Here is a 72,089-nt window from a genome sequence, read left to right as displayed (position 1 = left end):
TTGGTCCAGGTATGTGTCCAGGTTCAAGCAATGAAGCAATCAGTGAGCCCCAAGGGGAAGTCTGTGTGGTGAACAGTGTTCTATGCAATTTCACACGGTGCACATTAATGGAGGATCACAATACACACAGTGAATACAAAAAGGGTGATACATTTCATAAGCACTCAAAAAGGCACAGCACACAATAATCACAGCAAGCTAGATACACACTAAACCATTCACCTAGTCCCAATAGGCTGACATAAGCACGTGGTATAAGACCATGGGGGCACGTGTTAGCGTCTGGCACGAAAGGGAAGTGGAAGTTTCCAAGTGTATTGTCAAATATGGCAAATTGACTTACTCATAGCCAGTTGTTCCCTCAGAAAGTCTCTCTCCTTGGTCATTTCTTTCAGCATCTCCTGCTGCCACTCTACTTTCTGTCTGGCCATCTCCAGCTCATGGCGTAGTCTGTTTGCCGTTAATTGAGCATTTGGAGCCATTGTGGTCATAGCTAAATGTTTGGGGGAAAGAATAATACTTTTCAATAATGATATGCAAATTCAGCAAGAAGGGAAATAGTTTCGTTTGTCTAAGGTTACTACCTAGGTAGTAAATATGTACATTAATGCCTGTCGGAACGACACTCAGGCGTGAGACCGCTGAAACAAGTGAATGCTAGCTATCAACAGCTGTCAATGGCAAGCTAGCTAGCGCTTATAGCTGGTTAACTAGCTAACCACTGCGGCTCACTCATGTGCATTAGCTTGGCTTGCAACTTACCGGTGGAAGAAGTTCCCGCCTCGTCCTCCGCAACCGATTGACGATTGGCAGTAGTATTGCTTTTCATCGTTTTCGCTGGTGTAGAAAGTTTTGAACCAGCTACGTTTGATGTACAAGATTTTTGTGTTGTGACCAGGACGCTATCGTAAGTAGTAGGTGTTGAAAATTATGATTGTAAAACAGTGCCGTGGTGGTCATAGAGCAGAATTGCAGCTACAATTGTCATTGGGCCTGTGTGCAGGGATGGGTATCATGTAAGGTCAAGCATCATGAAGGCCAGGGTGCAGGTGCAGGCCAGTGGATAACAAGCAGTCAGGAGGGGGGTCACTCACTCACACCCACCCACACACACACACACACACTCGCACATAAGCACACACACAAGATGATGGCAGTCAAGGTCAGACCAGGCCTCCAAAAAAGTGATACCAAGAAAATTGGCAGGAGGGTCTATCTCCCTCAAAGCAAAAGTTCCCCCGCAACAGGTGAGCGAGAATATTCTGAGTGGCCAAAAGCGTAGATAAAATATGAGGAGATATAAGGGAATATTCTGATTGGGTCAGTATAGATGGAGGTTGAAGATCGTGACTTGCAAAAAGTGACGAATTATGAGTATAAAAAGTCAATGCATTGGGTGTTTTAGTCAGAGCTGCTCCATGGACCACCGCTCTCGTTTTGGATGAAATGTCTGCAAGGATGGAATAAAACTTCAGTTTATCGCACTCGGACTTCTGACTCTGATTGAATATTATCTCTAAGATTTGGAAACAGTTGTTTTTCGCTACAACATAGGCTATGCCTCTTGCCTCATACCCGACAGTCAGGTATGGGGCGCCGTTTGTAAAATGTCGCACGTTCTAAAACCCTGCTCAGTATTGGTACATTTAGCATTATCATATGGGGAAAAAAGCACAACAATATTCAAATGTCACTTTTTCAAACATTTAGAGAGATATTCATGTAAGGATAATGTTTGGCAGTAACACAAAGTTGTTGAATAATATAAATGTTTCATTTCAATGTAAATGTTAAATATAAACGTAAATGTTAAATGTTCAGTCTACATGTCAGAACCTTACAATATTTACGGTTATTGGCTTTCATAGTTTTAACGTCACGTCAGAATTACCAGCTTGCGGGCAAGAAATACACTCTACAGCTGTCTACCACTGGAATTTATACTGGAACTGATCATCTTTCATTCAAGATTATTTAATATATCCGCTTTAAAATTGTCTGACATAGGTAGTAAAATGCCAGACAGTTGTTGCTCGGTTGGCTGTTCAAATCGGCGAGGAGACAAGCCCGGCTGTTTCCAGCTGATTGTAGACGTCTTCTGGGTCAACTTTTCTCAGGCGGGCAGTAAAGTAACCTTCTTTTTGGAGCTTGGAATAAAAGCATTAACCCTGTTTTGGTCGCCTCATTCATCAGAATAACTACCTAAAACGGGAATAGATCAAGAAATAAAGTCAAGAAACAAAGCATCAACACGATTAAAATTGGATTACCCGGTTTCTGCTCTGAGATTGCGACAAGTACCTAAGCAACTAGGCTAGGCTACTGTATTTTGTCATCCAACTGGTAATACTATAATGCCAGTAGAAAATACTTGGGAAGATAATTTCAGTTGTCATTCGCCAGACCAGGTGGCTGTACTTGTGTTAACCAGGAAATTGTGTAAAATGATAAAGAACAGTGTTGGGTAGGCTAAAGGTTGCTAGCTAACAGCATGTAGCTCGCTAGCTGGTAGCTAGCTATTAAATGGCAATCATCTTTGCTCTGATAATGAAGATGTTTATTAGTTTTCACCTTCCAGACGACATCGTTATTAACCCATCCCCTTCTGAAAATTAAATTACTATCTGTGCTTTTGGTAGGCTTTCAGTTTTTGAGGTGTGTAGGGGGACGGATTTTCTATTACATATATGTAAATATCTCCAAACTGGAGCTCAGGCAGGGACTTCTACGACGTTATAGAAATACAAATATCAGCGGGTGCAGTAAAGGGATCACAGGTTCCCAAAATGTAATTTTTCTCAAGATATCTCTGTCTGGCTATTGTGGTATGATCTGTGTTTGATGGCGATCGTAATTGAGTAGGTTGCACTGCTCGACGATGTCCACTGTTGGTCATTTTGCCCGCAAGGTATCCCTGGTAGTGTTACTGAAAGCTATGAATTACCGTAAATATTCTAATGTTCTGTCGTCAAGTCTGACATGTAGACTGAACATTTACATTTACATTTAACATTTACATTTAGCATTTGATATTTGTATTTACATTTAACACTTATATTTAACATTTATATATAACATCGAACATTTACGTTTATATTTAACATTTACATTTAACATTAAGATGAAATATTTATATTATTTAACAACTTTGTGTTACTGCCAAAAAATATCCTTGGAAAAGTTATCGCATGAATTTACATGAATTTCTCTCTAAATGCTTGAAAAAGTGACATTCGAATATTGTCGTGCTTTTTGTTCCGTATGAAAATGCTAAATGTAGCAAAACTGAGCAGGATTTTCGAACGTGCAACATTTTACAAACGGCGCCCCATAGTCAGGAGCAGTAGTTGGCGGTGTATTTTATTTGGAGCAATAATTTGGAGTCAGACATCCATGAGACGCACTTATACAAATTGTTCTTTGCACGAATATGCAGGTTTTATTGCAGAAGACAGAATAAATGGAATGTCGAGTATAAAGTAAACAGTCTAAAGCTATGCTCCAGATTGCGCAATCCCTCACAAACTGGGTTATGCGCATGCGTAGAACCTATTTAGTCTTGCTGATCTGAAAAAAGCACGGAGGGGAGGCAAACAGTGCAGAGGGTGCTCTATCCGGGCAACCATAACCGGTCAATCAAAGGCCACCCATCTTGATCATTTAAAAGCAATTTCCAAATAGAATGGGGGGGGGGGGGGGGGGGGGGTTTTTAAAGTATTATTACACACATTTTTCATAGAACAATAACACCGTAATGTGAACCATGGACTTCTACAAGTATATTATACTTTCCTCTAGCCTGACGATGTCATACTCAAAATTCTAGTCAGAATATGAGTCTGATACTGCTCCTTTGGGCTGTGATTATGGGGCGTGTTTCAACCGAACCAGGAGAAAAAATGCCTCTTCGCTCAATTGGTTACGTACAACCAATCAGAACAACGTAGTATGTGACCAGGGCCAGCTGATAAATTAAACTTTTACCGGATCCCGTAGGAAGGAAAGCAAAAACATCTTTTCGATTGACAAATGCCTTGATCGCGTTTTTCTGTTCCTCTTTTAAAATGAATGCACTGTCAATGTCTAAATGGACTCGAATCTATACATTTCAGCTCTCCAGCGGCAGCCATGTTTGTTGAAAATGAATTCAACCCGTGTGTTGGTGACGTGTTTGATTATGTTACTGTTGATCATCTGTCCATCATCGTATAAAGCCCGCCTTGACAATTTGATTGGTCCGGCAATTTCTGTCCGGAGATAATTTCTCCCCAATGGAGTAATGCCAGACCGAACTTCCCGACTTCAAATGTTGTGGGCTGGGCTAAGTTCGGTCTGGTATCCAGGCTAACTTTCCTCAGAATTTGAATATTAATCCTTCTAAAGGGGTATATCACACGTAAGACAATCAGTGTTATAGAACAGTTACTGGTTATTATAGTAAGTAAATGATAGAACGACACTGCTTTGATTATCTTTAACTTGTTTATTGAGCAAACATAATTTTTTTTAAAGCAGTTCAGGGTGCTGCTTCGACCTCTTGCCCAGCCACATACACAATTCTATATATCTCAAACTAAACTTGCTGCTGCTTATGGTGAGGCAGGCGTTCCAGCGCTGGAATCAAGCATTTAAAAAAATGCTCATTCTCGCTAGGGACAGGGGTTGACTGCTTTTCCACCGCAGCCAGTAACCTGTCCTCAAATGAGGTTTCATCCTGCGCCCTTCCTCTGCCTCTCTTCCTCGGTGGTCCAGGGGGGGGGGTGCTGGAGGTACCAGGGACCACACTCGGGGGTCTGGAGGGCCAGCTGGACATTCCAGGCTGCCTCTGCCTCATCCTCGGCTGTTTCTGCAACAGATTGGATTTCCTCTGGGCCTGGGCCTGGAGTGGCAGTGCCTGCTGACTGGCTGGCAGGGGATCTGCTTCCTCCTCCGTGGCTGTAATTCCCCGTGGTGTCCCTTTGTTCACCGAAGGGAGCCAGAAAGCCCATCACTGCAAAGTACCTCCACGGCCTATGGTCTGTCTGCCCTGCGCCACTCCTGGTCCTCTCATTCTCCTTTTTTCTTTCTTTCATGTACGAGTCACGAAGACCCTTCCACTTCTTAATGCACTCTTTGTCTATGAGTAAATATCACACACACACACATAGGAAGAGAGAGAGAGAGAGATTAGAAATATTAAATCAATATATCCCCCACGGTTTCTCCTTCTATTGTCAATTTTTACTGTAGAGATTGCATGAGTATTTTACTGTCAAAAGTTCAAAGTACTTTATTTGTCATTGTCACAAAAAAACAACGAGACAGTAGAGGTAGCAACAGACAGCTAAAAATTTTAATTTAAATTGCTGTGGACATTAACTGCCACAGCTAAATAATAATAAATAACAATCAATGAATAGATAAATAAATATCCCTGAGTAAATAAAAAAAAAATATATATATACATTGAGGTGCATCAATAGTTGCAGGGTGGAGTGTTAAGAGTGCAGTCTATGAGGGCGGGCCGGGCCGGGCCGGTGGGGTGGTTTTGGGTGAGCTGTTGAGAAGCCTTATTGCACGAGGGTAAAAGCTCTTTGCCATTCTAGATGTCGGGCAGCTCTGCTCCGATGATCCTGCCTGCTGTTTTAATCAGCCTCTGGATGGCTGCCTGCTCCGCCTTTGTGCAGCTGGAGAACCATACGTTCAGGCAGTATGTCAGCACACTCTACAGCGCAGCGGTAGAAGTTGCTCAGTAGTCTCTGAGGAAGGTGTTCTTTCCTCAACTTCCGGAGGTAGAAGAGGCGTTGCTGGGCTTTCCCCAAGACGGAAGCTGTGTTGTTTTCCCAGGACAACTCCTCCGTCAGCGTTAGACCCAGAAACTTAAGAGGTGACTCGCTCAACCTCTTCCCCGTTGATGTAGAGTGGGAGATGGTGATTGTGCTGAGCAGACTTCCGGAAGTCAATGATCATCTCTTTTGTTTTCTTTAAGTTGAGACTGAGGTTGTGCTCAGAACACCAGGCTGCCAGGTTTCCCACTTCTTGTCTGTAGGCAGCCTCATCGTTGTTGGAGATGAGGCCAAGCACTGTTGTGTCATCTGCAAATTTAAAGATGTAGTTGGATGGGCAGGAGGGAGTACAGTCATGGGTGTAGAGTGTATAATAGTGGGCTGAGCACGCACCCTTGTGGGGCGCCAGTGCTGATGGTCAAATTCGAAGAGTGGTGCTTCCCCAGTTGTACTCTCTGTGTGCGATTGGTCAGGAAGTCCAATACCCAGTTACACAGTGTAGCACTGAGGTTTAAGTCCTGAAGTTTGGAGATGAGTTTGCCTGGAAGGATCGTCAGAATTAGCATTATTAAGAATTAGCATTATTATGGAGTCAGGGTTGGGTTTAAAATGAGCACATTAACGAAATTAGTACTTCCTATGATGGCACTACTGATTAGATGATAAACTGCATTTCGTTGTACTGGTTTCCCTTACTTTGTGCAACGACAATAATCTATTGTAATGTAATTGCAGTTTGTCATTGTGTGCTCAACTCATGTGTGTGCTCATCATAAAATTAGCCCTGGCAACCGGCCAAATGAAGGTTAAGCAAATTAAACATTGCAAACATTTAACTTCCCCTTCGTAACCGGTAATCGCCGCCCCCCCCCCCCCCCCGGAGATGATAGAGATAGGTAGTTCCAGTTCAATCAAGTTCAAGTGCTTTGTGCTAAATAAAGTCAATCATTGAACTACTCAAACTACAATAAATTAAACGTTAAATGTAACTTATTAGCAGCTAGCTTCTACATTGATCTTCAATTAAAGTGTTAGCAGCAAGCTAACAATAATGGTCGAGAGCTTCAGTTAAGACCTACAATATTCTGTTTGCCCGCACAGCGTTCGTGTAGTATATAAACAACAAACCGAGTCGATGTAGACATATAAAAGTAGTGTAAACACCTTTATTTACATAAAATATTTCCCAGTGACAGAATCCAGAGACTCCGCCATCTTGTTTTGATTTTTTTGATTACTCCCGCCCTTCTGCACAACGTCAGCTTCCAATTCTTACACATGCCGAACTGATTGGTTACCGCGTGGTCTGCATTTGCATAAAGTTAAAGAATCGTCAACTTTGAAAGGGCGGCGGAGGAGTTTCATTGCTCGACAGACGGGCTATCGTCTCCATTCATTCCCAATGAGAGCGGGACGATTAACGCCCAAATGGAAACATAGCTTAACAGTGAGTGTCCACGGCACGCGTTATCGTGCTGCTCTCATTGGGATAGAATGGAAGCGATTTGCTGCCTGCTGAGGGGGAAAAAATCGTCTTTGCTGCCTGCTGAAAGTTGGGCATTCTTGAACTTTGCAAATGAGAGCGATTTGCTGCCTGCTGAGAGCCATACTCGCAACGGAGCTGTCATGGTAAAAAGTGACCGGGTGCCAAAAAGAGCCCGGGTGATGTAATATTGGCTTTCAAACGAGTCTTGAGTGACAGTTGCTATACCAACGTTAGCATTATGTCACCCGGGCTCTTTTTGGAAGTCAGACTACCTCAATAACGCGATTTACCCCAGAGCATCTCGCATTATACTTCGCTACCTGAGACCAGCTTGCCTGTATTTTACCTGCAATAAACCAAGCAAAACAACCATGTGCTTGATGTTTGACTGTGTTAGGAAAGTTGTTGACTCACAAGTTTGTTATAGTGTAGTAAGTACATTTCAACCGGTTTCGCCGCTAGCATCTCGTTAGCGATTAGCAATTCCTCCGTTAGCTGGGGCACATTATTTTGCTTAGTGTATAGCTAGCAAGCTACTATGAACTCTCCCAAGTCTTTCTAAATAGGCCTATATCAACAAATAATGGTAGATCTTAAATTATTTAGGATGTTAGCAAATGAACTGGCTGGCTTGCTAAAAAGGTAGATGAACAAGCACTGTATATTATTTAAGTAGTTAGCAAATTAACTGGCTGGCTTGCTAAAAAGGTAGATGAACAAGCACCGTTTATTATTTAAGATGTTAGCAAATGAACTTGCTGGCTTGCTTAAAGGAGCCATCGTATGCCCATTTTTCCACAAGTTGATATGGTTCCTTGGGGTCTCAATGAAATGTTTGTAACATATTTTGGTCAAAATACCACAGGAATCATTTCAAACAGTACCCTTTTTACCCTGTCAAAAACACCTCCCCACAGATTGACCTGTTTTGAGTGCCTGTTCCTTTAAATGCTAATGAGCCAGCTCCCCCCTCCTCCACGAGATGCGCTCGCCTAGCTGCTGCCTGCCCAGCTAGCCATTACCTTTGTAGAAATATGGCTACTGCAGATGAAGATAGCGTCGTGCAACCATATCGTTTTGAACCAGAGTCAGACCCTGAACAAGAAAAGGCTCCCAAACAAGTTCGAGAAGTTAGGGCTCAACAGGACGTTTCTGAATGGTAAGTTACCTTTGTCACTTCTATATTTTTTTTTGTTTGTACATTGGCTAAGGTCTCACAGTCTTGTTAGCGGTTTTGAGAGCATAGTGGTGCTAGAGATTCGAGATACGTGAATAATTTGTGCATGTATGAGTATGTAGCAAATACAGTGTGTTTATGTAAGTTACTGTTTGTGAAAGTGTTTGTGTAAATGCAAGTAACGGGAACGCCATAAAGATATAAATGCTACATGAGTAAATTTCCATCTGTAAACTAAAGTGTTATCTTACAACAGTAATTGACCAAGCAGGGGTGGGGGTAACGTTTTTACCTCCATTAATTAGCGTTTAAACCTTGTTTACTTATTAAATCGTTGTATTTGATGACTTATGACTTATTTGATGACTTATGTCTGTAATATGAACACAACTTTCAAATAAACTTTACCTGCAAAGTTGTCACTTTTTAAAACTCTGTTTATACAGGTGTATTTGTGGCAAGTGTGATCAAATGCCTACGGAGCCTGAGCATGTATGCTGCAGGGAGATACCACAGGTAGTGTGAATTCATTTTGAATGGCACTGTAAATATGAAGTCATCATCTGTTTTATATTCCATGTCACTTACACTTTCAATATTCAAGGTTACAAGAAGACTACTGCAGCTTCAGAACCCAACTACATGTATGGTCGATCACCCAGGCCTTGAACCTGTGTGTTTGAACGTGTACTCACTACAGAATGCATCGAATGTTTATAGGGCAGATTATGGGCCTTTACGTCTAAGAGGAATAGAGCAGTACGTTTTTTTTTTTTTATGCATGAGTTAGTAATTTCTGCAATACAAATATGACTGAGGAAAAAAATACAATAAATGACCCTTCCCTCTGTATTACTTTGCTAACTGCTCATTTTACACGCGTCAAATGTTGACATGTTACTTATCAAACACTAAAGGCACACAAAACTGTTTCTATACACTTTTATTGTCAGAAAGATTGCTAGAAAGAATGCCACAGTGCTTTTTAAACATAGTTATTAAATGTAATAGCTGGTACATATGTAATAAATACAAAAAAAAGTATAATAAAAACTGATTACAAAATTACACTTTGTGCCATCTGTAGCCATACTGTAAACAAAGGAATACTTTATATACAGTGCCCTCCACAATTATTGGCACCCTTAGTGAATGTGACCAAAACATGCTATGAAAAAATATGTCTTTGCTGTTTATCCTCTTGGTCTTTCACTCAAAATATTCACAAAAATCTTACCTTTTCATTGAAGTAAAATTATTTCATTGAAAAAAAAATGTTGACATTAAATAAATATTATTCTCCAAAACAGGTGTGCCACAATTATTGGCACCCCTTAATTTAATGTTTTGAGCAGCCTCCCTTTGCCAAGATAACAGCTCTGAGTCTTCTCCTTTAATGCGTGATGAGGTTGGTGAACACATGGCACGGCATCTGAGACCATTCCTACATACAGTATCTCTCCAGATCCTTCAGATTCTTAGGTCAACGCTTGTATACTCGGCTTCAGCTCTTCCGACAGATTTTCTATGGGGTTTAGGTCGGGGGACTGTGATGGCCATGGCAAAACCTTTATTCCGTGGTCGGTGAACAATTTTTGTGTTGATTTTGAGGTGTGCTTCGGATCATTGACCTGCTGGAAGGTCCAACCACAGCCCATTTTAAGCTTACTGGAGGGGGCTGTTAGGTTTTCATTTAATATCTGCTGGTATTTGATGGAGTCCATGATACCATGTATCCTAACAAGATGTCTAGGGCCTTTGGAAGAAAAACAGCCCCACAACATCAAAGCTCCGCCACCATACTTCACATTGGGTATGGGGGTCTCTTCTGTATGGCTATCTTTCTGTCTACGCCAAACCCACCTTTGATGTTTGTTGCCAAAAAGCTTTATTTTGGTCTCATCTGACCATATAACTCGGTCCCATTGAAAGTCTGACTTACATTTGGCAAACTGTAGGCGCTTTACTTTGTTGTTGATTGACAGCAGAGGCTTTTTTCAGGCAACCCTCCAAAACAATTTGTGGTGATGGAGGTGGCGTCTGATGGTAGTTCTGGAGACTTTCTGAACTCAAGACTCAATTTACCTCTGCAATTCTCCAGCTGTGATCCTTGGAGATTCTTTTGCCAGTCGAACCATCCTCCTCACGGTGCGTGGGGTCAATTTACAGATAGGTCCTCTTCCAGGCTGATTCCTTACATCTCCTGTCGCTTTGAACTTCTTAACTATTGCCCTGATTGTGGAAATGGGTATTTTCAACTGTTAAGATATTTTCTTATATCCTTTTCCGGATTTCTGCAGCTCAACAACTTTTTGTCGCACTTCGACACTGTGTTCTTTTGTCTTTCCCATCTTGATGAATGACTAAGGGTATTTGGCCTGTGTCACCTCATATTTATACCCGAGTGAAACAGGAAGTCATGGTTGACCACTAAAGAGTTCCTAATCAAACAGGTGAACTTAAAAATGTAAAACATAACTGGTAATATACTTCAGTTAGATTTTAATTATAAGATTTTCTAGGGGTGCCAATAATTGTGGCACCCATGTTTTGGAGAAAAATATTTTATTTAATGTCAAAAAAAAAAATTCTTTCAATAATTTTACTTCAATGAAAAGGTAAGATTTTTCTGAATATTTTGAGTAAAAGACTGAGAGGATAAACAGCAAAGACATATTTGTTCATAGCCTGTTTTGGTAACATTCACTAAGGGTGCCAATAATTGTGGAGGGCACTGTATATGTGTATCACCTTTTATTCTCTTATACAATGTAAACTTTGCTTAGACGTTACAGGTATTTGGCGTACAGAAGCTTTGTTGGCTGGTGTTGGGGCTATCTGGGCCGGAGAATCAGGGTCGTCCTGCCGTCCTGAGTTGTGCTCCAGATACGAAGAGTGTTCCCTGATGCTCAAGGAAGGTATACGGGGTTCAGACCTGCCCTCGATTGAACCTTGACACATAGCTGGCTACAACTTCCCGCTTGTCAGGTTTCTCAAACTGGGCAGAGAGATCCGCGGGTATTGGGATCTTCAGCACCTCATTCACATATGGGGCCGGGTCCTGAAAAACCTTGTGAAAGATGAGGTCCAACAGGTTATCCACGTACTCTGTAATATAAAAAAAAAATCCAAAACTTTTACATTGTTTTTATTTATAGTTTATATTGTATTTATTATTTTATTTTTATAATTATTTTGCAATGATATTATTCTATTTATTATGAAGACCATTTAAAGACAGCAGTTAATGTATATGTTATTTAAGTTTCACATACTGTTTGTACATTGTTTGACTTGGTGGAATTTCAAATAAAGCCTGTGACTCACGGAAGGTTGGCTCTGCTTTCACCGGCTTTGCAGTGCACTCGCCCTTCTTGTATTTTGGGAGGTTCACTTTAAATAGCGGCTCACCAGCTGAACTTGTTGCTTGGGGACGCCCAGCATTTTCATTGAAATGCAGGACTGCCAGGGAGAGTCTTTGGGGAGAAAATAATACTTATAAGAGCATGTGTGTATGCGTGTATAATAGTTTGTATAATACATAATAGGTATACATTTCTTTGAAAAAATGATCGTACTGTTACCTGCATAACATTCCAAGAAAAGGAAAGACTACGTTTTTGGGCGCAAAACGCAGAATGACGATGTGGAAAGACTCCAACGACGAGGTCTGGTAGTGAGGGCTCAGCTTCCCCACATCTTTCAGAACCCTCTTGTTGGTCAACACCTTCTCTAATCTGCTGAAGGCTGGTGTCCCTGTAAAAAAAAGGGGGAAAACATAACTATAGATTCAAAATGATTATGGCATTGGTTATTAGGTTTGTTTATATATATGTATTTATACATATAAATTGTACTGAGGCAACGAAATGCAGTTAGCATCTAACCAGAAGTGCAAAATCAGAAGAGTGCAGAGTATGTGCAAAGTGGTAATATAAAAATGTATAAATAGAATATATACAGTATGGTATAAGATACAAGTGATATGAACAGTAAGCAGCATGTTTTGGTAAATGCAGGTGAGTCTCTTAGCTGCTAAACACGTCGTTCATGAACTAAAAAAGTGCCCATTTAACATGTATGACCCCATCATTGTTGTGTCGAAGGTGTCAACAGGAGGGCTAATTGCCTTGAATCATATTTGCAGGCAGACTATTAACACCTCCACCCCAACACAAGCATTTTCACAAAGGAATGTTTTTTGGATGAGAACTATTTTTCATAAAGACATTATATACTTCGACACAAATTCCTCTCCATAGACATCCAAACGAACTATCTACTGTATAAGTAAGCCTAGATTAAAATAGGCTAGCCTAACTGTTCACACAAAAATTCGTTGGCCATATCTTTAGCGATTGATATACATCAGCTGGCTCCTACACATTACAAGATGCTAATGTCGCTAAGTTTTACACAAAGCCTATAATTTCACTGCCAGGTTATTTTAGTGTTAACATCTCGAAGTCCTAACAAATAGTTCACAGAAATGTTCTTGCTGTTTGCGGTAGGCACTATATACCCATGCAAACGTAAATTATCACACCTATTACATCCAAACGAACTGCTGTACAAGGCAGACATAACTAGCCTAATGCATCACATTGCCAACAGAAAAATTCAACACATTGGCCACATTTCTAGCGAACTTTTAACTGCTACAGCTATATACACCAGCTGGCTCCGAGGCAAGGTCTTACACGCTAATGTTAAAAAAGTTATAGTTATTTTTTAACTAAAGGTTATTGTTCGCGAAAATTACACATACTAGTTCCCCAAAACGCAACAATGCTAACATCCCCATCAACATTCCTAACGTCCCTAACCACCCACACTAAATGGTCAATGCACGTACCAGAATTATTTTTAAAAAATACTTACATTTGCCTCGTCTGAAATGCGACGGATAGATGGTACTGAACCCGCTTGCAAGGTCAATCTTGTTGCGAGTCCAGCGTTATATTCACCCAGGTTGGCAAAACAGTCCAATTCAAAATGGTTTGCGCACACAAACAGAATTTTGCCAATTCTTTCCGGGACATTGCCTTCAAAAATGAAATCAATCCATTTCGCTCGTCTCTTCTGAGGCTGGAACATGATGTATAGATCTGTGAGGATCTGTGCAGCCGACCACAGCGCATCTTGAGAACTTTGTTTGCTGCTTCGTTTGCTGCATGCTGCTAGCTAGCTATTCAGAGTATATCTGAGCTTTGCAATAACGGCTTTGATGCCCTCTGGCAAATGTTTTATGTGTAACGAGTGTGTGTGTGTGTGTGTGTGTGGGGGGGGGGGGGCTGGGGATGGGGTGGGCCAAGGCCATGTAGGGAACCTCCCAATGTCTTGTGACAGGCCAAGACACGGGAATCTCATTCGTAGACTAAATCATGACGTTTCTGACCAAGAGGAACCATAACAAAGATCGCCAATGGTTTTTTTTCAGCGGTTTTGGGTTGGTAGACATGCCAGATACCCAAATTAACGTGGAGAAGCACTAAAAAAGTGGAATTTTCATAATATGGCCCCTTTAAAAGGTAGATGAACAAGCACCGTATTTTCTCCTTTTTATAAAAACAAATTTCTACTCTAAACAATTTTAATTGAAATGCAAATGATGATGTTAACGGCTAAACTTTATTTACCGGGGAAAAATTGGTTTAGCCACAATATATAGCGATTAAAAAAGTAGTATTGACTGCAAATGTTGACGTACAGGATACCGGCAGGTGTAGCTAAAACCAAATACTTCATAGTTTTAGGCACAATATTAAGCGAGTAACAAGTTGCCCCAAGCAAAGCATGAAACGCAACGCACGGGAACCCAATGGAGCTGTCATGGCAAAAGGTGTCCGGGTGATGTAATTGGCTTTCAAACAACTCTTGAGTGACAGTTGCTATACCAACCCTAGCATTACGTCACCCGGACACTTTTTTGGAAGTGACAGACTTGCGCTGCATTAAATACCTCAATAACGCAATTTACCCCAGAGCATCTCCCATTATACTTCTCTACCTGAGACCAGCTTGCCTGTATTTTACCTGCCATAAACCAAGCAAAACAACCATGTGCTTGATGTTTGACTGTGTTAGGAAAGTTGTTGACTCGCTAGTTTGTTATAGTATCAAAAAAATCAAATTTCAGGTTCGCGCTAGCATCTTGTTAGCGATTAGCAATTCCTTTGTTGTGTTGCTCTAAGAAAGTTCTTAATGTGTTGTGATTATTAGACATATCTGACGGCACCCACAATTACATTTTCACAAAACAGGGAATTGTTTGCAGCACCTTTAACTGTAGAGCACAACGAAGTAATTGCTAATCGCTAACGAGATGCTAGCGGCGAAACCTGTTGAAATTTGCTACAGGATACCTGCAAGGCAGGTGTAGCTAAAACTACAGCCTAGTCTCTTAATATTGTGCCTAAAAGGACACTGTAACCCGGACACTTTTTGGCTATCAGTCAACCCTGACGGATCAACGCATTCCAACGCGTTCGTGTGAATGCTGTCTCATTTTGACCAGAGGCTTCATTACTGTCAACACCTGGGCTTGCCCTGCTATATCTTGTCAACATGGCTGCTGTAAAAAAGGTCTAGATATACCACTGAAACACTTGGCTAAATCAGTAGTTCATCTCGACATGAAACGCTATCCTGTTTAAAAATAACTGTACATCACTATACACTGAATTCACCGCTTAATTTCGACCCTCACCAGCAAAAAGCTAGCTACTCAGTACGTGCTTTTCCCTCGCTGCAAGTGCACACCTCAATGAAACTCCTCTTAGATATTGCCATGGCATTGGGGATCAGAATTTGACAAGTGCAATTAAAGGAATTATCTCGAACAATTATAAAGCCACTTTGTCCCGCCATTACCCTGTGCCAACAACGACCGAAATGGGCATGGACAGAGATAATATCTAATCATGCTTATGTTAACGTTTGCATTGGCAGATTTGCACATTTGCGAGGAGAATTTCCGACATGAAAGAATTTGTTCGCCAATGCTTGGCTTCAAGCTAGCGTTGGACCTACCTAGCATTCCACATTCTACTACGATAGCACTGCCTCAAAGGTTTTGCAACAAGACAATTCCGGCATGCACATCCTGACACTTAGTGATTTAAATAAATAAAAAACTGAGTCAACATTGCAAATAGAAAGCAATAGTCCATCTTACCTTATCGAACTGTCACGGTAGGCTATGACTTCTCACTTCACACGACCGCCAAACTTTCCAGGCAAGGAAGTGCGCATGCGCAGTGACATTGCTGAAGTGGCCTCACGGTAGGCTATGACTTCACACGACCGCAAAACTTTCCAGGCAAGGAAGTGCGCATGCGCAATGGCATTGCTGAAGTGGCGTCAATCAGCACTGAAAATATCAGTTCACTCAACTTAATTTCCAACTTCCTTTGAACTTGTGGCGAAGGAAAACTTAATTTCCAACTTCCTTTGAACTTGTGGCGAAGGACAAGTGTCTCAACTAATTTGTTTGCGTTACTTGAACAATTAGAAGGGACGTTTGTTCATTCAACTTAGAATCCTTATTTTACTCAACAATTTTGCAAGTTAGATTTTTTACAGTGTGCCCTGTCAGCTGACGGTGGACAACATAGCTGTTGAACACAGCCACATCCAGGACATAGAAGAACAGTTTACGGTACCACTTGATGGTCTTTTGTGCACATTCAACAAAGGTGTTGCGCCGGTCCAAGTTGTCCACTGAGCCCATTTTGCTATTGTAGGCCAGCACACAGCAGGGTTTGGAGACATTTCTCCCTGTGGCATAGTCCACTTTCCCAGTCAGCACCATGGTCCCAGAATGCACTGTGGACAGAACGTGGACGTCACGTTTGTCACGCCATTTTGTGGCCAACATTTGTCCATTATTAAAATGTTCCAGGTCACCCTTGGACATCTTCTCTCTGAACTTTGGCATCCCTTTTCTGTTTGCTCTAACGGTACCACAGGCACTAGTTTTGAAAAGGGTGGGACTGCTGTACCAGTTGTCAACATACAAAACATGACCCTTGCCAAGGAAAAGCCTGCATTAAAGTGGTCATGACTGACCCTGACATCCCCAGGTCTGTGACCATTGTAATGTCTGTTGATTTGCCAGTATATACAATTATGTTCTGGACATACCCTGTCAGGACATCACAAAACACAAAAAGCTTGATCCCAAGACATCCTTCCTTTCCACTTCATCATTGACTCGTCTATGCAGAGATCTTGGTGGGGGTAAAAAAAATCTGATTAAATTACTTAATAATTGGGGTGAAAACGGATCTAATTTTTTGGAAGGGGTCAGTCGAGGTGGTGTTCAAGAAATGTAGACCTCAGGAGCAGTAGGAAGCGGTCCTGAGAAAAGACTGTTCCAAAGAAAGGAGTGGATAGTAGGGGATTTGTTGTCCAATAATCCCTTATGTTGTTATTTTTTATTAGACCCATGGTAAAAATAAAACAGCCAAAAAGACATACAGCTCTGCCACAGTTGTGTCCACCCACTTGGCTAGCTTCCCAGCATTGCTAATTTTTTCCCTCAGTGACTGGGCATAGCTGCTGGTCACGATCATGTCCATTGTGGAGGTCATCATGAACATTTTGAAACACTCTGCCTCTGTGTTAATGCTAGGACGCCTTATAACCCCTGAACACCCCCTGGAAAAACGTACAGGCCTTGGGGTGAGATTTCCCGTTTTCCAGTTCAACATCACCTCACTGTCCTCCAGCTCAAGCCCCTCATCCACTTCATCCAAGGCTGTCAAATTCTCTGGCAGCTCCTCGTCAGATGAGTTGTCAGATTCAGGATCGGCCGTGAAGATGTCCCGAATTTCCTCATCAGTGAGCTGACGCCTCCTCCCGTTTGTCATGTTTATTAAGTTTTCGTTTTCGTTTTCGTTTACGCTACTTGTTATCTGCATTGAATAAATTAATCTGTCAGTCGCTATGTTTTTCAAACTGTTGCATGTTGTAGATGCGCTGATAATGCGTAAGTGTGATTTGTGGTTGACAAGTGATTAATGTGAAAAGGTGTCTGCGCAGTTTGTGTGCATCAATGATGAGGCTAAAGGTATTTGTATCCTGAGGGGAGTATTTTTCTAAGCTAGCTTTAGTGCTCGTGAAGCATTTCTTGTATAGGCGCGGCACTGCTGAGCAAAAGGCCCAGTCGGCCATGGTGCGGAGCTTGGTGTTGGGGACCCGGAGGAGCGAGCTGTTTGTAGATCTGAGGGTGCGGGTGGAGGTTTTGGGAGTAATGAGTTCTTGTAGGTAGGGAGGTGCATGTCCATTTATGCATTTATGGGTGAGTAGTAGGACTTTGTAGTCAAACCGGACTGAGTCAGGGAGCCAGTGTAGTGAGTGTAGAATGAGTGTTATGTGCTCATATTTCCGGACTCTCATCAGGATCCTGGCAGCACTGTTTTGAATGTATTGCAGCTTCTGGATGTTCTTGCCAGTGATCCCAGTGAAGAGTGAATTACAATAGTCCAGTCTTGAGGAGATAAAGGCGTGGTCGAGCTTCTCTGCATCTGACAGGGTTAAAGTGGGGCGGAGTTTCAAGACGTTTTTGAGATGATAAAGGAAGTTTTGCACAGGTGTTTTATATGGTCATTAATGGTCAGGTGAGGGTCAAACCTAACTCCCAGATTAGTGACTGTGGAGGAGAGGGGTATGACCTGACCGTCGAAGGTGAAATGAGTTATGGGGGATGACTGAACCTGATGGGAGTGCCAACAAGAAGGGCTTCGGATTTGCTACTGTTTAACTGGAGAAAGTTGTTGCTCATCCATCTCCCCAAGACAGGCGGTGAGACATGACATGAATGTAGAGGGGCTTGGGGCAGTTTTGATGTAAAGCTGGGTGTTGTCAGCATAACAGTGGAAAGACATCCTATGTCTGATGATGACATGACCGAGGGGGAGCATGTAAATAATGAAGAGGATGGGGCCGAGGAACACCACAGCAGACAGGGAACAGTCTGGACTTGCATCTTCCCAGTGAGACATATTCAGTTCTGCCAGAAAGGTAGGACTGAAACCACTTGAGTGCAGAATCTGATAGTCCAATGGTGGTGTGGAGGCACTCTAGGAGGATAGTGTGATCCACTGTGCCAAATGCAGCTGTCAGGTCCAAAAGGAGGAGGAGTGAGAGAGATCCTGCATCGGCTGTCATCAGCAGGTAATTCGTCAGCCTGAGCAAAGCTGTTTCAGTGCTGTAGGCTGAACGAAATCCTGACTGAAATGTTTCAAACAAGTTGTTGTGTTTGAGGTGGTCCTGAAGTTGAGAAGCAACTACCTTCTCTAACACCTTGGATAGGAAGGCAAGGTTGGAGATAGGCCTGAAGTTGGCTAGAACCTCCGGGTCCAGGGTGGCATTCCATTTGCTTGTTGTGGACTGTGCACATGCAGCTCACATCACGGTAGGCAATCTGCCCTGCGGCCACACAAACAACTTGGTGAATTCGCATTGTGGATGGAACCACTGGCAAATTGGCTGGCATACTCTGAAGGGCCTTCTCAACTGTTTCATCTTCAATAAAGTGTAACTTGATGGCAGTGTTGCTCTCCTCTAAGGCTCTGTAGAGTGCATGAGCACTCGGGAATGTCAATGCCTTGGCTTATCAGCCTGTCTGCGCTTCTTTTAAGGGTTGCACCAACCCCATCTGGTGCTCCCTTCCCATGTCCCGCCTCAAAGACCCTGAGACCCTGACCTGAAGCCTCTCTCAGTTCTGTGCTTAACAGAAATAAATTGCCCTTTTGCCTGTACTGGTTACAGGTCTATCGCTGAATAAGTGCACAGTTGAGATGTTGGGGTGGGTACATTGCAAGTCATCAAGCACAGGGTTGAGGTGAGCCCAGGTTGCAGGAGGATCCTTATGCCTTGATGCAGATATGGTGGTGAAGCAAGTTAGTTGCAGGCCCTGTCCGACGTGGAGGACACCTGTGTGGAGTACGGCCTGCTCATGGGATGGACCAAAGTGAACAGCCTGTATCTCTGTCCCATATCTGAAGGTGACATTTTCGGAAAAATCAATATGGATAAGGCACTCATCTGTAGACATTGAATTCACGACAGAAAGCATACTGCTGCTTAATGTTGAAGAGATTGTTGAGGTGAAATTAACATTGTCAGTCTTGATTTCGGTTGACTGCTTAAAAAACTGCAAGTCCCATAATGCACCTGCCTGCACAATGCAGCCTGCTCGTTGGTTTGAGTGGGAGCACCTGTGGAGGAATGGAAAAGCCTCTCAACAAACATTTCAAAAGAGAGAGAGACACACACACACTCACAAAGGATCTACTCGTGGTGCAACCAGAGGAGCCACTGGTACGGTAACTTTACGGGTTTTATTGCAATGATTGTTTTCTGTTGGAAGTGCTATTAATGATGGTAGTATAAATTGTTTGATTTCTGTGGTGATGATAATCAAGCATGCAGGATGAGTTTGGCTTTTTGTTTGAGTGTATGTTGTTGATTGTTGGAAGTTTGTTTGGATTTTTTGTGTAAATTGTGCTTTTTGTATTTTTTAAGGTTTTCAACCTAAATGAGCCAACCAGTAAAAGAAATAAAAGAATCATTCTGAGTTGGAACGAGTTGTCCTTTGGGATTAGTGCACCAGGCCGTTTCAAGTTGGGCCAGAGAGTAGACAAAAAACACCTGAGCACTTGACCGAGATGTCTCCGAAACCTGTAGAGGAGTGTGTGCAACAACTCCACAAGTTTGTCCTGTGTGGTGTTTACCTCATATTTCACAGTGACCTTCAATGTTTGTCCAGTGTGGTGTTCACCTCATCTTTCACAGTGACCTTCACTGTTTGTCCATCCTCATTTTGTTTGCTTTTCTTTGACCATCCACTGGAGAAAGACAATGTTTTCATCTGCAGTGTACAGGCTCGACATGGGAACAGTTTGATTCTTGCATAGTTCACATTCACCATACATGCAATTCTTGTTCAAGGAACTACAACACAACATTTCAACCAAACATTCAAGTACTGAAGATTCAATAAGCTTAAGTTGCTTGAGCCTCACTGCCACAAAAGTCAGGTTTTCGTGAAGCTTGCACATACAAGTTTCCCGATCGGCAAAAGGGTGAACCACCCAGAAAGGTCGGAGACGGCAAAACATAGAATAGGATAACTCTCCTGTGTTCTCTGCGAGATATTGTCTATGCAGAGTTTTCATAGTGTCAAGGAGGAACCTCTTCTGCATCTTCTTTTTTTCCTTCGTTATAGTTTGCTTTTTCCCAGTCGTCATGCGACTCATATCACGCACAAAGAAATCACTCACCTTCTTCTTGATATCCACAAATTTTGAGATCTCCTTCTTTTGAAACGTGGATACACTGCGTTTTTTTGTGAGCCTCCGACATTTCTTTGAAAAACCCAATGCACCCTCCAAAAATGTTAGCAATCTGTACTTCCTAAAAATGTTACCCACCGCTACTTTGGATTTTTTTTGCCTCTCTCTTTCAGTGTTTGCCTTTGTATGTTTCCTTTATTTGAGCAGTGAGTACTTTGTGATGTAGTAAAGTCTTCCTGACATCACTTGTTACAGTGCTACAGTCTTGAGAATATTATTACCATGTGAATACATGTCAATATTTCACTAAGCAGTTGTTCAAGTAAAAGTGTACACAAAAGCTAGCAGAAATCCTATTTGTATGCACACTTGTACGTTCTCTCTCTCTGAGCGCATGTGCGAGTTAGTGGGCGGTGTACTGCGAGAGGAAGCGTGAGTGATACAGCCGCCTGTGGCTGAGAATTTGTTTCTAACTTTATCTTCTGTGCGTTGCCTTTATTTGTTTGTATATAGTATAATTATTTGTCTAAAAAGTTTGCGCTCTGTGATACTTGCGGGGGTGCGCTTCAGCACTTGCTGGGCGACCGCCCGCACCGCGTGGGTGAACAATGGAGTTTCTTGAGTGTTTGACAAGATCTCACGCAATTAGAGTGGAATCCCAGGTCGGAATGGAGGAGTGTAGTTTGGCTGTGGGTGAAATCGTGGGGCATGAGCATGTGCTCTCAGGTTCACGGATGAATAAAGCCATTGTGCTTTTCCTAAGTTCTGTTGAAAAAGCCGACATGGCCATCCAGCATGGCGTTGTAATTAGGGATTCACTAATGCCTGTACTTCCCCTTAGTATGCCATCGCGAAAGATACTTTTTTTCTAATGTCCCCCCCTTCCTCAGTGATGAGCAGATTGCTAAGGAATTATCTCCTTTTGGAAAACTGTTGTCCCCGATAAAAAAGATACCTGTGGGCTGTAACGGTGGGTGTCCACGGCACAAATTACATGCGTTAAATCGCTAGACGTAAAGTCGCCTGGGGGGGGGGGGCGTGGTCAGAAAAATCACTGGCTGTAGCAAAGTTCAAGTAGCAAGTTCAGGTGCAGTGCTGCGCTAATGTAGCACATTAGCTTGTGAACTCTCAAAAACATAATGATAGATGTTGCGGCAGTCAGTCATGGGCTGATTCATTTTATTTATAATTTGTTCATTTATTCTATCTAATTCATATATATCAGCCAGTTAAATCACGAAAACGCTAGCTAGCTAGCTACTATGTGTTTCCAATGGGTTTTCGGTTAAAGTGATAGCGGCAAGCTAACAGTAATAGTCGGGAGCTTCAGTTAAGACCTAAAATATTCTGTTTGACCTCACAGCATTCATGTAGCATATAAACAACAAACCAAGTCGATTAGACATATAAAAAGTCGTGTAGATAACCTTTATTCACATAAAATATTTCCCAGTAACAGAGTCCCGAGACTCCGCCATCTTGTTTCGATATTTTTGATTACTCCCGCCCCTATGAACTACGTTGACTTCCAGTCACACACACGCCGAACTGATTGGCTCTCACCAGGCAGCAAATCGCACTCATTTGCATAAAGTTAAAGAATGCCCAACTTTCAGCAGGCAGCAAACACGATTTTTTTCCTCAACAGGCAGCAAATCGCTTCCATTCTATCCCAATGAGAGCAGCACGATAACGGGTGCCGTAGACACCCACCATAAGTCGCCTAAACTGAAACATCTACTGTCTTTCCGTAGGCAGGTCTATATGGTACTCAACGGTAATCGGGGCGAGCTAGATATTGAAATCAGTTTTAATGTTGGTAGTTTCAGCTACCTTGTGTATGTTACTTCAAATGTGTCTATTAAGTGCTTCCGATGTGGAAAAGTCGGACACCAGAGGCAGGAATGTACGAACGAGAGGAGTGGGAACGCAGGTCAGGCTGGGCCGCGCACTAAATATGTGATCATTAGTTTGTGTGTCTCATCATGAATCCTATGAAACCTGCATGTATGAGGCCCTATAAGAGCATTCATAATGCCTTTAAAAAGTAGCTATAAGTCATTGTAGCACTCATTATAACTATGTACGTAGGTCTTCACGGCACATCATAACTACCTTTGTGATATATAATGCATATTCATTAATGATTGTTAGTATGGTGACTAGGCTGCTATACAGACAGAATATTATAAACTGCTATACAATTGTATAAGTGGACTTTGCCAGCTTTAAGTAAAGTGACAAAAGAAGTGTTGTTATCAACAGATATAAACATATGTAACGTAAGTTATGCAGAGATTTGACAGCAATTTCAGTGTGAATAAGCCAAAGCCATAAGTCATTGTAATACACTTTATAACTATGTAGGTAGGTCTTCACAGCACCCCATAACCACCTTTATGGTATTTAATGCATATTCATTAATGGTTATTAGCTTATGAGCAAGGCTGCTATACAGAGATAGAATATTATAAACTGCCATATGATTCTATAAGTGGACTTTAAGTAAAGTGACAAAAGGGTAGTGTTGTTATGAACAGATATAAGATTAAAATAAGATAAGGCATTATGAACTTGTAAAAACAAATGAGTGCTCTGACAGTAAATACAACAGGATACAGATGAAAACCCTTTTATTTTTCAATCAGCACTGGCTGAACATAGCCCAGAGCATTGATAAGGGTGTGAAAAAAAAACAGCAAAAGTGCTGTAGACAAGTTATTAATGATGTGAGACATGACATTTTAATACACAGCCATTGGGAGCAAGTTTCCATCAGCTTTCATCTGGCTAATCTTTGCTTGTATATCTGGTGTCAGAAGGGAACGGCACCTAGAAATAAAGGTGCTGAGTGACTCCAATCGCTCGTTCCAGGTTACTGTTTCAAAGACCTCTGGTGCTGCCAGATGCAGCTCAGCCACAATGGCAGTCCTCGCCACCGTGTTGCGATCCACCCCTACAGCATCAAATGCCGCTTTAATGGATTTCCCCTTCTTGAATAATAATTATATAATTGTCAGACTTTAATCGCACAAGCGACTCACTGCAACACACGTGAATACATGGAGGCGACACAGGACACACACACACAGGCCTGAGGTCGTTTGTGAATTTATCTTCTGCATTTATCCCATCCCGGACTGTCCTTCCTCCAGGACCCAAGGAGCAGTGGGCAGCTTTTAAGCGCCCGGGGACCAGGTGAGGTGAACCGTCTGTCTTGGTCAGGGACCGATGAAGAGTGTTCTGTTCTTTTGCATGTTTTTTCTGTTGGGGTTTATAGTGGAGGAAACCCCTTGTGAACACGGGTAGAACATGCAAACTCCACACAGAAAGGCCCGGGAGATAGCCCACCTGAGCACTGAAGGTCTGGGGAGGACCTGCCCCCCAGAGCCAACATCGCCCCATGCGGGAATCGAACCCATGACCTTCTTGCTGTGAGGCGGCAGTGCAAGCACCTGTGCCACCTTGCCACTTGAAGGCTTCCAGGGCGGCCACATATCTCAATATAACTCCTTTGGTGCTCCTAACTAAACAAAAAGAGGCATAAGAAGAAAAAGGTACATGTTCATCTACAAGAAATAGTAACTCAAGACACCAATCAGAACTTGATGGTAAATTCTGGCAAAGCCGCATTAAAATTTCTCAAAATGGTTCTTTTTTAAAGCCACAGCACACCCTCTCATTGCATTTTATACAGAAACATTCATTACTATCAAACCCATTATGTTTCTTACTGAAACCAATGTGAAAACATATGCCTCATATGGTTTTGTATGGTAAAAAAAGCAGAACAAAGCTGCCCTCACTTATTTTCTCTGAAAAAATAATGAATACTCTCTTACTTACAATTTGTCACAGGTTGCTTTCTTGTCTTTTTTATATTGCTACTTACCCCAGTGTCCTCTGTCTTACCTGGTGTAGTAATATCATAGTCTACACAACAACACAGCATTTTTCTTTTTTGTAACCTTGCTTGGTCTTATCACAACTTACTTCGAACACGGCTGCTAGCTGCTCAGGTCGAGTTGATTTACACCATTTTTTCTTCTTTTGCTTTCCTTTTTTTTCTCTGGGTGGCTCCAGAGATGAATCTGACAGAGAAGACTCGAGGTCTCTGGGACTTTCGAATGAGCTCGAGATGTCACACTTTTTAAATTCTGAAAAACAATCTAGAAATCTCTCCAGGCGAAATACAAGCCTGTAGCAGAGCTGGCTTGGGAGGCGCAATCGCCATGGAGGAAAACTCCTTTATACCAACATCTAAAGATGTAGCCACTCAATTGCAACCAGGCCGCTCGTGGATTCCGGCGCTCCCTTCACAAAACCCCTCCGCATGGATACGTTCCTGTATGCAATAAATACTGCGTTCAATCACGTCCGAGGTTCACGGATTGGTGGAGCTAAAACGGAGGGATAGGACAGCAATCAGTGGACAGCAGACCGAGAGAGAAAGGAAATGGGGCAGTCCTACTACACGTCACATCAAACACCTGTGAACTACGGTAACACTACAGCTCATTGTGTGTACAAACGTAACCAATCACAGCACTCTTATATTATGCCACTACAACACTCGTGATTACTGCACACTCTTAAGTTTACAAAGGCTACCCATTACATAGGCATCTTTCTTTGCCAGCTCCTGGAGGTAGACCTTGTCCTTTTTGAGAACCTCAATCATCTCTTTAAAATGCACCCTCTCTATTTCAGCCTCCAGCTTGATTTTAAGCATCGCAATTTCGTTTATCGCTGTTGGAGCAGGTGTATCTGCAAAACAGAATTGCCGTAAAATACTCTTAGGGCAGGGGTACTCAATAGGCGGACTCCGGTCCGGATCCGGACCCAGACGCAATCAAATTTGGACCGAAGCCAAAATCAACATTCTAATTTAATCATGATCCAAGCGAGTTTTCATTGGTGCGTGATTTCGCACTATATATTTTTTTCCTACTCAATGTGGTTTCTATCTTCCGTGTCCAATCCAGAGGTCCAATCAGGAGCTGTAATAACAACATCACTATGACAACTCACTCACTCAATGTTGGCCGCAAGCTCTGTGGGTCACGCAGGTTGTGTGTGTCAATGGCAACAACGCAGGCAGATCGATTTGTGAACGGTATCTGTTTCTCAGCAAACGAAAATAATGGCGTGCTCTAAACCCGACAAAAAAACGAAAAGTTGATTCCAAAAATCGCGAATTTAAGACAGAGTGGACTGACAAGTATGCATTTGTGCTGCCTGTGGGGAGCACAAAACCGATGTGTTTAATCTGCAACGAGACGGTTGCCCTTGTCAAAAGTGGTAACGTGAAACGTCACTATGAAACAAAGCATGCACACTTCGAACAAAATTACCCCCAGAACTCTGAGGTAAGGGCCAGAAAAATAAACCAACTGCAATCATCATACCAAGCAACATGCAGTGTAATAGTTAGATCAGCTGAGTCTGCCTTTTCAACCATGAATATGGTGAAAAACAAATACAGGAGCACACTCACTAATGAACACTTACATCAGTGCCTCCGCCTGGCCTTCACACCTTTTATGCACAAGTTTAAAGCACAAAAAAGGTGTCACCTTTCACACAAATAAGGCCAGACCACATCACCTTTTGTGCATGGTTTCAACGTTTTTGTTGGAGTTGTGTTTTTGGCTTTTGACCGTCACTGTTCCCGACCCTGGACTGAATGGAAATTTGGCGAGTGGGCCTTTTGGGTTTCTAATTGAGTACCCCTGTCTTAGGGGAACTGAAAACACCTTGTCTTGTCACCTTCGTACCGTGCATGGTCTGCACAAAGGGAGGGTGCACAGCTGGGAACGGCTACCTTGCTAACACCTAAGAACAGCTTATCTGGAATTTGGTTTTATTTAACAGAACCTTGTCAGGCTAACCTGTTATTTCATGACAAACCACAGCATGTTACTTATTTTAGCTAAACTTACACTCTCGGTTTGGTGAGGAGGTCAACGGTGTGCCGTTGCTCGCTCCCGCTGCTTGAGTGACTTCACGTGTTCGTTTTCTGCTCATTGCTGCAGGGACAGCATATAGTTAATATTAGCTAGTGAACCCGGTCACAACACTTTTTATTCAATAAACAAACAGAATTAACCAGAACCTTAATATGTACCTTCCATATTTACCACAATTTCGATATTGATAAGTCAATCATACAAGGTCATCCTATTCGATAGATTACTGTATTGAGGAGAATCTATTGTTGGCTAGATAGATACGTTAGCTAGCCAGCTAGTTTGACAAAGATAGTTTTTAAGGGGCAAGCTTACACTAATTAACAAACTGATTAATATTGTCTGGTGTTACGAAACCATCAACTTAAAGAAATTGCTAACGTAACATAAACAGGCCAAGAGAATGGTGACTGTGAAATGTAATATATTTATTGACAAATCAAGAATTATCAGAAGAACATGGTGGCGGTGAAAATAACGAATAACAAAAGAGAAAACAAACCCTCACACGGTCTGCCTAGAAATCAAAAGGGGACCTAAACTGCTCCCGTTCAAACAAAAGGACATAGGAGTGTGGTGAGTCTTTCAGGAATCTTCCTTCTACTCTGAACTTAAAGTAAGCTCAAAGCGTGCCAAAAACCCACCACCATACACCACCAGCTCTACAATAAACATAAAGTGAAAGATTAACTTTAACTAAGCCCAACCGGGTAGATCGCGTCCAAAACGACCAACAACAACAAACAAGGATAAAGCGGGCGCCAGCAGAGCGCCGTGCAGCATGCCCAAGATAGGCCCGACCGGAAGCGGGGACGGGGTGTGGCTGGAATGAAAAGGGTGAGAGAGAGAGCGATGGAATGTGATATGAGCGTCTTTTATAGGCGAAGGCCAACCCACAAACGCATCCCAATCAAACACCAGGTCACCTGTAGAGGGGGACAGAGAGAACGGGACAGTAGGGAGAACAAGCGCACAGAGGTGCCGCACAGAGGTGCCGCACAATACGGCTCCCCACGTAACATCTGGTCAAACATTTTAAAATCCTATACTGCCAATACGAATAATCATATTGTAACATACAAGACTGATAGAAGCAACTATCTGTAAACTCTTACCTTCTCAGTCCAAAGTCTCTTATCTTCTTGAGCGCGCTCTCAGGTCTGACTGGTTGATGAACAGATTTCATTGGTCCAAAATAGGGCTGAACGATTAATTGCATTTGCGATTTAATCGTGATATGATAGAACGCGATTTTCTAACCGCAACGTTCGCGATTAAAAACGTGGTCTAAAACAACTTCTTATACACCGCGTTCCACATTATTATGCAAATTACACTTTGCTCAGATTTTCCGAAATAGTAATGCACATTCAGTCAGTAGCATTTTCAAGTCATCAACTGTTAGAGTATAATTCAAATTTTATTGAACAAACCTCCTAATGATAACAGTATTTTTTTCAAAAATAAAAAACTCAAAATGCAGTGTTCCAAATTATTATGCAGAATTTCAGAGTTTCAAGATATTTTATAGGTTGTAAAGAACAAAAAATTGTCATTTGTTGAATTTGCAGCATTAGGAGGTCATATTTACTGAAATCAAAAAAAGTTTGAATCAAAAACATCTTAACAGGTCAAGTTACATGTTAACATAGGATCCCTTCTTTGATATCAACTTCACAATTCTTGCATCCATTGAACTTGTGAGTTCTTTGATAGTTTCTGCTTTAATGTCTTTGCAGGATGCCATAATAGCCTCCCAGAGCACCTGCTTGGATGTGAACTGCCTTCCACCCACATAGATCTTTTGCTTGATGATGCTCCAAAAGGTTCTCAATAGGGTTAAGGTCAGGGGAAGATGGGGGCCACACCATGAGTTTCTCTCCTTTTATGCCCATAGCAGCCAATGCCCCAGAGGTATTCTTTGCAGCATGACATGGTGCATTGTCATGCATGAATATGATTTTGCTACGGAAGGCACGGTTCTTCTTTTTGTACCACAGAAGAAAGTGGTCAGTCAGAAACTCTACATACTTGCCAAGGTCATTTTCACACCATCAGGGACCCTGAAGGGGCCTACCAGCTCTCTCCCCATGATTCCGGCCCAAAACATGACTCCGCCACCTCCTTGTTGACGTCTCAGCCTTGTTGGGACATGGTGGCCATTCACCAACCATCCACTACTCCATCCATCAGGACCATCAAGGGTTGCACGGCACTCATCCGTAAACAAAACAGTTTGAAAGTTAGTCTTTAAGTAGTCCTGAGCCCACTGCAACCTTTTTCGCTTGTGAGCTTGGTTTAGGGGTGGCCGAATAACAGGTTTAAGGACACTTGCAAACCTCTTGAGCATCCTACATCTTGAAGTTCGCGCGGCACCAGCGGCTTCAAACACCTGTTTTCTGCTATTCAATGGCATTTTAGTGGCTGCTCTCTTAACCCTACGCATTTGTTTGGCAGAAATCTTCCTTATTTTGCCTTTGTCTGAACGAACCCGCTTGTGCTGTGAATCGGTGACAAATTTCTTCACCGTCCGATGATCACGCGCAATTCTTTTGGAAATATCCAATGTTGTGATACCTTGATCAAGGTATTGCACTATTTTCCGCTTTTCAGCAGCAGAGAGATCCTTTTTCTTCCCCATTTTGCCTGAAACATGTAGCTTGCTTAATAATGTGGAACATCCTTCTTAAGTAGTTTTCCTTTGATTAGGCTCACCTGGCAAACTAATTATCACAGGTGTCTGGGATTGATTTCAATCATCCAAATAGCCCTGAGACACAATACCATCCATGAGTTTAATTGAAAAACCAAAAAATGAATGTTTATGACACTTAAAAACAATTTGCCTAATAATGTGGAACGCGGTGTAGAGATATATATATATATATATATATATATATATATATTTCTTCTTAAGATGTTACATTTTGCACACAGTGTTTAAAAAGGGCATGCCTTGTGTTTATTCTTACAATGACTGTTTAAATTACTTAAATGCACAGTGGCAAAGCCACCGATTTGTTCTTGATTCTGTAATGAGCAGTTAAATAAAAATGTAAAATGTGGGAAATAATATTTTACACTAAATGTATCTAATATTGTGTTGGTCATATTTAAATAATTCATTACGATTTGTTGGGGAAAAAATTAGGATAAAATAAAAAAAAATCGCATATTAAATCGCAATATTGGGGGGGGGGGGGGGGGATCGCAATTAGATTATTTTCCCAAATCGTTCAGCCCTAGTCCAAAAGCGCGCCAGATGTCTTCATTCATCCATCCCGTTCTGGTGGAGGCACCTTTGGCTCGTGGAGGTGCTCCTATCATGGAAGTCGTCCTTAAACCTAACTCTGGGGAAGACAAACATGGGAGGTATGGCATTCCCAGCAGCATTCACTGCACACACCACAGTCACCAGTTCTCCTCTCTCAGCCGATGTGATACAACCAACTTGCTTTTTTCCTTTCTCGGTCACAGCCTGAATCAAATAGAAAGTTAAGAATCAATGGCATGTGCAATCAGTACGCTACTATTGGTCTAAAGCATTGTATTTCGTTTCAGTCCATTTCTTTTTTCCAGTTCACAGGTTCACAACATTACTAATAGCATTACTGTCAGCATTCGGCCAATAGCTAGCTGGTCATTATCACAAGCCACCCAGCATCAGTCTGGTGCTCTCCAGTGTATCATGTGTAGCTTACCTGCCGGGGCTTTTGTACTGTAAAGACGCCTGTTTCATCCATATATATATATATATATATATATATATATGTAAATCATGTGTGGAGGGACTGTGTGCCTGTTAAAGAAGAGAGGCAAGGGAAAAACCTAGTCAGAATCAAAACCAAATCTTACAGGTAAAGCCTCCATAAAACATTTGCAACTAAATAATTAATTCTGTCACCTGTCCATCACTCATCAGATTTTCAAAGAACTTTACTGTAACTGTAGTTTTATTGAAGGCTGTAGCCCTTCCCAGGGATGTTGCCTCTGGAGTTCTGACAGAGAGATGGCGACGTGCTAGGAAGCTGCCAAACCACTCTTCTCCTAAAGAGTAGAGAATTCATTATTATAAGATTTAGCTTTGTGGCAAGATCAGTTGGCCTAAGTTAACCTACATAATCATGTGATCTCTTGCACATCCTAGCCTACCTGCACATTGTTTCTCTGTCCAATTGGCAGGGACAGGGATATTGTTTTTCTCTGCATATTCAAATGCCAGTTCACAGCACTTAACTGGAGCAAGGCCATGGAACTGGTCAGCTAGTTGTTTGGCAAGCTCCTCCTCCATCTCATCTGTGAATATTCTCTTTGCCTCAGCTACTGCACCCCAGGCTACGGATTTTACTTCCCCTTTTTCCTTTATGAATCTTTTGAGGGTTGTCTTGTCAATATTTCTATCCCTTCCAGCTTTTCTTAAGGACTTCTTTCCTTGCATGACCTCAGAGGCTGCACTCTCCATCTCTGCGAGGGGTGTTTGGCCCCAGGTTGTCTTCCTGGTATAATTTCTTGGCATGATGGCTTTTCTACAATGTTTATGACATTAAAATTAAAACATACAGTTGCAATCAAAATTATTCAACCCCCATTGCACAATAGGTTTATTGGCAAAATATACAATTTCTCAGCTGTTTGCAATAAACAAATTACATAAGAATTGTTTAAGTAGTTTAATGAAACTAATATTACAAGGGTTTTATCCAAATTCAACACAAAATGCTACTTTTAATGACTTTAATGAATTTACTGCAGTCTCAAAATTATTCAACCCCTTCATGACAAGCATCTTCAGTACTTAGTAGAGCACCCTTTTGCTGTTATGACCTGCTGCAAACGTGATGCATAGCCAGACACCAGCTCCTGACAGCGTTCCTGAGGAATCTTCAAAATTCCTCATGGGCAATGGCCTCCAGTTCAGTAATATTCTTTGGTGTGCGTTGTGCAACCGCCTTCTTCAAATCCCACCAGAGATTTTCGATGGGGTTCAAGTCAGGCGACTTTGACGGCCACTCTAGAATCTTCCATTTCTTCTTCTGAAACCAAGCCTTGGTGGACTTTGAGGTATGCTTGGGATCATTGGGCCTCATTCTCGAACGCAGTTAAGAATTTAAGAGGAATTGGATTTAGGACAACATTTGGCATTCATGAAAGTTTTCTCATCTGGGATTTGCTCTGAACTTCAGAAGACTTTCCGAACTCGAAAAAGCAGTCGTAACTCGGCCAGAGTTTTCTCAAATGCGATTCCTTAAAAAACCCCGTGGGCCATCTTGTGGTTTTTTGAGGAATCGCATTTAAGAAAACTCTCCGTGTTAATGAATTTGTGAGAAATCGTTGGTGATTGCATTCACATCAACTCTACAGATCCTCGGATTAAAGTATCATTAACAATTACGTTTCACATGTAGGCCTATAGTCATGATTCTACGAGGCACCGTGATGTCATAAAATAAATAAAAGGACTACACCGGAACGCTGCGCTCTGTGCAAGTACGGCAATCCAGAATTTTCAAGTAGTTCCACGTTGGTGGAACGAACTGCCTAGCACTACCAGAGCAGGCGCGTCCCTCTCTACCTTTAAGAAGCTTTTGAAGACCCAACTCTTCAGAGAGCACCTGTCATATGTGAGTATTATGTGGATGTTGAGTGACTGTATGTTTGTTATGATGTTGCTTATTGTGTTCTGCAGTTGCCGTTTCTTTTAATTAGGACCGCTCACTTTCAGAACTCTGCTGGGCAACGCCCCCTTGACTGGTGCGCCTCGCGAACATCGGATTGCATGGTACAGGTGCAGATAATTATGTCTGATTGAGCCCCTTTTTAACATGAACACTGAATAGTCTGTGGAGGCTGGACGTAAAGCAGGATTACTAGAGAGGACGGAGGAACCAAGTCTGGGACAGAGCTTTTGTAGTTGTTGGCGTTGCTGGATTACCGGACGTCTGTTAAACAAGATCCGAAGTTGATTGTTTCCCTACTGCTTTGGAGTGGAGGCCGGGGAGATCCCCGTCGTCTGCGTTCGTGGGTTGCCAGGAAAGAGCTGACCGGAGTCGTCCGTTTGACTGAGAGAAGCCTGATTAAATATTGACTGAGAGCGAGATTCGTCTGCTCTCGGTTCAATGGTGAGTGTGCCTTGTCCGCTATTAAACTGAAGAATTACGTATTAGCACCATACAGAGTAGAGTTTCACGGACTATCACAAGTAGCTATTTTCTTTGGGTGGATTTACTTTTGGTTGATATTATTACCTTTTCGTGTGTTGGCTATTTATTTTCTGTTTGCTGTGAGTGTGTATTGCTACTTGTGGAGATACTGGCGATTTTCTCTCTCTCTGTGTGCGTGCGAGTGTGCGTGATTGACAGACCAACGTGAGCAGCTGTGGTGCGGTGGTGGATGCTGACGGACTTTGCTTGCGGACTTTGGATACGGCGGACTCTTGGACATTGTAGACTGTGGTTCCTTCGGCAGTGGCCTACGGCCTGATTCATATGGACTTGTGTTGTATTTATATTTTAGTGCTTGTAATAAATTGTATATTTTTGTATCAGAAACGAAGTCTGGATGAATCTGTAGTGCTGCTCCCACCAAACAAAGAACCTAAACACTAGAACTTTAAACTAGAGGCCCATCTCTATAAACTGGGTGGCGTAGTCGGTCTACACTGCCGTCCTCCCGTCACATTTGGCAGTAGTTGGCAGGATTTGGTTTGGAGCTTCACTTACAGTTCATCCAGACAGTGTTTAGTTTAAACTGTAAAAATGATGCCTGTTTATGCTGGTGCACCTTGGATTCCTAAATTTAAAGGAATTGGTGGGGATACAAAATTCAATGACTGGAAAGAACAGATCCAGGGTTTATTGCAAGCACGGGAGTTTAGTGAAGCACAAAAAGTCAGCATAACACTGGGGGCTTTAGCTGATGAAGCTAAACGGGAAGTTTGTGTTTTGGGGGAAACGCAACGTGATACAGTGGCTAAGATTTTAGCATATTTGGAGTCCTTATATGGCGATCAAGTTCCTGTAGCAACTTTGAGGTCTCAGTTTTTTAGCTGCATACAAAGTGCTAATGAGAGTTTAAGATCATTTGTCCTTAGGCTACGAGAACTGTTCTGTAGGTTGCAGAGGCGAGACTCTGATAGCCCTCTCAGTGAAGGCCACTTGCAAGACCAGCTACTGATGGGGATCCATAATGCTGACCTGAGACGTACTGTTAAGACTTTTGCACGTCGCAATCCAGAGAAGGACTTCAATGCAGTACTGGAGGAGATGTTCTTGCTGGAACGAGAACAACGGCCTGGCTCTATGTCGGAATCCCTTTCACAAGCTGTGGGTGAGTCCTCTGCTTCTAGTTCATTAACCGGGAAGGACGACTGGATGGAGACCTTTCGGAAAGAAATCCTCCAGGAAGTGAAGGGCCAGATGAACATGTGGAGGCAGGAGATGACCCGGCAGTCCCATTCTAGCGTGAGTGAACCGACTAGACACCTACAACACGCTAACCAGCCTCCACCTCGAAGGCGGGTCCAGTCTTACTCTACAAATGACTGGGATTCGGAAGGGAGACCTATTTGTCACCGGTGTGGTCGTGTGGGACATATGGCTAGGTTTTGCCGACCCCCATCTGAATCCAATGCTGCTTTAAACTAGCACACCCTGCTGCTGAGGTCCAAGTGGCAGGGAGAGGGGAAGCAGGACAAGGGACCATATTCGTGGGTAATTGCCCAAAAGTTGAGGTAAAGATAAATGGCGTGCCTCTTGTAGGACTGATCGATACCGGCTCCCAAGTGACATTGATGCGGCAGAGTATGTTCGATCAGCACTATCCAGCTAATGCTCTATCTTCCGGTGAGGCCCCTGATAAGTTGACTCTTAAAGCTGCCAACGGGCTATCAATTCCATATAAAGGGTATGCAGTGATGGATTTTGAAGTAGGGGGTGCCATCATACTGGGACGTGGGGTCGTTATTGTAGCAGACCACTGCCTCACTGCCCCACTATTAATTGGTATGAATGTAATTATGGCGTGCTGGAATGACCTGTTTAATCACCCTGACGGGCCTAAGACTGTTTTTCCAGATCAAAGGTCAAGGATGGCCTGGACGGGCGCGTTTGCTGTGTGCCAACGAGTGGCTGTGATGGAGGGCGGAAACGGCTATATGGGGTTTGTGCGCCCAGCAAGCCGTAGGGGCCTAACTGTTCCAGCAAGGAGCGAAGTGGTGGTTTTGGGTCGTGCACGCATGGGCCCTAGGGGGCAGGGCTACTGCGGTATGATTGAAGCATTACCTGAATTAAAGACTTTTTCTGTGGCAGGAACTGTTGCCTTTGTCAAACATGGCAGGCTCCCTATTCGGATCCGTAACTTGAGTTCCTGTGCTGTCTCCATAGGCCGATATCAGAAGTTGGCTAAGGTTTTCAGAGTCGATCGTGCTGATATACATGGGGCGAAAGATCTTAGTCTAACCCTACAAGATGACAATACTGTTAACGTGGACATTGTAGGAATTGGGCCTCCAGAACAAGAGGGGCTAACCCCTGATGTACTTGAGGACTTACAAAGACAAGTTGACCTGACTGAACAGCAGAAGGCAGCTTTAAAAACCCTCTTACACAAGTGGAAAAAGGTGTTTGCACTCCATGAGGAGGACTTTGGGCATACCAATGTGGTACAGCACCAGATCCACACAGGCAGCGCACCCCCAGTTAGGGAGAGATACCGCCCTCTTCCACCTATGATGTATCGGGAAATGAGGACCCTACTGGCGGACATGTTGGAGAAGGGGGTTATCCAGCAGAGTTCCAGTCCCTGGGCTGCACCCATTGTTATGGTCCGAAAAAAAGATGGTAGCTGGCGTTTTTGCGTTGACTACCGGAAACTGAATAGCGTGACTCATAAAGATGCCTTTCCACTTCCACGCATAGAGGAAACCCTCACTTCCCTGACCCAGGCCTCCTGGTTTTCCACACTGGACCTAGCCAGTGGCTACTGGCAGGTCGAAGTAGACCCTAAAGACAGACCCAAGACCGCGTTCACTACACCCATAGGCTTGTATGAATTCCAACGTATGCCTTTTGGTCTCTGCAATGCACCAGCCACCTTCCAGCGGCTGATGCAGCAGTGCCTGAATGGCCAAATTGCAGAATCGGTGCTGGTCTACTTGGATGACATTATTGTATACTCTCCAGATTTTTCTTCCCATCTTCAGCATCTGGAGTGTGTTTTCCAACAACTGAATAGCCATGGGCTTAAGCTGAGGGTGGACAAGTGTCATCTGCTGCAGCGGGAAGTGAAGTTTTTGGGTCATGTTGTTACTGGCGAGGGAGTGAAACCAGACCCAGACAAGGTCACGGCCGTACAGGGATGGCCAGTCCCAACCACCATAAGAGAGGTACGTGCTTTCCTTGGTTTGGCGGGCTATTACCGCCGTTTCATTGCTAACTTTGCTAAGATAGCTCGTCCTTTGAATGCTCTCCTGATTGGTTCCACTGCTGATAAACGGGCAAATTCTCGCCGGGTCTCCTGGTCCAACGAATGCAAAAGGGCCTTTGAACATCTGAAGACGGCATTAACCGAGGCCCCTCTTCTGGCATACGCCGACTTCTCTAAACCTTTCCTTTTGTACACAGACGCAAGTAACTTGGGTCTTGGAGCAGTTTTGGCCCAGAACCAGGGTGGACGCGAGCGGGTAGTGGCCTATGCCAGCAGAAGCCTACATCCTACTGAGCGGAACGATGCCAACTATAGCTCCTTCAAGTTAGAACTGCTAGCCTTGAAATGGGCTATGGCCGAAAAATTCAAAGATTACCTGATGGGGACCAAGGTGGTAGTTTACACTGACAACAACCCGGTAGCTCATTTACAGAGCGCCAGGTTGGGGGCCACGGAACAAAGGTGGGTCGCACAGCTGGCAGCCTTTGATTATGAAGTGAAGTATCGGTCTGGCAAAGAAAACGCAAATGCTGATGCCCTTTCCAGAGTACCTGTTGGAGTTCCTGTAGGTGCTGATGTGGCGGCTGCTGCTGAGGCTGGACGAGATCCCTGTGAGCCATGGGCAAGTGCTGACTGGCAGACCAAGCAGAGGGAGGATGAAGACCTGGAACTGGCCCGGAGGTATGTGGAGATTGGACATTTTCCTACTGGGGATGCATGGCGAGGTGCCCCGCCTAAGGTCAAACAGCTACTACAGCAGCGGGCCAAGCTGGTGCTGAGAGATGGGGTCCTTTGCCGTCGTGTCATTGACCATAACACCCACGAGGTATTCTTTCAGATTGTTTGCCCTTTTCAACAACGTAAGGAAGTCTGGGAGAGGCATCATGATGCGGTTGGGCATTTGGGAGTGGAGAGGACTCTTAACTGCTTGCGCCGCCATTTCTTTTGGCCTGGCATGGACGCACAAGTCCGCCAGTACCATGCCACTTGTTCGCGTTGTCAGATGCAGAAGGTAGATACAGCCCCTAAGGCCCCATTGAAGCCCTTTATAGTGTCGTTCCCTCTAGAGGTTATTGAGTTGGACTTTTTGACACTAGGGAGGCCCCATGACTTGTATCAAAATATTTTGGTGATGACGGATATGTTTACCCGCTATGCTTGGGCAATCCCCACTAGAGACCAGACTGCAAGGACTACAGCTAGGGCCTTATGGCAGCATGTGATACAGACTTTTGGGTGCCCCATGCGCTTCCATTCGGATCAAGGCCCAAACTTTGAGTCTCACTTAATGGCCGAATTATGTAGCTTGTACAGTGCTGCCAAGAGTAGGACTACACCTTACCATCCCCAGGGCAATGGCATGTGCGAACGCCTCAATCAGACTCTGCTGAACATGTTGCGGACCTTAGAGGAAGAGAAGCAGCATCGATGGCCTGAATTTCTTCCATCCCTGGTTCAAGCTTATAATGCAACTTTGCACAGCTCGACTGGATATGCACCTGCATATCTGATGTTTGGAAGACATGTTAGATTGCCAGTGGATGTAGCCCTCGGGGTAGAAAACCCACAGACCCAATACAGACGTGACAGCTGGGTAGAGGAACACCATCACAAGTTGTTGTATGCCTATGCCCTAGCAGCCAAATCTATGGGCCGTGCAGCAGAGCATTACAAGAAACACTATGACCGTCAGGCTAGAGTACTTCCCTTAGCGCCTGGGGAGAGAGTATGGCGAAGGACTAACCGAGTTGGGGACAAGGGTAAACTATGTGGCAGATGGGACCCAGACCCCTATGTAGTTGTGCGACAGCTGGATGAGGAGGGGTTAACGTATCGGGTTAGGCTCGAGCGTACAGGGAAGGAGAGGGTCCTACATAGGAATGCCCTCAAACCCTGTATCAACCCACCACAAGGTGCTCCCACAACACACCCTGAACTCTCAGTGTCACCTCGGAGCGAGCCACTGCCTGTCTTTTATGTGCCCTGGGTAGATCCCCTTGTCCCGGAGGGAGTTGAAGGTAATGATGTGGCCCCTAGAAGATCAGCCCGTGCCAATATGGGACAGCCACCAGTGAGGTATAGGGAGGCCTTATAATATTCTTTTGTTGACCGGGACTGTCAACGATAAAGTGTGGGGGGATGTCATATGTGAGTATTATGTGGATGTTGAGTGACTGTATGTTTGTTATGATGTTGCTTATTGTGTTCTGCAGTTGCCGTTTCTTTTAATTAGGACCGCTCACTTTCAGAACTCTGCTGGGCAACGCTCCCTTGACTGGTGCGCCTCGCAAACATCTGATTGCATGGTACAGGTGCAGATAATTATGTCTGATAAAGGTCACCCTTTTTAACATGAACACTGAATAGTCTGTGGAGGCTGGACGTAAAGCAGGATTACTAGAGAGGACGGAGGAACCAAGTCTGGGACAGAGCTTTTGTAGTTGTTGGCGTTGCTGGATTACCGGACGTCTGTTAAACAAGATCCGAAGTTGATTGTTTCCCTACTGCTTTGGAGTGGAGGCCGGGGAGATCCCCGTCGTCTGCGTTCGTGGGTTGCCAGGAAAGAGCTGACCGGAGTCGTCCGTTTGACTGAGAGAAGCCTGATTAAATATTGACTGAGAGCGAGATTCGTCTGCTCTCGGTTCAATGGTGAGTGTGCCTTGTCCGCTATTAAACTGAAGAATTACGTATTAGCACCATACAGAGTAGAGTTTCACGGACTATCACAAGTAGCTATTTTCTTTGGGTGGATTTACTTTTGGTTGATATTATTACCTTTTCGTGTGTTGGCTATTTATTTTCTGTTTGCTGTGAGTGTGTATTGCTACTTGTGGAGATACTGGCGATTTTTCTCTCTCTCTGTGTGCGTGCGAGTGTGCGTGATTGACAGACCAACGTGAGCAGCTGTGGTGCGGTGGTGGATGCTGACGGACTTTGCTTGCGGACTTTGGATACGGCGGACTCTTGGACATTGTAGACTGTGGTTCCTTCGGCAGTGGCCTACGGCCTGATTCATATGGACTTGTGTTGTATTTATATTTTAGTGCTTGTAATAAATTGTATATTTTTGTATCAGAAACGAAGTCTGGATGAATCTGTAGTGCTGCTCCCACCAAACAAAGAACCTAAACACTAGAACTTTAAACTAGAGGCCCATCTCTATAAACTGGGTGGCGTAGTCGGTCTACACTGCCGTCCTCCCGTCACACACCTCCCTTCCTAACTGGCACTTCGACTAGTGCTTAACTTGTAGCAGTTACATTCCTGCTTATAGCAGTTACATTCCTGCACTTCGTTTTTATTTCCTATTTCGTTTTTCTATTTCTTATGTAAAGTAGTATTTATTGTTACACTAGGTCTCTATTGCTCGTAGCTTGACTGTTCTATCCCTTGTACGTCGCTTTGGACAAAAGTGTCTGCTAAATGACTAAATGTAATGTACACGAACACTGCAAATGTAAGTGAATAAATAAATAAGCACTTAAGTCGATTCCGACTGCACACGTCACTACGGTTGCGTGCCCTTATAAGGAGCTGGCCGGGCGTGTATGTATGCAAATTCAGGAGCACGAGAACGCGCTTTCAATTTAAGAAAACTCTTCCCGGGGAGCACAGCCCAGAAAACTTCTGCTGCGTAGGACCACATTTTCAAGCGTGCATGAATTTGGCGGATGTCTTTTGCTTACGTTGTTTTTCCGAAGCCCGTAAGAAACATTTCAGAAGAAACTTCAGAAAATGTTCGAGAATGAGGGCCATTGTCCTGTTGGAAGGTCCAATGCCGCCCAAGCTTCAGCTTCATCACAGACGGCATGACGTTTTTTTCCTAAGATTTCCTGATACTTAACTGAATCCATCGTGCCCTCCACACGCTGCAGGTTTCCAGTGCCAGAGGCAGCAAAGCAGCCCCAGAGCATCACTGAGCCACCGCCATGCTTCACTGTAGGCAGGGTGTTCTTTTCAGCACATGGTTCATCAACTTTGAACTTGCGAACTATGCTTCCAACTGTATCTCTAGGGACATTCAGTGCTTTTGTTATCTTTTTGTATCCTTTTCCTTGTTTGTGCAAGGCAATGATCTCTTCTCTGAACTTTTTGGACAATTCTTTTGACTTAGCCATATTTCTAACATGCTATCAAACGTCACTCTCAACAAACCCCTAGCCAGTCCAGGTATTTATGTGTTCTATCTCAAGCACACCTGAACTAATGAAGCCCTTGATTAGTTGCACCAGGTGTGCTTGATACAGGGAGTTGAATCATTTCAAAGGGTGCTCAACTAAGTACTGAAGATGCTTGTCATGAAGGGGTTGAATAATTTTGAGACTGCAGTAAAGTCATTAAAGTATAATTTTGTGTTGAATTTGGATAAAACCCTTGTAATATTAGTTTCATTAAACTACTTAAACAATTCTTGTGTAATTTGTTTATTGCAAACAGCTGAGAAATTGTATATTTTGCCAATAAACCTAATGTGCAATGGGGGATTGAATAATTTTGATTGCAACTGTATGTAATATAATATTACACTAAAATATGTTTAAGACTAAACTTAACTAAACTTCCTACGGCAGCTGAAGAAGGTCAACCTGCCAAAGACAATGATGGTGCACTTCTACACCTGCATCATCGAGTCCATCCTCACCTCCTCCAGACTGCAGCGTATCATCCGTTCTGCTGAGAAGGTGTTTGGCTGCAATCTGCCATCTCTACAGGACCTGTTCGCCTCTAGGACCCTGAGGCGAGCAGGTAAGATTGTGGCCGATCCCTCCCACCCGGGTCACAAACTCTTCGAGGTCCTTCCCTCCGGCAGTAGGCTGCGGTCCATCTCAGGACCAAAACCTCACGCCACAAAACCAGATTCTTCCCGGCTGCAGTTGGCCTTATTAACAAGGCCCGGGACCCCCACCTGACCTGGACTCTTATCCCACCCCCACACCCCAAGTCTGTGTTAAGTTAACACACACTACATTGCACATTGCACATTGCACATTGCCTTTTGCACTCCTGCCCTGCATTTTACCTTCTACTTTACTTTTTTATATAAATGTTTTATATATTTGGATCCTATATACTGTGTTTTATCTGAAGTACTTCTCTTATGTGTAGCAATTAGTGTGTTTTTATGTTTTATGTTATGTGTAGTACTTTGTGTTTGTATGTTTTATGTTCACTGTATGTACCTATACAGCAGAGCATTCTGATTCTTAACTTCATGGTGGGGTAAAGTGAGACAGTGTCTCTTTACCCCACAGCCACTATTTTAGAAAAAACATCTCTTAGCAATTCAGGCTAATCTTCAGCTAGCATCAATCACATGGTTTTATATGCTGAAGTTCATCAACGTGTATGATATAAGTTTTTCTACCTGAATCAATTTGTTTTGACACAACAGTTGATTAAGTTCACAGCAAGAAAATGTACTTCTACATGCAAAAAAACACATTTTTGTGAAAAAACATACTTCACCAAAAACCACAGCACCAGCACCAACTTCTCCTTCATGGCAAGGGGGGGATGGGAGGGGCTTGAAAACATAATGGTCACATGACCACAAATGTGTTCCGTTGCCTAGATACAGGGGGTGTCTCACATTACCCAGTGTCTCACATTACCGCGCTCTCCCCTATGAGTGTGAATAGTAGTAGCTAAGAATACACTGAAATTACATACACACCTAACTGTGCATAGTGTACATACTTTTATTACATTGATTACATAACACCACATTTTCCCCTTTGCATAGCTTGTTTGTCTTTGATATAGTCAGCCATTACCAGCAGGCAGCGCCTGTTTGCAGCAGATATCAGATCCGCCCCCGTTACCTCAAATGTTGCATTTGTGCCTTTTCTCCTTAGATTTTAAATACGTTGAATTGTCACAATATCAGCAGGGTAGTTAGCTTGCTAAATTGATAACGTTAAATAGTTGGCTATAGTTGGTATGTTACCTCAGACATATTTGTTGGTTTACAATAACAGGTGTTTAGATTGCAGTGTCTATTTCTCGATAACTTTTAAAACGCATAAGGGAAAAGGCAAATAAATCAAATTTATATTCAAACACAGCCGTCTACGGAGTTCGGTCCGCCATCTTTGTACATTTTTCCAAGTTATGATAAATAGTCAGATAGCCAGAACACGTTAGGTGCAGTGCTTTTTCTCTAGATGGCCGCATACTCCCTCACCTCATTGGAAACAATTAAAAGAATAGACACTGATGCTCAGAAAAAAATGCTCTACGGACATTAAGGCTTACTCCATGTTGTAGGCTGTATTTTGCAGCTCTACTGCAGATCAAAGCAAATTAAATCTAGATCTGAAAAGGCCCTTAAGCGTGACTCATACCCAGGACACATCATATATAAATACCATAAACTAGGGATGTCGAATGTAGGACTGACTGATAAACTTTTGGTCAGAGTTAGTACATAGCCAAACATCCACGTGTACATTTTTTTTTATTATAAAATACTAAACACTGAGATCATACAGACAAAATGTCACATGGTAATATCACAAAAAGAAAGAAATGGACAATGGTAGTGTATGAATGTCCTTGGAACAACACATATTGATGTCCTCAGATCTGTGTGTGTATTTTTTTGTATATGAACAAAAACAAAAAGTGAATTATTTAGCTTTGACCATCGCTATTCATCCTTCCACTGACCTAGTGAGAATGTCAAGGAAATAGATGGACAGAGAAATGGTGTCACAATGATCGCTATTTATTGCTTTCATAATTACTTGGCAGTCTAGTGATTTAATCCTTTCTATATTATACAATACACTACATTCGGTTTTCAGTAACAGAAAAGTGAATATAGTGTTGGCTATGCTGATATGCACATGGACACTGCAGAATGAACACAGAAGAAGTGTAGTACGGGCGGGACTGAATGCAAAGGCACCAAATGTTAAACAGTAATCAATTCGGGTCAATACACATGTCTAATATACTGATTTTTCTATTTTTATCCAAAGATCAGCTCTAATAAATGACATACCATAGAAGCTTAGATTCAAAAATATATACATCCACAACATAAATGCTACATTTCTTTATAAAATGTACACATTTGTCATATGCAAAAATACTTCGGATGAGTCCAAAGAGTTTGATTACAAAATCTTGATCCTTCATATATTTTGGTACTGTTATATTCTGACGGAAATGTCCTTTTAATAAGTTCTCCGTCAATCCGCAGACGAGCACCCTGTGATCCCCCGTGGTCAGTGACCTGATGTTCCATTGGTCAGTGTCCTCTTCTTTTAGGCCAGACTCCTCTGCCGTGGCTTTATTCTGGGATATAACTGTAGAGTGAAAGGTTACAGATAGTGAGATAATGGTCTTTCCAACAATTATGTCCATTTCCTTCTGAGGGGGTTGCCCATACTATGATGAGCACATTTGCACGTTTGCAAGATTTGGCCACTGCCAAGTATAAAGGGGTTTGCCTTTCCTTTATTCTTTAATGCATTGCAATGCCTTTTGGTGGCTTTGATTAATCACTACCAAGGCTATTACGGTTGATGCAATTGAAATTAAAGCGCCAAGACTTAATCAGATCTTGGAGATCTGTCGCCAGGTTTAATTAGAATGACCATCACATGAGGAGAAAACCCAGCTTTAATCACATAACAGCACTCAATAGAAACACAGTTTTGTCAACTTTAAAAAAGAATAAGAGGTTATTTTTTGTGCGAAACTGCAATGGAAACCTGCGTTATGATGCTTCTGCATTTCCTGGTGATGCACACTTTATAAAAAAATGGAAATTTCGAATAAGCTTTTCAGAGGTGAACTTGAGTTGTAACAGTATTTACACCTTTTTCTTGAACCTGATCACAATGAAACTGGCACACCTTTACCATATCTAGTAAGCCACTTCTAAGGTAGAACAGTTCTTAATGTGTGCTCTGATCCATCATGATTAGGATATTGAAGAAAAACTCTCGTTTTTCGCTCCAAAAGATGCCAATTTGACTTGGCACTCACCCCCAAGAGGTTGCGGGGTATGTAACCCTCCATGTTGCCAATACGTGCCCACCACCACTCGACCTCATCCTCATCTTCACGCCGCACAATAGTCATGCAGTCACCCTCCAGGAAGCAAAGCTCATCGATGCCCTCCTTGTCATAGTCCCACAGACCATAGACTACTCCTCTGTTCATGATGCCCATCTTCTCCTGAACACCTGTGGGGTCAAGACCACAGAGTTTCTGTGTTAAGACACCGACCCAAACATCGCTCACTGACACATAGAAGAACTAAGAAAAGATCATTGTACAAATACAGTACGGTATTTTACATGTAAAGATAAGACCCCCAAGATAGCTCAGAGGTTTCCATCCTTGTCCACCTTACCATAGAGAAACTGGGAGCACTGTGTGTAACCCTCTTCCATCTCCTCACACTTGTCTGCAGCAGTCTGCATGTCACTGTATGTCATGGCGAACACAGCAGCCCCTGACTCCACCAGAAACTTACAAACCTGTACATTATTACAGGAGGCTGCACAGTGCAGGGGTGTCCTGACAAAGAAAAGGTGATACACAGCATTACGTTCTGTCATTAGCTCATATTATGCCATCATTTCCTTTCCATACTTTAACAAAGACCCTGTACATTTGAGCCTAAAGGGGTTCAAAACTCACCAGCCATCACTGTCAGCTGCATTGACATTAACCCCAAACTGCACCAAGAACTTGACTATCTCAGTGTGTCCAGCACAGACAGCATTATGGAGGGCAGTGATTCCTTCATCATTAGGCTGGCTGGGATCCTCAACCTGATTTAAAAGAGAATGCAATTAACAACGAAACAATGTTATTTCATTCAATTGTGACTAATTCAGCCTATAAGGGTTGGAGTGGGGAGAGACCACAATACATTCACATTTCAGAATTCACATTGCATTCAATTCAATTAGCCAATAGCGTACAAGTTCGACAGGTTCAAGTGAGATAACGTTGCAAGGGAAAATGTTCCTGAACAGAATGGGAGTGATGTCATTTGGACACACCCCAAGGATGACTCATTCGGGATGATTTGGTATTGGGTCATTCCACACCGACTCGCATAGCCATGCAATAGGCCATGTCATTCTGATGGCATGACATTTAAACGGTTTCATCAATATTCATTTGTGGAGTAAAACTGGACTGGTCCTAAGAGTTTCTGGCTTGTGTTTATTTCAGTTGCTAGCAGAACTAACCTGTCACCGAATATTAACTCTAGGTTAGGATAAGTTGTTATGGTAACAAAAAAACGCTCCCAACTGCATTTTGGAACAGCATTTTTTACAATATGAAAAAAAAAAAAACGCTTTGACCAGGAGTTTTCATCAGAACAAGATGTTACGTGTGAACCCACCCTAAGATATTATTTTATAAACATGATGTTTGCATGCTTGTTCATGAAACATGACCTGCACTTTATTTAATAGCTACTGTATGTGAATATTGAATTTTATCTGTGATTTTGAAGACAGTACCTACTGTCCACCACAATTTATATCCAGCATAATTTTCAGCTAAATAATTTATGATTTCAGCCATTGGTTAGGTTAAACATGTGGATTCAGAGCAGCAAACATGACTCAGTTCAGGGTTTCATTTTTAACCAAAAAAAAAAACGGGTCAACGGTTGCATTAATAAAATAGACAAATGTAACCGATTCCTTTCCTTCAAATCCATGCCATGACCTGCTCTACACTCGATGTGAGTTGGCATGGAATGACCCTTTCATTCGGTTTCAAAGGAAGCAGGCAGATTAATGGTCACCCTATTTGAAGGGTGAGTGCAGTATCTGTGTAATCAGCTATTTCTTTACCAAAGGAACATAGTTATGCGACACAGTCAAGATCTAGATGGACTCAAGGGGCAGCACCCTTCATTGCAATATTTCAAATAAAATGCCTTTAATTATACTTTTGATCAATGTGGAGTCAGGTCGTCTAACTTAGGGCTCCTGACAGTCCCCCAACCAAAGCCTAAATCCAGGGGTGACAGCCCCTAGAGACTGTGGAACAGCATCCGCCTCTCTATCAGATCAGCCCCCTCTATTGACTCCTTCAAGTCCAGGCTCAAAACACACTTTTATTCTCTAGCATTTGGAACCTCCTGATACGAGTTGATTATTTGTATACTTGCTTTCTGTGTATATAGATGCTTAGTTGAGTGTTTTGTTTCTGTTTTCTATTTGATTTTATATTTTATTGTGATCTAATTGTACAGCACTTTGCCCAATGTGAGTTGTTTTTAAATGTGCTTTATAAATACATTTGACTTGACGTGACTTGAAAATAGATTGCAAAGAAAAAAAATAAAGACTAAAACGAAAACCAAAATGAAATTAAGGTCGGCTTACTAGCTTAACCGAAATGCTGTCAATTGTTCCTCACAATAACATGTTGGCAAATAATTCCATTGTCAGAAGGTACTGTGTATCCTAGACGGTTTAAGATGTACTCCCTGGACACAGAGACTGCATGCCTGTGCGGTGTGCATACAAAGCGTACGTGAGACATGAGCAAAGTTTTATATCATTCTGCAAGTAGTCCATTCACTTTTCGTAACAGAAATTCATTGTACCTTGAAGTCCGCAAGTAATATGTTGCTATACAACACTTGAAACTTTAAAGTCTTCTTTGCAAGATTTTTTCTCAGTGGGAGTAATGAAACAACAACAAAATCACTTTAAAAGAATTTTGGAGGAATGTTATGGTTCTGGCAAGTAACCATATAATAAGTGGGATAATGTATAGTCTACCAGTCTTTATCAAAAAATACATCCGGGACAATACAAGACCTGTGCATCCTGCGGTGGACTTCACATTATCTCTTACATATTATGAGCATGTTGTTTGAGTCCATATTGATCTCGACTATGTTGCTTCTAGGTTTTACTTTGATACAGAAATAGTTGATAAATAGAGATCTGTATTACAATGAAAGGGCCAAGCCATGTCATTTTCACAAAGCTTATATATTCAGTTCAATAGCGAAAAGGGGACCTTTATTTTGGGATAGACAAATGTCCTGACTTACATACTAACTATGGAGTACTAACATGTTAGTTCCATGTAATTAGTGTATGAATGTTGATTCATGTTTTGTGGAGCATTGAGAAATTATTAGTAGTACTATGAAGCATTCATATAAGGTTTTTACTTTTTACAAATAGAGGGAAAACAAAGTTTAATATCCTTTTAAACTACATCAATGTGACATGAAACCTATGCTAAATATGCTTTTATTTCATGGGGTCTTTTAAGTCTGACCTGACAGTATGATGCTATGACGTTAAACAGTTCAGCTCAAGAATGGAATGTGAATACTCTCACTTTTCCACCTCACAGATAGATGATCCTCTGGACTAAGTCATATTCTCACCTCATAGATGATCCTCTGGACTAAGTCATACTCTCCCTCTAGTGAAGAGTCCAGCAGAAGGGCCAGTGGGTTGAACTTCACCCTCATGCTGTGGTCAATGCGCTCGGATCCATTCTTCCGTAAGTTTGTCCTCTTACCCTGGAAATCCAGACACATGCACACACATGAACATAACATTGTTCCTCTTGGTCTGGCAACGTTCATATAAGAAAAACAAAGAACAAATGACCTTTGAATGTTCTAGTGCCATGGGCTGTAAACAGTGCCTTACCCCCATCAGAAGAGCACATACTAGTGGGCGTACTTACTGGAGGCAGGGTGACCTGGCCGGTGACCTCGGGCGGCTCCATGCTGAAGGTGTCCTCCCCTAGGCTCTCCTGTTCCAGCCCTGTTGCAGTACTGGGGTAGGGAGGGGGTGGGTATGGAGGAAACTCCTCCAGGAAACCTTCAGGAGGAGGAGGAGGGGGAAGGCTGGATGGCTGCTCCGGGGCGACCTGTGGAGGCAGGTGCAAGAGAGAGTCCCCTGGACGTGGCGCAGGGTGAGGTGGTGGTGGTGGGGGGACGAACTCGCCCCCTTCGGCCTCAGAGATAGCAGAGGAAAGAGCAGGTGGCTCGAGAAGAGCCTCCTCAGGAGCCACATCCTCTAAGGGAGAGATCTCAATCACAGCTGCTGGAAACATGTTGGAACTCTCCTTATCCTCTTCAACGACACCTGGCTGGTAAACTGGCTCAGAGGAAGTGGTTTCCATGGCAGCCAGTGTGGTTTTCTGGTAAAGCAGTTTCTGAATGTTGGGTCCCGCAGGACCCTCTGGCTCCGTGATGGAGCTGCGCTTCTTAAGGGGGCGTGGTGCATTGTACAGCTTCTTGCGCAGGGCCTCCAGGTCCACATCACTCTGGTGCCGGTAGGGGTTGGAGATGAAGGGCAATAGCTTAGTGGGGCTGAGGGGCCGTGGGGTGCGCTCCGTCTCCTGGCTCTCAGGGGCCCCCCCGTGGCCCACAGCGCCCCCATCCACCTCTGTGTCTGGGGCGCTGCTGTTGCTGCTGCTGCCACTGTGTTGATCCATATAAGGGTTTTCTGGGTACTGGTTCAGAGATGTCTGAGACCCCCCAGAGATGACTGGTTTCCCATACACTACAGAGCAAAAGGCAGCAATGACATATTCTGCATCAAATACAGTGGAGAGCAGCACAAACCAACATTCTAAATATGCAACATGGATATAACGGTTTAGAAAAGGTACATTTGAAATCAAATTAAAAGACTAATGACATTCCTTTCATTCAGCTTTATCTTGGCTGCATTAAAAGCAGAACATTGCCAGAGGGCTGAGACACTGATCTCAAGTCAGGCCTTTTAATAATCCTGACATTAGCAGTTACACACACATATATATATATATCCCGCACTATGGCAAGCCAACTAGATCAAAGTCTGAAACCACTGCGGCCAAATACACTTTATACCTAAGGCAATGTTCCAAAGATATGCCGAGCGCACAACGGTATTCAACATGAATGAATGCTGCTTGCCCTGACCTACTTACACACAGAAGCATATCCAGTTCCATCTGTGGCACAACTGAAAGGCTCAAAATATAGCAGCAGGTCCTAATGTAGAACACATGCTCCTGAACAAAATGATACAGAAAAGCATCACTCAAATGAATGCTCACTTACCACTAACAAAGTTGTTGCCTCGGATCTGAGACCTCGATAGCGCTCCCTGCACACCCTGTTGGGATGAGTCTCCTATGTACATCTTATAGATGTAGCTTGCGGCCCCCGACTGTGGCTTTTGAAAGGCGTCTTTGGCCCCAGGGAGCTCCGGGGTGAAGGGACGAACTGTGGCCGCTGGTGGGGCCTCTTGTTTGGGCAGAGGGAGAGTGTTGCTCTGACATGAGGGCAGAGGCAAATGACCCTGAGAGCCAGTAGTTTGCTGATGGATGGGACCTTTGGCTTTCCCTGGGAAAGTACTGGTGTGAAAGGCCTGCTTGCCATATGGTATCTGGGTGCCTGGAAGAAGGTTGACCTGTCTGGGTTTGTTTGGAACTGGAGGAGGAACCTTCACCACCTTTCCCACAATCTGTAGGCACAGAAAAAAAAAAAATCCAAATTTCAGATTATTTTTGCAGGTCATTTCAGGTTGGATTTAAAATGTCATAAAGCATTGTGTATTTTTTCAATAAGAGGTGGTTTCAATCATCCATACTTTTTATATAGTCTCATATTTGGCACTCCAAGTTAAAAATAGTTCAACTTTGGAGGTCACTTTATTTTGTTTAATGGATTGTTGCTTAGCAACCTGTCTTTGTTAAGCCATGAAGCTAACTACCTAGCTAACTATAGCACACCATATTTTTAACACAGCGAAATATTACCAACGTGCCAGCAATCTTGACAATGTCACTGGTAAAGGTGCTATTTAAACGAACAGTATGGTTTTAATTTTGGGGGTTATATTTGTACAGGCAACTAGCTTTGGCATCATCTTCAAATTCATTTTGATGGTGTATGATCAATTAAAGAACAGATAAATGCACATGTTCACACTGGCCACCCAGGATATGCACTATGTAGTTCTGGGTTCTAGGCCCCGCAACTGCGCAAAAATGAAAAAAGCTTTCACAGCACGACAATGCTTGTGATACTGCCAGAAGACACTAGTTAGCACGTTAGCAAGGTTTTATCAGTGCCAACTCGACTTGGTGGTGTTTGCAGGGTTTTTGCATGCCTTCTAAATTCTTGCTAGTTTTAGACCACAACTCCTTACTGCTGATTTATATATCATTTGTTTATTGGATCTTAGCTAACCCCTATTTTGTGTAGATCTATGCTAAATGGGAAAGTCAATGAAAAGGTTAGAAGTTAAAAAGGTTGTCCACAGGGTCAAACCTTTGAGTCTGGGCTTACCTGGGCATCCCTGACCAGATCCTCACTGCTTTGGTTCTTCCGGAGGGAGGTAGGGGGCAGCACTGTGGCAGGCGTCTCAATGGACTCAAACATGGAGAAAGGGCGCACTTTCCTGTCCTGCCCCCCTCGCTTTAGGACCTCAGTGTCATCTGCTGCAGAGATGCAAAGAACATATTGGTACTTCAACAGCACTTGATATAGATGCTCTCCAGTTCCCTCCTATGTCTGTAAGCCAGTGTAGGGCAGTGCCATGGGGGCGGGCAGGGACTAAGGGTTACCTTGCTCCTCTGGGGGGTGCGTGTTGGTCCTGGGGAGGGTGGAGGATGGGAAGCTTGGAGTAGAAATGCTCTGGTCCGACAGATTGGCCACCTTTGGTGACTGGACACCTGTGAACATTAAGCCATTAGAAGACTACTGACCTCAGTGTCCATTCAAAGATTACACCCACTGTGTAAAAGGTAAAGCTTTAGAGAGAGTACAGACACACAGCAGAGCAAACATCACACTTATGCTTGGGGGGGAGGCGGGGAGGTTTTCACTGCAGGATCACAGCACACAGAAGAGAAGACAGGAGATTTAATCATGACCGCAATTATGTTCAGAAAATCCTCTCTCTACCCAGGAGAATTAGTCTTCTCCAACTAACCAATTTGAACTGTAAACAAATGCACAAACAGTGCACAAGATGAAAATGCAATCAGGAATATCAAACATTAGAACCCCTAATATCTCGCTCAGAGACTGAGGCGAAAAATCAGATAAGAGAAAATCAAATGACATTTCTGATAGCAAAAACACAAGGAACACGCAGTCAGCATTTCAGAAGTAGTAACACTGCACACACACACCACTTGAGGGGTAGGCACAAGACGGGAAGAGAAGCCATCCCAGGAGAAAAGAGAAGAGCTCTCAAACACAGATAAAACAGCACAAGGCACCTGTACCTTTCCTTTTCGCCCGCAACTCTTTCAAAGGTTTAAATAAGAACATAGCTTCTAAAAAAGCAAGTAAGAGACAAAAACACAAAACGTGATGAATATCTAATCAATTAACCTAAAACATAACGAACTGGAGATGAGAGAAATCGGTGAAAGTATGGTGGGATACTGTCGAAAACAGGACTAGACTCATGCGTCGGGCAGATGCGCATTTTCATTTTTCTGCCTTCTCTCTCTCTCTACCTCTATCCTTTTTCCTCCACAATCTGTTCTTCTCCACTGAATATTGACTCTCCATGTGGAAGTGATTGCATGCAACATCACAGCAGATTTGTGGAAACCTGTTTTAACTACTGCCTTCATCACACAGTGTACGAACAGAGGTAAAAAAAAGAGAGGTCAATGTAAGAAGTTCCATTGTGTGCTGTAGTTCAGAAAACATCAGTGTGGCTGTGTGAATGTGTACATATGAGCTCTCGTTTGGCAGGCTTCTTTAGAAAACATCTGTGTGAGTAACAATTGACTCTTTTATTGACACAACACACTAGATGAGATTCAGGGCCCCTTGACCGATGTTCTGTCTCTACATACAGACCTGACTCAGGACTACCAGCTCATGTTCTCTCTACATACAGACCTGACTCAGGACTACCAGCTCATGTTCTCTCTACATACAGACCTGACTCAGGACTACCAGCTCATGTTCTCTCTACATACAGACCTCACTCAGGACTACCAGCTCGTGTTTTCTCTACACACAGACCTGACTCAGGACTACCAGCTCATGTTCTCTCTACATACAGACCTCACTCAGGACTACCAGCTCATGTTCTGTCTCTTACTACACACAGACCTGACTCAGAACTACCAGCTCATGTTCTGTCTCTTACTACATACAGACCTGACTCAGGACTACCAGCTCATGTTCTCTCTACATACAGACCTGATTCAGGACTACCAGCTCATGTTCTACATACAGACCTGACTCAGGACTACCAGCTCATGTTCTACATACAGACCTCACTCAGGACTACCAGCTCATGTTCTCTCTACATACAGACCTGACTCAGGACTACCAGCTCATGTTCTCTCTACATACAGACCTGACTCAGGACTACCAGCTCATGTTCTCTCTACATACAGACCTGACTCAGGACTACCAGCTCATGTTCTCTCTACATACAGACCTCACTCAGGACTACCAGCTCATGTTTTCTCTAAACACAGACCTGACTCAGGACTACCAGCTCATGTTCTCTCTACATACAGACCTGACTCAGAACTACCAGCTCATGTTCTGTCTCTTACTACATACAGACCTGACTCAGGACTACCAGCTCATGTTCTCTCTACATACAGACCTCACTCAGGACTACCAGCTCATGTTCTCTCTACATACAGACCTCACTCAGGACTACCAGCTCATGTTCTGTCTCTTACTACACACAGACCTGACTCAGAACTACCAGCTCATGTTCTGTCTCTTACTACATACAGACCTGACTCAGGACTACCAGCTCATGTTCTCTCTACATACAGACCTGACTCAGGACTACCAGCTCATGTTCTACATACAGACCTGACTCAGGACTACCAGCTCATGTGCTACATACAGACCTCACTCAGGACTACCAGCTCATGTTCTCTCTACATACAGACCTGACTCAGGACTACCAGCTCATGTTCTCTCTACATACAGACCTCACTCAGGACTACCAGCTCATGTTCTCTTACTACATACAGACCTCACTCAGGACTACCAGCTCATGTTCTCTCTACATACAGACCTGACTCAGGACTACCAGCTCATGTTCTACATACAGACCTGACTCAGGACTACCAGCTCATGTTCTACATACAGACCTGACTCAGGACTACCAGCTCATGTTCTCTCTACATACAGACCTCACTCAGGACTACCAGCTCATTCCAACTCAATACACCTCCTGAAGTGTACCCCAACACATTTTTTATTTGTTTTTATTGAAAGGGGTATTTATCCTTTCTGAATGTATATGCACCATTCCCTTCCCTCAATAATGTGTAACACACTGGACCCTTATGACAACTTCCTGTTGTTCTAAATAATGTGTAACACACTGGACCCTCATGACAACTTCCTGTTTTTCTATATACATGGACATAGAAATTAACTCTAACCGTGGTAGGTGTTGTACAGCCCAGCCCATGAAGTGTACTGTACTGTACAGTATCAGGATTTCACATTTGAGGGAAAAATGGACTTTCACAAAGCTGTGGTACTGATAAAGTCTTTCAAATGTATTCCTGAATGTTTACCTGCCCTGCACATATAGATCAGCCTTTTTTGCACTTTTACCAAGCTTTTCCCTTACTTCCCAGGTCCAGGTCCTTGTCCTCATTCTAGCTCTTTCCCAGAACCTTCAACTGGGTGAGTGTTTTAAAAGATATAGACAAACACAGTTAATGGAAATGTTCAGAAGTGGGCTGTGATTCATTCATAAAGAAGATGCAGGAATAAAATAAAAACCCTTAGTAGTGATTTTAGTTTAAAACATCAACAAATGCTGGGCCAATTCTTTTCCATGCTTGAATTTATGCGAAACCATTTCACATTAACTATTGCATAAAATCATCAAATGATTTAAATAGAAAATAAACCCAAATATTGAACTAGACATCACAATGATCAGATTGGGTGTGGAAGCCTCCTCAGCAGCTCTACCTTCAGAGCTTAGAGTCACATCAGAGTTGATATCTGTTGATAATGCTGGTGAAATCCCACAATCCACTCCTCCTGATGCATGTGTGGACAGCCAGACAACAATCATGAGCCAAAGAACCCACACAAATAACTATGGTATCATCTTGTGTCAACCCTTCAAAACGCACTGGTCCTGTACTGCTAACTGTTAACTTAAATGTTAGACAAAGACTACCAACATTGCTCACTGTTAATTAACCACAAAGATAAAGTACTGTATGCTGTTAATGTCCATGTCAGTAATTTGACATTCATCTATACATTTTATTTTGTATGGTATGATGAGGAGGAGGCAACATGGTAAAAACACAATCAGATTGTCAACAGAAGCAGCCAGCAACATTTACCACACATTTGTATTAGAAATATCCAATTATCCATTAGGCCAATTATCTGCTGGGGTTTGTCTGTGTTGAGTGGTTCTTTACCTGTGCTTGGCTTGAGTTCTGGGATGGTTCTCTCTGGTGCTGGCAAGGTTGAAGTGCCATCTGGGTAAGTAGGCTTCACCAACAGCTCGTGCCTCAATTGTCCACGGGGCATAGTGGAGGACTGAATGTAGGGGCCCACTGCTGCCACGCGAGACCCACCCGTCTGCTGTTGGGGATGGCTGTCAGAGGACACCTGCACAGAGCACATAAATAATATATGTAGCTATACGAAAAGATTTCAACTGTTAAATTGTTATTGTAAAATGATCAAATCTGACGTGTTGAATTGATAAAAGCCCAGCAGAGTTCACACCACATTATTAGGCCCATAGACCAATATGTTAAACATGCCACATAAGGCATAAGGGAGAATGAAGGGAAATGATTTATGTAGAATATAGTGGCAAGGTAAGTGCAGAGCTGAGGATGGGGAGCCTAATATCTTTAGGGGGGAACAAATCCTGTTACCGCTTATGCCATGGAGAAAAGAATGCAATGTATGAACGCTTATCAATCGTTAAACCAAAAACATCAAGGTAGTCGTCCAAGCATTTCCTCGCAAAATAACAAAATACTCACAGTTGAAATCCTCTCTAAACCCTTTCGGAGACAAAAGCTTACATTCTTTCCTCCATTGCTAACGGAAATTATACCTCAACACTGACATCTATGACCTGTGGTGTTCCCCAGGGATCGATCTCCGATTATACCTCAACACCAACATCTATGACCTGTGGTGTTCCCCAGGGATCGATCTCCGATTATTATACCTCAACACTAACATATATGACCTGTGGTGTTCCCCAGGGATCGATCTCCGATTATACCTCAACACCAACATCTATGACCTGTGGTGTTCCCCAGGGATCGATCTCCGATTATACCTCAACACTAACATCTATGACCTCTGGTGTTCCCCAGGGATCGATCTCCGATTATACCTCAACACTAACATCTATGACCTGTGGTGTTCCCCAGGGATCGATCTCCGATTATACCTCAACACTAACATCTATGACCTGTGGTGTTCCCCAGGGATCGATCTCCGATTATACCTCAACACTAACATCTATGACCTGTGGTGTTCCCCAGGGATCGATCTCTGATTATACCTCAACACCAACATCTATGACCTGTGGTGTTCCCCGGGGATCGATCTCCGATTATTATACCTCAACACTAACATCTATGACCTGTGGTGTTCCCCAGGGATCGATCTCCGATTATACCTCAACACTGACATCTATGACCTAAATCCTTACACTGGCTGCCAGTAAGTCACAGAACTGAGGCGCTGCTGCTTGTTTACAAGTCACTAAATGGGACAGGACCAAATTCCTCAGATACCCAGATATGTTTCAGCAGAACACACCTACTAGACCTCTCAGATCAAAAATCTGTTGGTAATACCGGTCAGAACTAAACATGGCGAAGCAGCTTTTAGCTGCCATGCTGCCCAGCTCTGCAACCAAATTCTAGATTGCACCAAAGGTGCTCCAACTGTAGCCAGTTTGAAATCGAAGACCTGTTTGGGTAGTCTTTTTTTTACTTAGGAAGGTTCCTTACAGAGTGAAATGACCCGGAAGTATCTAAGTGGCAGCCATGATAAGAGCTGGTCAAATTCTCTAAATGCTTAAGAAAGGAGCCTCAACGCTTCCTTTTGTATCTCCTTTAGCTCCTGATTAACCCTTCTCATAGTTTGCTCACAGTTTACCAGCAGTGCCTCAGTTCTGTGATCACTGTCACTGGAGCATCCATTCCTTGCAACAGCAACAACCCAATCAACAACCGATCAATGTGACCCATGTCAATAACACCTGCCTTCGCATAATTAGTATAGTATCATAATTAGTAATTAGTATCCCAGTGCAGGCGGATGATTCTCGTAGCACAGCGGTTGTCTTTGCCTAAGTCCTTACAAATTTTACTTCACATCTTTCCTTGACCTCACGACGTTTTCCATGGAGCTAAAGGAAAAGTGGTTAGGAAAAGTGGTTAGCAAAAGACGATACGACGGACAGTCGGACCGCAGCCCTAGTTCATCCCTAGCCATAGACAGATGCTTTCTGTTAACTGATCAAATGCACTCTGCTCTTTATTTATTTAGTTCGTTTTCATGCTCTGTTAACTGCTGTTTTAATCTTTTATGTTTCTATGTTCTATAATGCACTTTACCTTTTGTGTTATGGTATCTGCTTATTTGTAAAACACTTTAAATTGCCAATGTGTACGAATTATGCTCTATAAAAACACTTGCCTTGCTATTCCTCCAGTCATTTATACAATAGTCAATAGGATGCATATAGACAATGAACAAGATAGACTGAGGGGGAAATAAACATCAACACATCTGTACATACACACACACACACACACACACACACACACACACACAGCGTCATTCAGTTAAGGATTTTTTACCTTAGGATGAGAGTCTTTTGAAGCCTTCTCTTTAACAGGAAAGCCATTCTTGAGAAAAAAAAAAAAAAAAATACAAACTTGAAACAAACCGAGCCCTGTTTAAACTAGCTTGTTCTTTTTGACTAAAACTGTAATGAATGAGGTAGTTTCAGTTAGGGAGGCTAAATCAACTAGAACCACCGACCCTCCCCAAGTCTAAGTGGGCAAGTTTGCTGGTCAGCAAACACTAGTCTTCCAGGGAGACTGCAAAACAGACCTAATCCCTTTGTGTCCATCTGAAAAAAGGCCCCTTCATTAAAATTCTTTGCAGTACACCACTAAACCATCTCCCCATAGCAGTGAATGGACACAGGGACCTTTCTGTCATCTGCCCAGCCACCCTACTCCCTGTCATGACATGCATCAGAAAATGTGTGATCTGGAACCAGGTCTAAATCAATAACATGAGCTAATTCAGTTAGACAAAAGCAAAGACTAGCACTTCCTCTTGACAGTTTGTTTTCAGGAGAAATAATTCATTTTACATTCTGCTTCGATTAACCATAATGCGATGGGAGCTGTGGCTTTCACAAACTCATCATTGTTTTAATCACCTCCTCCCCCTAAAATGATCTGTACCTATATTTTGACTAGCCCTCTCTTAATTAAAGCTAAATCAATACGGTACTAATGAGTTTCAGAACAACATAACACTGAAGTGACTCACAGGTAGGTTCTCTTTCTGTTGCAGAGCCGCCTTCTTCTTCCAGAGGCGCTCTCGGAGCTCGCTCACACGCTTGTCCATGGCTGCCACCTCCTGGTTCCGCTTGTTCAGGTTCTCCCGTTGATGCTGGAGCTTGACATTCTGGTCTTGGTTCAGCTTGTTCCTTAACTGGAAACAAGACATAGACATCATGCCAATCTAATCAAACCATTCCCATCAAAGGAAGAGTTCTTCAACATGATTATGCCGCCAGCTGATGTTCAGTGTAATTGTGTGTAATTCAGCGTTTTTTTTTATTTGAATCTGAATTAGGAATGACAAGGTGAAATCTTCTTTTGCACAGTGAACAGAACACATCTGGGACAGATTTTGGCAAAAAGCTCTGAGCCTTAATCTTTTCACAAAGTAAGGATTATCTTGAAAGAAGTTTTGTTGATGTTATCTTCACTTGCAAGGGCCTTAATATCACATCACATCACATGCCACAGGTGACATGGCAGTAAAAGGGTCAACCCTTTCTAGGGAACTTCGATGGTTCATACAAAAATATGTTGCAGTACATAAAAATAGATCTTTTAGAGCATTTAAAGGAGGAATTTGGAGATTTCAATTATTATAAAAAGACATAAGGCTAAAGCCCAATTCTTTCTATGTTTTTCCTGATCATTGTTTTAGCTCACTTAGAATAGGCACAACTATGCTTAAGAACAGCCAATACAACAGTACCTCTACATCCAAGTCATCTAGCAGAGGGGCTGGAGAAAAACAACAAATGCTGTACATTTTCCTTTGCCCCATTTTAAGAAAAGTGCACCTTACCAAGAGTCTGGAGTGCTGAAACACGACTACCTCGTTTGAGAACAAGATCAGTAATTCCATATATTTCACCTGCAATTCTTTGTAAAGGCAGTCCAGTTCAGCCACAGAGCTCTGGTTGTTGTTGAAGGGGTCCATTTTGCCAGTCTTTAGTATCTCTAGCTGTCTGCTCAACTCTTCAACCTTGGAAACAGCCACCACCAGCTCACGCTGTTTCTGCTGGAACAGACTATTCATCTGCTCAATCTCCTCCACTGGAATACAGACACAAAGAATTGGACACAGTAGAGTACAATCAGGCAGACCGAGAGTGACTGAGTGTATCAAATCAACACTGACACATGGTGGTGTGAATATAGGGGGGTGCTTTGCCTACACTGGACTCAGACAACTTCAACAAATTGACTACATCCTGACGAAGTAATACCACATCAAAAACGTACCACTCCATTTTGTAGACATGCTATACCCTCTGGTTTGCATCTGTGTGGATGTAATGACCCCCAAAACACCCATAAAGCTTTCCAAAAACTACTTGAAAACCAAAGAAGTCTCTACCCCAGTGGACATTTACGGGGACACATGCAGATCCTTTCCAAACCGACCCAGGTATATTTGAAAACGCATCATTATTTCTCAGTTCAGCCCTTCCGTCCACACTAAAACAGTGTTTTCCGACACCATACTTTTCAAAAACACCGTCTAAGGTGCCTATCAAAAGATACAATCGTTATGATTTATTCAAAACTTGCTTTGTTTTTTAGCGTACCCTTTTGATATTTGTTTGTAATGTAGAAAGGTGTGTAGGCCCAAAGGACCTCAAACACTGTTCAAAGGTTACATTTCATAATTTGATAAATGTGTCAATGTGATCGCATATCTAACAGCGCAGACTTCCTAGGCGGTACTCTGGTACTCACCCAACTTTCCATTGCTGAGGCGTTTCTGCTCCACCTGGCCCTTGAGGGCCCGGACCTTCTTCAGCCGCGTCTCCTGCTTCTCCACGTTCTCCCGCAGTCTCTGCAGCTTCTCCTGCTCCACGGCCTGCTGCTGCTGCCTCTGGTCCTGCTGCTTCAGGTAGCGCAGGCGCTGCTCCTGGTGGGGTGGAGAGACTTTATTAGCAGTGAGTTGACTTTATCAAATAACCATAGTTATATCTCCCTGGTGTTACAACTATGAAATCTGAAAGCTTGAGTGCTGACATGTTGCAAAGGACCATACCAGTTGCTGCCTTGTGTTTGAATATCCCTCTCTTTTCATTGTACCTTGTGAGGATCATGTGGATTTCCATTTAAGGAGACTATTACTGTTGTTCTAGGGTTAGTAGTTTTACTGTTAGGCTAACAGTTCCATATGTGACACCACTCATTTAATCCCAAAACCATTCTGATCAAACATATTTACATTTATTTTTATAGTCCGTACAAGTTGCTTGGTTTTTAATGAACTCATCTGCGATTATTTTTGAGCCAACAGTCATAAACCGTTGGTCAAAAAAATGCTGCTTATAAACAAAACTGTCTTTTTCTTCTGGCTCGTCTCCATTCTCTCTTTGACCAAGTACCTTGGAGGCCAGGAGTTGCTGTTGGGCATCAATCTGCTGCTGTTGTCTGGCTGCCATCTCCTGCAGCTCTGCAAGGGTCATGTCCATGCGTGGAGCAGCTACCTGTACAGGGGGTAAGTAAATAAATAAATAAATAAATAAATAAATAAATAAACAAACAAACAAACAAACAAACAAACAAATAAATAAATAAATAAATAAATAAATAAATAAATAATGAATTAAGAAATCAATGGTTCCTACCAAGTCCATAATGCATTTCTGTATTTTAGAGAAGGAACAGATATTTAGATTTGTTTGAAGTATTTCATAAAGTGATATCAATTACAAACGACTATGATTTGTGTTCAGAGCCTGGCTGATACGGACTCATCAAAAGCATAGTGTACAGGCTTAATGCGAGTAGGCCAAAGTTCAAGCAGGCCTGTGAGGAAGTTAAACAATAGAACCCATAAATACTACTCTACAACACAGTACGCTGTAATGCGGAGTTCCGTTTGACCGTGTTGAAATTTCATTAATTACATGTTAAAGAGTTCTATAAATGCATCAACAAAAGTGGACATGCGATTCCTTGACGTCCTTAAAGACCTTTAATCTAAAGCACCAAAACACCACCAAACACGCAGATGAGTATGATCATCTTGAAGGTGAGTAGAGGAAGAGAAAAGATTCACAAGTTTAGAGAGTTCTCTCCTTTCAACAGAATTTTTTTCAAAGAACCAGAAAAGAATGTGATGCATCCGTTGACACTAGTTATAGTGAAGCAATAGCAGAAGTCTGAGTCCTTTACTGAGCGACAGTTTCTGAGCGACTGTAACTGTTATGCTGCAGGTTGCGAATATCGTCTGCCCAGAGAAGGCAGTCTCACAGAAAATACAGTGAAGGAATTACATTTTGCTGATTTGATGAAAGCACCGTTACAGGCCAAATGCACAGCTAGCTAACGTTATATTTATCAGGGGTAGTGATGACCATTTTGAGATTACAGAAGAAATGCAGAAAAAATTGCACTGGCCCCCCTTCCAAGACGACCACCTGGCAAGTGGCCCAAAAGTAATTTGAGTTTGAGACCCCTAGGTTAGAAGAACTAACTTGTAATAGATTAGCTGATAATCAATTCACAATCGTATGCTTAAATACTACTAAAACAAGGCAACTTTGACATAAAAAACCGCTGTCTTAAAAATGTTCTGGTTGATAACTCACCCCATTCTCCATCCTTCTCTCCGCTGGACCCTTCACTCCATTCTTCTTGTGTTCTGAGCCTCTGGAACCACCTAGAAGAAAAGAGTTACAGAGATCTAACTAGGTACCCAACCAATCCAAGTCAGCACCAAACACCCTCAACAATGTGATCTAGAACCATGAAACAGGCACCCTTGCTGGAATAGGCAAAAATGAAACACGGAAATGTAACATATGCATGATATAATAAATATTCTAGAGTGTGTCCAGATATGGTGATTATGCATCAAACTATATGCTACAGGTTGCTAATGCTTTGTTATTGGTCATCCGCATACTGGCGAGTAGTCCAAATAGACACCTGATCGCCACAAACATGTGTTTGAGACTGGGGGCAGGGAGCAGTCTAAATCAGAACTGAGCAGCTAGGCAACAGGAGGATGGTGTCTGGATAACAGTGACACAGTTTTGTGATTTTAAAACACCATCCCATTTAAGGCACTAAATACCTACCTAAATACCAGACCTCACTGTCATGTTGTGGGACAGGCATAGAAAAGAAGGAGTGTCCGTCCCACAGAAACCCAAGCAGCACTGACCTGACTCGTGGCTCGGGGCTCGGTCATGCCTCAGGAGGAAGCGCACCTCCGCTCTCTGGTGTCCCCAGCGCTGCAGCAGCTCCAGCATCCTCTCCCCATCACCCACCGGACGCTCTATTGATCACAGTCACAGGGGAATCATCTGATTTACATTCACACAACCACCATCAAACTTCACTACAAACACACAAACCCTTCAAAATGAATACAACCACACAGTCGAGTTAACAACAGAAACAACTACAGACCTAAAGATAAAACCACAACCACATTAGTATTGTCAAGCTACACTGAGACCATATTCAACAGCAATGACCTATTCTCGTAACATTCATTCATTATGAACAGCTAAAAAATGCCTACCGTATTTTCCGGACTATAAGCCGCTACTTTTTTCCCACGCTTTGAACCTCGCGGCTTAAACAACGATGCGGCTAATTTATGGATTATGATACCTGTGACTGTATACGGTGGCTTTGTGTTTACGGTGGCTTTGTGGAGCTAGGATGCTAGCATGGATGCAGCCGCATGGATGCTTAGCTCCACGCGATTTCTCAGTATCTCTCAATAACTTAACTAATGTCAAAATAACCACAGTCTACCAGCGTAGACAGAACACAACTCAAAACACTTTAGAAAATAAAATAAAAGTTTACAACAATACAAATCCAGTCTTCAAGTTCTTTAGCTCACTGGTTTCAAACTAGCGTCTGTCTTCAATCTAACGTTCTAGCTTCTGATTGACTCTTGCGACTGTGCGCTCTTAAAGCAACAGTGCACTTATCTAACTGGCAAAACTAACTATTGTATTAGTTTTGATATTCATTTTAGCCTGTGTAAAGTTCATTTGTTTCAATGTTGCGGTAGGCACCTGCGGCTTATAGACATGTGCGGCTTATTTATGTTAAAAATAATTATTTTTAAAAAATTTAGTGCGTGAGGCTTATATTCAGGTGCGCTCAATAGTCCGGAAATTACGGTATTTTAAACAATGTATAATGACAGTGTTTATATCATGCTGCTCTTTTTGTCCAACCTGTAACTACCTTAGGCAAAATGTGACATCCTTTTACCCAGGTTAAAACTTTAAACAAATGTGTTTCAATGTTGGTGGACACTTTCAAATGCAAAGAAAAACAAAACTTCTGAGTGACCGAATACAGGACCATCCTGTCAAACTACTTCAACAACTCCACACAGTCAAATATGCATCAAACATTCTTTTGATATGGAGTCATCAGGGCCAGAACAAAGACTCTTTTAAACTCAGTTTCAGGTGGCAAACATGCCCTAAACACGACACCTGTACAAATATAGAGCAATACAGATCTTAAAAGTGCCTGACTCATCCAACTCTGACCCTAGCATAAGGCATGTGCATGTGCTTGGGTTGCTGAAATAATGTCTAAGCTCTCTGCTTTTCTTGCTCAAGATTCCTCCATCGCACAGAGAAAAGAGATGTACCCATTAAACTTGGTGAAATGCCTTACCCAATTTTGTCCTTTCGTTACCGTTATGTTTTTGAAACATCGTTAGACATGTTTCAAAAGATATCTTTCATGCTAACATGCCCCTACAAATGTACACAAAAATATACATTACCAATCAAAAGTTTAAATCACCCAGAAACTGGAAAAGCACATGTGCTCCACCACAGTGGCATGGCAAGTGGCATAATGTTGAGAACAGGATGATCAGCTGGAGAGAAATGTGGGCTATGAATGCCACCCTTTAATAAATTCACTCCTGGAGCTACTTACGAGGTCCTCCCAGCTCCGCAGAACCTCAGTCAGGGGGTGGGTGAAGAGGGAAGCGGCTAGTTCTGTATGAGTGTTGGCTCATCAAAACATATTCTCTATGGCTCTAAAACTAGCCTGACCCAGGGGCGCTACACGTGGACACATATTCAGGTTTGAAAATCATTTGCGTGTTTGTTTCAGAACAAATGAGTCGAAATTAATTTGTTGCCAGTTAATGATAGGGAGTCGGGACAGTAGAATTTATTTTGTGGAGCTTTAAAGAAGTTGCCAGAAGCTGCTGAAAAAGCGATCCGGTGGATCCTGAGCGGGTTGCCCAGCCCTGCCACCCCTTACCCTGTATAGCCTGTGGCATGTCATAGCCACCCCTTACCCTAGATAGCCTGTGGCATGTCATAGCCACCCCTTACCCTAGATAGCCTGTGGCATGTCATAGTATATAATGAGACTGATGTTCAGATAATTAGGCCGTACATTGTTCAGACATATGTGAAATCTTTTGGCGGTGTATCGGTTGCTGTAACTGCTTGTGTGGTGTGTCCATGCTGTACCTGATCCACGCCACATCTCTGCCAGGTGACACTCCATCTCTCCAGGCTCTTTGCAAAGCTCCACCACATCACGGCACACAGTGTCAGGAGTGATGGGGACCTCTGTGAAATGCTGGTCATTGTTGCTGAGGTAAACAGTCAAAAACATCTGTGGGGAGAGGTAAAAACACATCTCAATTGGCTACACCGTCAGTGTACCTTCACTAAAACACATCTCAGTTGGCTATACCATCAGTGTACCTACACTAAAACACATCTCAATTGGCTATACCATCAGTGTATGCTGCCATTCAGCGAGGGAGACTGAGGTGTTGACAACTCAACCATGTGCAACCCTGTGTAATGACATAACTGAGATAACACACATATGCCTAGGCAACCAGAATGGCCTCTTCGGGGGTTAGCCCAAAATTGATGATGTGTTTATGATAACATGACTGCCACTCTTGTATCTATTGTGCATTGGAAGTGCAAGCCAACGTTGACACACTGCCTCTTCATGCATTTAAATATTTTTTTAACCTTTCATATAGTCAAAGTCCCTGTTAGGTTCGCTACCTTATTGATAACAAATAGATTAAATGATGCCCAAGTCAGGGTTTTTGTCGAAGCTCCAACTTCAAGTGGCGTTCTAGTGCAATTTCCTGAGGGGCTAAACGACACACCTCTGCTCCACCGGAATGTGTAGGGCCTAACGCTACTCTAATAAGCACTACATTCAAATAGTAACTTCATACATTAACTGTGCATACAGTTTTTATCGGGTGATGCATAACAGTACGTTTTAATCTCACAAATGTGAGTTGATGCTCACCAGTCATGTTCACATGACCAATAACACGATCAATACAATTAAAATATGAGAAATATTCAGTTCATGTGTATGAAATGAACCAACCAGAGATAAGTAAGCCCCATTTTTTGTATTGGTCTCATATTCAAAACATAACAACCAAAGTATTCAGACCAGGGTGTGAATGTGAAATAACCAATATGATGCAAGAATAAACGAACTATTACGACTGCACTTATTGGGAAACCTGGCAAAGAGAACTGTGTTCATTTCACAGAAAGCCTTTATGTACGGAATACAGCCACCACAAACTACTTGAACTGTGGGTACAGAAATTCTGTTTTAAAACACAGGTGTATTAGCATAGCCTCTCGGCACCTAAGGTGCTTTCGCTTCCAAATCTCCATTTCACTAACCAACTTATTTTACAACTTTTCAATATTTCACAATTGGTACCCACAATAAGATCATGCTTCCTTTGGCTAACCTGTGCAATTGAGAACAACTGAAATGTGTTGATTACAATTTTCCATTCATTTCACTGTTCTCCAATATAACCAACCTAATTCAAAGGCTAGGCTTAATATTCCACAAAAATATACACAACTACCTTATCAAAATAAGTTATAATATAGCAAGGGGCAGGAAGACGGTTATCAGCACTTCCTGGTAGTTTAGAGAGAGAATGCATAATGGGCTCAGAGAAAACAAAACACAAACAAACCATTTTCGATTACAGGAAGTAGGAATGTTGCTGAGGACCACTCCCACAAGTCAAACACAGGAGCACACGTTAACACACACACACAAAGACATCACTAGCCTTTTGGGAAAAAAACAACATGACTTGTCCTGTGTTCCAAGGTTAGAACTTTGCTATAGGCCTAGAGCTCTGCTACCATTACTCCAGTGTTATATTTCAAACAATATAACAAATTCAATTTCAGTTCATTTATCACTTTAACACTTAGATCTCAAGGCTGACTTGAACTGCACCTTCAGCATAAAGCAATAAAGGTCTGTGATAGTACTGCTATCCACAGACAGGTCAGCATGTCAGGGGTAACAGTGGTGTACATGTGTTCAAACTAACTGAAACTGACCATAGGGATGAGAAATCTGACAATCTTATATTGTGATTGATCCACAATCTCACCCTCAGGTGAATCTTTTGATAACTTTGAAAATTGATCCACGTTACACCCACCAACACACTAACAGTATAGAGTGATATAGCCTAATGCATGGCTACACTGCTTGGACACAATAGTCTTCCATAGCATTAAATAAATGTAAACGGTGCAACTTGTAGTAGCAGCATGTAAACCAGCTGTAGGACAAAGATCTAAGCCCCATACTTGTACCATATCTGTACGTGGATCTCTGGTGTAGCTCGATTTTCACAATGATAATTTGTATGATCTTAGAATTAGAGTAGATGTCAATGTAGTTAGTCCATAAACACACAAAGGCCTAAACAGGATTCAAATCACAGCTCAAGGAAGACGCTCCCCTCGCCATGCTGTATGGGATGAGCAGCACCTGCACCATTTTTTGTACCAATTTAATCTCTGCGGTGAACTTCCCAAAAGTCCCAATACGATTTCATTTGAGATGAAATTATTATTTACTCTACTCAGAATTATTATGAGTCATGGCCGGTTAAGTGAATTAAGGTCTTTATGGTGATATAAAACAGCTAATGTAATGATTTTAAATGTTATAATTGACATTTTCCAGGACTACACATCTATCACCAATTTTCACCAACCAGAAAAAAAGGCGCTCTTTCTGGCCCTCATTCCATTGAATCTAATCATTATTTCAAGTTTTGAAGTAGTGCAACTGTTTGTTGCTGATTCTGACTTAGTTTAATATTATAAATTAATTGAAACATAGAATCATTCTGAAAGCAATGAGGTATCCTTATAGTTATAGTTACAGTACTTAGCAGACGCTTTTGACCAAAGCACCTTACAAAACAATAAAGCAAAAACATTTTGTATTGTTACCATAACCATAACTATTATTATTATTATGATCTGATATTTAATATTGTTATTCTCATTTTGTTGCATAATGCTTCATTTCTCAACCATTACTCATTCAGCACGTGGGACTCTTAAGCGATGTCCATGGTTACCACAATCAGTAAAGCTAGCTATAGTTAGCTTCTATTCACAATTAACACAATTGGTGACACATTTGGTTAGTGTATAGCAACATATATTTTAGAGATATAGTGAGTCATTGTGGCGATTACATGCATTTTCTTGAACAGAATTGAATGTGGGGTATTTTCTAATAGTATTTACCTACTACAGGCGTTATTTTGTCAATTTCCTGAAACCCCTTTCAATTTTTCAAAGGGAATTTGCGAAACTTGCAAAGATGCTAATCCTCCACCTAAAGATTTATGACAAGGATCACACAAGTGAGTACTAGGGCTTGGCGGTATGACGGTATATACCGTGCAACGGTAGAAATGTGTCTACCGGGAGAGATTTGGCTATACCGTTTCAACCGCGGTATACTCTTATTTTGAAATCCAATCGATTTATTTTTAGATAATGACCTCCAGACTATACATCATCCGCTTATTATACAGTTACTCGTCAAAACAATAGAAGACATTCCTCCAAAATACCTCTTTAACGATTTTGTTGATTTTGTATAAAAACTAAATCGGTTGAGAAATGTAAACGCTAAAGTGCTTTTTATCCAGAAAAACCGCAGCTCCATCGTTAACTTGCATTTGTTTACAGGACAGTCTTCACCTCACCAATATGGCGGGCAACGGGCTGAAGCGGTCAATGGGGCATATGTGTAATGTGTAATGGCCAACTTCTTAATTTTTTTATTTTTATATGTGGCCATATAAGAAAATGATTCATTCATCATAATCATTATTGCGTTAACATATGAATAAACATTAAAAAGAACGTTTTTGCCACATAAGCACTGGACTAAATGCCACTACATGCACTTTGTTTTAATCTTACTATTTAAAGATTCAATGGAAACGTTCAGTACAGTATTGTTTCTGCAACTTAGTGTTCTTAAGGGTCAATAAATAAATGATCATACTGTATAGCCTATGTCTGTGGACACATTTAGCCACCACTGAAATGTCCTCTTTTTCACAAACTCAAATCTGGTCACCCTATGTATAATAAACCGTGATATATACCGTAACCGTGATATAAAATTACAAATACCGTGATAGATTTTGGCCATATTGCCCACCCCTAGGGAGTACTGTTTTGATGCCACTTCATAATGTCAGGTAATCATTTGATATTGATGGTTGGGCTTTCAAGAATTTGGTGAATACTCACGCATCCATTTAAAACTATATAAGAAAGCCAGTTAGATTCCAGACTATCAAAATAAAAATTGTATCCTGGTATTTAATGAAGACTAAGGGTCCTAATTTAATTGATGCGCATCACAGGTTCTTACACGCAACAAAGAGCATTGTGTAAAGCTATTTGATTAGCCAACTAGAGCTCATTCATTTTCAAAACATGCACACAGACCTACGCAGCTTTGAAGGCGGACCTTCACCTCATTTGGGAGTCTGATCATACAGGTAGCTGTTTTAATGTAACGTGTTTTGAGGCGTTCTGCCACTTCCTTCTTTGAAATGTAACCAGGCATGCACATCTAATCTCATCTCATACTCAATTTGACAGAATAATATTGACCACTGCATTACTAAATTAAATAATCATTTAACTGAATACAAACGTCATCAAATGACTAGACTATGCAATTAGGCCCAACTAGCTCTAAGCCACACAGACATTGAATACAATAATTCAGTATCATTCATTGGGGCCTTTCCTTTGGTAATGCAGTTAATTTATTTTCAATACAAAAATGCATTGCATAAATGATATGTTGTCCAACCCAATGTCAATAAGAGTAACACTGATTTGCATTATGATGCATTTTACACTGGTAATTAACTGTGTAATTCAGTTACAATTTATCTGCAATTCACTATGGACACTTGATTAATCGTGGTTCAACATATTTGCCCTACAATGCATTCATGATCAATTCTAACTGTATTTGTTACAATCTACCTACTGTCTAGATTTGGGAAATATTATCCACCTAGGACAACAGAAATGTGGCTGGCTCCTCATGCATACTGCTCCCAGCCCAGTTCTCGCTGGCATTAGTGTCTGGAAACCCTCTTCGCAAAAGGAATAGCTGAGCCATTCTGAAGGGCGGACCAATCAGCGACCAGTGGGGCTGGCTAAGTCAAATGACTTGAAATGACTGAATGAATGTTGAAAATGTAGTTACAACAACGGCAGCAGTGCTACAGACAAAGCGATACAAACACTAGTAGCAATGCTAACAAACATCAAAGAATTGAAGCCGAAGCAAGAAGAATGTAATATTATTCAGAGGGCAAAGACATTGTTGCCTTTCCACAGACAGGATTTGGGGAAAGCCAATTTTATCAGCTTTCATTGTCGGTGCGAAGTAGGAAGTATAGCAATACCATAGCAATCCATGCAGATAGGTTAAGGCTGGCCCAATGTTTCACAATCAACCCCAAGTTACGCCCATTAGGATACATCAACTGTACACAATCCCCAGGGGACACTATTCACAAAGTGAATTTGGGTCTAGATATACCAGGCTACAGAAACATGAACTGCATAACCGCTAACAAATATCTACTGTACTTTGACTATAGTAATGGAATCATTTTCATACATTAAAGTCTCATGTACACATTGTTGTGAAATGAGAGGATAGGTATGATTGTATGGCATTACTCTATTTCCAAGAAACAAGGGCAAAATCCATCAGCATGAGTTTTTAAAATGTCACTACTAAACTACTAAAAAGGCATTTGAGGCACGGAGGTCCAGAACAGGCATGCAGAGCACTGTGCTGCTGCAGTACAAGGAGTGTCAGTCTCATCAGATCCTGGCACCTGTCCAGTGTTTATACCCACTGTACTGTGGGGGTATGTGCCGTTTCCCTCCATCTCAGAGAGATATCAGAACACACAACTTGGTGGTTACTGAGCATGAAAACATGAACTAAGCAATTTCAGACCAGCTTGCCATTACAAATGTGTCTGTGCTGGGAGAGACATTTAGGCAAATATGAAGGCACTGCATGAAGTTGTCAAAAAGTGTAAAAGCACCCATACCAACATTAGGCCTACTACAGGAATACAATTCATAAGAAATACAGAACAGATAGGCCTACTGTTTCTCAACATCGCTTACAATCTACGATTTGAGTTTCTGAATTAGGTAGGCTACCTTCCATGGTTATGCTGAAAATGCTTCAAATGAAAACACAACGCCCGATATATAGAAAAAAATGCATGGGAAATGCAAACTAACATTGGTATGCAGTCATGTTTTCAAAACCCATCACCCTGCAAATAAACTCGACATAACGCAGCAAACACAAGTTCTGGATCACCAGTGGACAGAAGAAAAAAAAACATCAGTTCAGAACTCTAATCTGAAAACCATTTGGACGAATCTGCCAAGGCAGTTAGAGAAGTGGGACGCCTAGGAGTTTACACTCGTGTGTTATTATTACTGGGTATAGAACTGCGCAGAACAGAAATGACTACCATTAGGCAACATAAAGGATAGATGGTTTCATTAGTTGTCTTAGAATAGATAATCAACAGAACTCAAGTGTCTCATCTAACTTCGATCGAGCGTGATTTTTATTGCACTCGAATCCGTCCCTGTCTTCTAGCTAAAATAGTTTGGTAGAGACTTTGGACTTCTCTCGTTAAATATGCAACGACGTTAAGATAGGCTACATGCTGCAAAGATAATGTTACATTAAGCTACCTATTGGTTTAATTAACGTTACCAAAGGTTTCTTCTCTCTGTACCAATTTCCTATTACTGTCAGCAGGCTGACGCCGTGTAGCTAGTTTACGCTAGCTATCAAACTTGTAAACCCTGCCTTTATTTTATTAACTGAAGTGACATGTCATATTCAAATGTATGCTAAGCTATTTCATTTTGTCGAGGAAACAGTATCATGGTATTAAACTCACCGGCATCATCTTGGCGTGGAGCAGTAAATTATTTAACCTTTGACAAAGAATTCTTTGATCCTGGCCCCAGGAAATCTTCTTGTAACGTTAATCCCTGTAATCCGACAGTAAACTGCATTCGTTCATTGCGTTAAGCAAAACGAAGAAGACTTTTAAAGGAAATTAACAGTGTGTAAAGTGACGTGATCCCATTTAACAATTTACATTTCAGTTAACATAATCGAAACATCTATAGCCTAGATTATCAAAAACAAAGCAATTTGCGCGTTTGTTTATTGGAGACACCGATTATTTTCAAAGTATATTGACCTGTTGCGGAGTAATACGAGACTACGTTGCCAGAAAAGTTTTCCAAGGCAGTTCTCTTGCTAGCGTCATTTATCTTAGCTAGCTATCAGCTAAGCATCTCAATGACGTTCCAAGTTTTGTCAGCTTTCAACAACTTTCGCCTCTTTCTAGATGCAAAACTACGTAATCGTGTTTCAAATCGTGGGTAATAATCCAAAAACAAATTCGAACAAATCGTTATAAAACTGATTAGGTCATAAAAAGATAAACTAAACCCAACAATAGCGAGAGATTTCGATGTGTTTCAAGAACCTGCAGTCCAACCCAGAGTGACGTACTAGAAAATTCATCCCTTTGGAATTTGAGCTCCGCCTCTCACACCTTAGTGCCTGCCCTGCATGGAAGAACTCTCCTTTCTGCTTGTCCTGTATCAGCGAGACAGCAAACCTCGAGAATTTGGACAGCCTCACCTATGATATTACTGTATGCTGTTTTGTTGAACCTGAAATAAGTCATATGGTCAAAGTTATTATTTATATCAAAGGTTGCATAAGCCCACCAAGCTTGTGAAGACCATTTTGTAAATTTGTATTAAGACTTTAAAAGGTCCAATTGCAGTGCAACTTTTTTTGCACTAATTGCCGCTTTGAAATAGCCTGGCTCCGCCACCTGTTGATCACAGGTGAGTTTTCTTTTCACTGTGATTACAGTCTGGAAACTCTCGTATAATAAAGGTATAAATAAATTAATCTGGTATTAATAAAGTATTTATCTATCTATCTATAAAGGGATCCCAGACCACAGAGCTA

The 72,089-nt window shown here is 42.3% G+C and overlaps 1 protein-coding gene and 3 long non-coding RNA genes across 6 annotated transcripts; 1 reads left to right on the top strand and 3 right to left on the bottom strand.

Annotated features, from left to right (window-relative positions):
- Positions 1-8,419: 8,419 nt before the first annotated feature.
- On the top strand, positions 8,420-11,544 carry LOC116223319. The gene is made up of 2 exons (XR_004165039.1): positions 8,420-8,944; positions 11,215-11,544. It is a non-coding gene; the product is annotated as an uncharacterized LOC116223319 (long non-coding RNA).
- On the bottom strand, positions 11,402-13,462 carry LOC116223318. Its single transcript, XR_004165038.2, has 3 exons — positions 13,310-13,462; positions 11,756-12,184; positions 11,402-11,536 (listed from the first exon to the last, which is right to left on the bottom strand). It is a non-coding gene; the product is annotated as an uncharacterized LOC116223318 (long non-coding RNA).
- A 29,100-nt stretch (positions 13,463-42,562) lies between these two features.
- Positions 42,563-71,591, bottom strand: LOC105910060 (apoptosis-stimulating of p53 protein 2). Of its 3 annotated transcripts, none has more exons than XM_031578622.2 (20): positions 71,302-71,591; positions 70,993-71,086; positions 64,139-64,286; positions 61,831-61,944; positions 61,253-61,323; positions 60,044-60,145; positions 59,400-59,574; positions 58,552-58,733; positions 57,667-57,831; positions 56,961-57,008; positions 54,540-54,732; positions 50,709-50,816; positions 50,431-50,582; positions 49,198-49,603; positions 47,829-48,652; positions 47,521-47,658; positions 44,781-44,914; positions 44,491-44,657; positions 44,121-44,320; positions 42,563-43,435 (listed from the first exon to the last, which is right to left on the bottom strand). In XM_031578622.2, exons 2-20 carry the CDS (start codon positions 70,999-71,001, stop codon positions 43,394-43,396), a joined length of 3,378 nt encoding a protein of 1,125 aa, XP_031434482.1. In that variant the 5' UTR covers positions 71,002-71,086; positions 71,302-71,591; the 3' UTR covers positions 42,563-43,393. The 3 variants fall into 3 exon arrangements, with proteins under 3 accessions (XP_031434482.1, XP_031434483.1, XP_012694196.1); XM_031578623.2 differs by having other exon boundaries at positions 50,431-50,579; XM_012838742.3 differs by having other exon boundaries at positions 70,993-71,591.
- LOC116223127 lies at positions 51,950-54,524 on the bottom strand. The gene is made up of 2 exons (XR_004164922.1): positions 53,156-54,524; positions 51,950-53,069 (listed from the first exon to the last, which is right to left on the bottom strand). It is a non-coding gene; the product is annotated as an uncharacterized LOC116223127 (long non-coding RNA).
- Positions 71,592-72,089: the final 498 nt, after the last annotated feature.

The sequence above is a fragment of the Clupea harengus genome, chromosome 13 (genome assembly GCF_900700415.2).
Source record: "Clupea harengus chromosome 13, Ch_v2.0.2, whole genome shotgun sequence".
Classification (NCBI taxonomy): domain Eukaryota; kingdom Metazoa; phylum Chordata; class Actinopteri; order Clupeiformes; family Clupeidae; genus Clupea; species Clupea harengus.
The sequence above is the reverse complement of the archived record's forward strand: the minus strand, read 5'-3'. Positions and strand labels throughout refer to the sequence as shown.

Coding starts and splice junctions, on each gene's coding strand:
- LOC105910060 (XM_012838742.3), bottom strand. Junction 50,583..50,708: donor GCACCCCCCAGAGGAGCAAG/GTAACCCTTAGT, acceptor GCATCTCTGCAG/CAGATGACACTGAGGTCCTA. Junction 44,658..44,780: donor GCAGCTGACAGTGATGGCTG/GTGAGTTTTGAA, acceptor TTTCTTTGTCAG/GACACCCCTGCACTGTGCAG.